Source organism: Salvia miltiorrhiza, chromosome 7 (genome assembly GCF_028751815.1).
Source record: "Salvia miltiorrhiza cultivar Shanhuang (shh) chromosome 7, IMPLAD_Smil_shh, whole genome shotgun sequence".
Taxonomy (NCBI): domain Eukaryota; kingdom Viridiplantae; phylum Streptophyta; class Magnoliopsida; order Lamiales; family Lamiaceae; genus Salvia; species Salvia miltiorrhiza.
This window is the reverse complement of record NC_080393.1, coordinates 24,607,155-24,671,783: the sequence shown is the minus strand read 5'-3', so window position 1 is coordinate 24,671,783 and position 64,629 is coordinate 24,607,155. Positions and strand designations below refer to the sequence as shown.

The window sequence follows — 64,629 nt, the reverse complement described above, 5'->3', positions numbered from 1 at the left end:
CTAGTCTACGAAAAAGAGAGCTTTGAATTTTCGTAGATGTGCTTGAAATCAGGTTTCCCCTATTCTAGTTTACGCCGACTTATATCGGTATTGCTACTTTGCTTCGATCGTTGTGTGACACGGCTCTGCTCTTCCGAGTCAGGTATGCTTAGAGCTTGGTTCAATTTCTTTCTCAACCAATGATGCCTTAGATCTACGCTATTTTCTTGTCAAATATGTCCTCTGGGCCGAATATGTTGATTTCTTCTAAGCGGCGCAGGCTTTAGTCGGCGCCGCTTCTCTGGTATTTCTGGGGTGAGAGGTTTTTGAATTTCTTTTTGTAATTGTACTGAGCGTTTGGTGCTTTCTTGTCTTCGTAGGGTTTTTTCCTCTGTCCATGACGTCTTGTCATTTAATGACTGACACCTTTGCTATTCCCCGTGCACGTCCTTTCACAGCCCCAGACTCGATCTGCACCCTCCCTTTTCAACCGCCATTTCCGTGATTAAATCTGGACCCTTAGTTTTTAACCCTAATGATTTCCCTCCTTTTCGGTCTCTTCGAATCCATCTCCTCTATAAATGCTTGTTCTTTCTCCTTTTCCTTCTTCTCTTTCTTCCTTCACTCTTCTGTGTTCTTTGTTTTTTCTGTTTCGGTTTCTCCTCTCTCCCCGCCGGTCGTTCCCCTTTCTCTTCTCGCCCTCCCTGTCGCTAGGTTTAACCAGGTATCTCTTCTCTCCTCCTTCTAGCTTTGCGATATTTTACTTTTTCCTTTTGACGGTTTCTTCATCCGCCTTCCTTCCCCCTTTCTCGTTTCGTGCTGTTTTCTTGTTTGCAACTTTGCATTATCCATGGCTGCTTCGTCTGCACTTCCCCAATCCACTCTGTCTACCCGATCCGTGAAGATGATAAGGGATGCCCTTCGTATCGATATTGGTGATTCGGATTACAAAGTCCGGATTCAGAATCCTGCTGACCCTGATTCCGACATGCCTAATACTTTCCGAGGCATTAATCCTGATGTTATTCCGATCTGGGCCGATCAAGTTGATGCTGGACTGCGCATCCCTCCTTCTCCTTTTTTAATTGAACTATGTAATTTGTATGACATTCCCTTTTTTCAATTTTCTCCTTCTTCTATTCGTCGAGCCCACGTGCTGCATATAGTCTGCGCCGCTAACAATTATCCCTACAGCGCTGCCCTATTCCATAAGACCCATGTTCTGAAACGAACAGGGTCCCATTATAATTTCACCTCCAAGGCTGGGGGTTACATGGCTTTTATGAAAAAAATGACTTCTTTAGACAAAGATTTTCAAGATAAATATTTCTTTGTCCAAACCCGAAATGGCACTTGGCCAGACATTATCGGCGCCGATGCCCAACTTCAATGGCATGAAACTAAGCACCTCACCCCTTCTAGTTCTGCGCGTGTAACTGATATTGAAGATATTCTTCTGACACGGTTGGCCGAGGCCCGGGTCAAGGAAGTTTTGGACGTGAAGGTGCTGGTGACTAGACCCTCTGTCCTGGCCGGTGCGGGCTTATTCTCCCGCTACCCCCTATCACCCGAGGGTATTAAATGTGTCTTAACATTAATATTTGTCATGTTTTGCTCTTACGTTAGTCCCTCTTTCTTGTGCATGTCGGATTTGTTCTTTGGATTGTGTTTCTGATGTGCTTTCCATTTTGTTTGCTTTGAGTTAGGTATGGATACGTGGAAAACCCCATCGGTCGGTGTCATTGATAGCTTCAATTTTTCTCAGAGTGGTGCTGTTGAACCATCTCCGGCTGCGCAGACTGTAGGCGGCGCCGCGCAAGCCATTGCCGCGGGGTCTTCCGGCTCTCGACGCCCCCAGCTTCGCGATGAAGATACCAGAAATGTGGGAGAGGATGATCCTCCAGTTCTGAATAAACGAAAAGGTGTTTCGACTAAGAGGCAATTGCAGCAGAAGAAAAAGAAAACCACGACGTCTGCGGCGCAGCCGGAAACCGTCGTATTGTACTCAGAGGATGCTACCTCCTCTGCTCAGATGCCTGTTTCTCCTCACCGTTCCCGCGATGTTGGGGTGTCCTTTGGAACGGGGATCGCCCCTCGTGTTCTTGGCGATCTAACTGGTGAAGAATTTCGATCTCAAATGATCGCCCAGATTGCTCCTGCTGATCTTCAAGCTCAGGAGTCCTTGAGCCGCCAGCAAATAGCAGATGGCCTTGTGATGACGATTGAGAAGGTGGGCTCATTTTCGTTTATTCCATTTTCGCTTTTTAGATGTGTGTTCCCTAAGTTCCTTTGTTATATCATCTGCGCAGGCCAGGGTTGAATGTTTGGCCGTTGTTCGGAGTCTTCTTCGTGCAGAGGGCGAGGTCCAGACCAAAGATAGGGAGTTCCTAGCGGCACTGGCCCGATGTACTACTGCTGAGGATGAAGCTCGCCGTTTGCAAGAGGAAAACGAGAAGTTGAAGGCTGAGAGGTTGTCCGTTGATACGGAGCTGGCTCGGGTTCAGGGAAAGTTAGCGCGCGTAAAGCATGAGAATGAAAAAGAACTTGCAGCCGCCGCCCAAGATCATGCGGAGAAGTTGGCTGCCCTCAAGCAGGGGATCGTGGCGAAAGAAAACGCGGCTTTCCAGAATGGCATTAAGCAACACCGGCTGCGCTACTTTCTTTCCCCGGAGGGTCATGCGTTCTTGCGTATCATGTTGCAAGAAACTATCATCGCATTCACCTGTACCCCCGAATTGCTGACTGCTGCTGCCCCAGCGTTGAAATGGCTTGTCAAGGAGTCTACCCAGCTTACTCTTAACTTGACTCAAGCTTCTCCCGAGCAGAGAGCCTTGTGCGAAAATGATGCGGTGCTGCATGCCATTGATTCCAATGCTCTTGGAAAGATTTTGGGTATCCGCGCTGATTCGCCACCGACTCCCGAGTGGTGGTTCCCTATTGTAGACAAGGCCATCAACTTGTTTGTGATGGGCCGTAGTGCTAACCCTCCGCCTACTCTGCCTGCTCGTCCCTTTATCAGGACTCCTTATATGGACGAGATCCGCTCTCGTATCCGCTCAGTTCGGGGTAACTACCCAGGTGGCGGAGTGTTCTATGAGCCAGCTCCTGTGATCGTGGCGGCGCCGGCTTCTATCGCGCAGGAATCTCCGCAGCCCGAACCTTCCGGTGGGGACAGCGGTGGCAACATAGATGAGGAGATACAGATAGACAAGCCCCCAACTCCACCTTCCAACCCTTAGATGCTAGAACACTTCATCTTCTGGTTTTGCAGACTTCGTGTATTTGTAATGGGACCTTCGTATGAATCTTTGTACTTTGTAATTTGTTTGGCTCTCGTATGAATCTTTCATTTTTGGTATCTTCTTCCTCTTCGTAGCCATTCACTATTTCTTGTTTGGTTTTTTTTTTTTTTGTAAATGTTGTGTGTTGCTCATAAATTCTCTGTTGCTATTGCGCAATGATATTTCTCGAATCAGATTATTCTCTGAATGACAACTAGGCCCGTAATCTTGGTTGGTGCTCTACACCCCCATGTTCGTCCGAATGTTCGGACTCGTGGTTCAACCATGGAAATTTTGGCTGATTCTCTGGACAAAATATTTGTCTGCGCAGACTCGGGACCTCGTTCTGCGCTGACTGGGGACCTGGATCATCGTGTTTTAAACCTTGCAGTTAATGCCTCAACCGCTACCATTGATATCCTCGTATTGCCTTAGACTTTGCAATTCACATCTTGTATTGTGCAGTTAATGTCTTAGACATTGCAATTTATAGCTTAGCGTATGCAATTAATGCCCTTATTTCGTGATTAATGCTCTTGTGGTCATCGTCCCATATTCTTATTTGTTGATCAATCGCCTCGAATCCTAGGGGTGATGTTTTGAGTGAAATCGACAGCAGTGGCGCAGATGAGCTCTTGCTAATAATGGCCTCCTCGTGCGATCCATTGCTTGATACTTCTATGATTATTGCCCTTGTCGTGTAATTTGTGCCGTGAATTTGTGCAATTAATGCCTCGAATTTTGCAATTTAACGCCTTGAATTTGTGCAATTAATGCCTTGATTTTGTGCAATTAATGCCCTCGTCGTGCAATTTATGCCTTGAATTTGTGCAATTAATGCCCTCGTCGTGCAGTTTATGCCTTGAATTGTGCAATTTATGCCTTGAATTTGTGCAATTAATGCCCTCGTCGTGCAATTTATGCCTTGGATTGTGCAATTTATGCCTTGATTTTGTGCAGTTAATGCCCTCGTCGTGCAATTTATGCCTTGAATTTGTGCAGTTAATTCCCTCGTCGTGCAATTTATGCCTTGAATTTGTGCTTGCGTCGTCTTCTTAACCTGTGTTGTAAATTATGTTGAAGAAAACATAAGAGGCGAATTTCCCCTAAAACCATAGATCTTTATTGATGACGACCATGGCCCCAGACCTCATTAAAACCCCTGTGGGGAAAAAGAGTATCTGGTCTACATAATGATGGGACATGAATAAGATTCACACATAGAATTTCTTGAGGTGATTGATGTTCCACGGCCTCTCGAGAACTCTCCTCTTTTGATCGGACAGATGATAGGCTCCGCCTTTTAAGACTTCAGTGATGATATATGGTCCTTCCCAGTTAGCTTCAAATTTCCCGGTAGCTTTCAGAGCATCCGCGCGCTTGAGTACCAGATCGCCCTTCTGGAATCGGCGCTGCTTGACCTTCTTATCATACCCTGCTTTAATGATGCTTGTGTACTTGGCAGCCTTGACCTGGGCTTCTTCTCGCTTTAGATCTATGAGGTCCAGCTCAAGCCTGCGCAGTTCTTCATTCTGCGCCGGATCATACGTACAAATTCGATGTGATTCTAACCTTACCTCTGCTGGAATGACTGCGTTTGAGCCATAAACCAAAGTGAACGGGGCTTCTCCTGTGGCTGTTTTGGGACTGGTACGCAGCGCCCACAGGACCGTGTCCAATTCTTCTGCCCATCGTCCTCTGCTTCTTTCTAATCTTTTCTTGATTCCCTCACAGATAGTGCGGTTAGCCAGCTCGACTTGACCATTGGCTTGGGGATGGGCTACTGAGACGAATCTCTGCTCGATGTCCATCCTTGAACAAAAATCCCCAATTCTTTGACTAGTGAACTGTGTTCCATTATCTGATATTAGAACTCTGGGCACCCCATATCTGCAACAGATGTTTTTCCAGATGAACTTTTCGACGGTGGTCTCATCCACCCTTGTTATCGCCTCTGCCTCTACCCATTTCGAGAAATAGTCTACTGCCACTATCAAGAAACATTTTCCTCCCGACGCCGTTGGCAGTTTACCCACGATATCAATTCCCCATTTGTCGAAAGGATATGCCGAATACATCACCCCCATTTCTTCCCCCGGGACGTTAATCCTTGGCGCATGTCTTTGGCAAGATTCACACTTCTTTTCATAAGCTTTGGTATCCCTGTCGATGCCAGGCCAGTAAAAGCCTGCTCTGATGATTTTTCTGGTCAGGTCTTTGTATCCTGCATGGTTTCCACAGCATCCCTGATGGATTTCCTTTAGAGCGAATTCTGCCTCCTCCGCTGATAAGCATTTAAGGAACGGGTTCGTGAAAGATCTCTTATAAAGCTGGTTGTTGATCAAACAGAAATTTTCATATCTAGCGTATTTTGCTGTGTCTCCCTCCATTCTTTCTCCCGTACGTAAGAAATGAATAATTGGGACTCGCCAATCATCCCCCACTTCGACGGCGCAGACTTGAATCCCTGGGCTCTTCTTTGGTTCAAACAAGAGTGTGATTTCGTCATTCCATGATTGTTCAACGGCGCTGGCCATCCTTGCTAGCAAGTCAGCCCTTCGATTTTCTTCCCGGGGTACTTGTATTATTTTCAATTCTTCAAACTTTTCCTTGAGCTGCTGCATCCGATCATAATAAGCTCGCATTCTGTCATCGCGAACCTCACATTCGCCTCTCAACTGCTGGGCTACCAGTTGCGAATCGGTCTTGATTATTGCTGTGTCTGCTCTGAGCTCCTTCAAGATATGGGCAGCCCTTATCACTGCCTCATATTCTGCCTCGTTATTTGACAGCTTGTCCTCGAACTTGATCGCAAACTGGTAGGTTCCATCCTCTGGCGATTCAATGTATATTCCGACTCCACACCCCTCTTTGGTGACGGAACCGTCGACCTGCGCCGTCCATGGTCCTCGCAACGGCCATCTCGTGGTCTCTTGAATGAAGTCAGCTAGGGCCTGTGCTTTAATGGTTGTACGCGGTTCGAACGCCACGTCATATTCGCCCAGCTCAATGGCCCATTTTACCATTCTTCCTGCGAGGTCTGGCCTCCCCAGGATTTGTTGAAAAGGCAACGCTGTTCTGACGATAACTTTGTGTGACAGAAAGTATGGGCGCAACTTTCTTGCCGTGATCATGATAGCATAAGCTGTTTTCTCCACTGCGGTGTATCTGATCTCCGCTCCTTGGATGATTTTGCTCACGAAATAAACTGGCTTCTGCGTACTCCCTTCCTCCCGCACTAGCACAGCGCTCAAAGATTCTACCCCCACCGAAGTGTATAGATATAGTGGCTCCCCCGGTATCGGTTTGGTCAAGATGGGTAGTCCTTTGAGATATTACTTGAGGTCCTCGAAGGCTTGCTGGCACTCGCTACTCCACTCGAATCGACTTTCCTTTCTCAAAATTTTGAAGAAGGGCAGACTTCTTTCTGCTGACCTCGATATGAACCGACTTAGTGCAGTTATTCGTCCGTTCAGTGTTTGTATCTCTTTGACGTTCCGCGGCGCCGTCATGTCAATAATAGCTCTAACTTTGTCTGCATTCACTTCTATCCCCTCAGGCGTAACCTTGTATCCCAGGAATTTTCCCGACTGCACCCCGAAGGTACATTTAGCCGGATTGAGCATGAGCTTGTGTCTTCGTATCACTGAGAAGATTTCCTCCAAGTCGTCCGCATGTGTGCGTGCTTCAGTGCTGCGTACCAACATGTCATCTACATAGACCGACACATTTTCTTTCAATTGATATTTGAAGATTCTGTCCATCATTCTCTGGTAAGTAGCCCCAGCGTTTTTTAGTCCAAATGGCATACTCACATATGCGAAGATCCCTGCGCAGACTGCGAATGTTGTTTTAATAACATCGTTCTTGTACATCTTAACCTGATGGTATCCTTGGTAAGCATCCATCATTGACAAAAGTTCGCATCCTGACGTTGCGTCTACTAACTGGTCAATCCGTGGCAATGGGTAACAATCCTTTGGACAGGCTGCATTGAGGTCCCGGTAGTCCACACACATCCTCCAAGTCTTAGCCTTCTTTTCCACCCTGACAGCGTTTGACACCCAGTCCGGGTATTGCACTTCTATGATATGTCCCGCTTCTAATAACGCCTGTATCTGCTCTCGAATAGCAGCATCCTTTTCAGTACCGAAGTGTCTCGTCTTTTGCTTGACTGGCTTGATCGTGGGATCCACGTTCAAACGATGCTCGGCTAGCTCTCTGTCGATTCCTTTCAGGTTCGCCGTAGTGAACGCGAATACGTCAGCGTTTCTGCGCAGGCAGGCTATTACTTTTCTTTGCAATTCTGGCTCCATATGTGCCCCGATTTTGGTGGTAAATCCCTCCTTATCCTTGAAAAGCTCAATAACCATGCACGTATCATTGGTAGTGACGAGGGGTGTTTTATCATTTCCCCCTTGCAGCTCTGCGATCTCTCTCCGCTCGGGCTCTGAAGCCGTGATCACTCCAATTTTTCCCTTCTTGCTTGCCTCTACTTGGTGTACTGACCTTTCTCGCTTTTGTCCGGAGTATTGAGTTAATACTTGTACATGGCATTTCTTCGACACAGCCTGGTCTTCCCACACTTCACCAATTTTGCCTCCTTCCAAGGGGAACTTCATCTTCAAGTAAAGAGTAGAGATGATTGCTTTAAAAGAGTTCAGCGCCGGTCTCCCAAAGATCATGTTGTAAGAGGGTTTCGGTGCGTCGATGACCAAGAACTTGACCATTTGGGTCTTTTTTCCCCATGGTTGCCCTATCGTCATTGGCAACTCAATTATTCCCACCGATAGGACTGATTCCCCTGAAAACCCATAAAGAGGAGCCACAGCGGGCTCTAACTTAGCCTCCAAACCCATTGCCTGCCAGCACTCTAGATATAAGATGTTGACGGCGCTGCCTGAATCAACAAAGATGCGGTGTACCAATACGTTGGCCACATTGGCAGAAAATACCAAGGCGTCGTCATGAGGATAGAATAAAGACCTAGCATCCTTTGGTCCAAAGGATATTATCGGTTCATCGAGCGTGGTGTTGATTGTCATGACAGCTTTGTCATAGTATCCAGATCTGACCGTGCGGGCCAATTATTTTTTGGCCCTGTTAGATGTTGGAATATTATTTTCTCCTGTAATCATGTGTACCTCTCTGTCATACTGGGCGTGATTTGCGGGGTTGTGTCTGTCCTGGCTGTCTCGCCTATGATTTCTTTTTTCCCTTCTCTCCTCATGTCTGTGTCTTCTTTCCCTGTCCTCATGGTCGTGGCGGGTGTCATCCCGTCGGCGCCGCTCATCCTCCCTACGTTCATCGTAACGGTTCTCTCTATATGAGCCTCGTGGTCTTTCTATGAATTGATCCAGGAACCCTTTCCTGACCAAAATTTCCAGCTGATGCTTCAAATGTCCGCATTCGTGGGTGAGATGACCGTAACGGTTGTGATATTCACATAACAAATTGTTCCTGCCTGGGGCTGGGGCTCCGGGTTGGTAATCCTTTGGAGCTCTGAAATAATTCTCTTCTTTGATCTGATGGAAAATTTCGTCTATGTGACGATTCCATTGAGTTGGATTTTGTAAATCATCTCGGTAACCCCTGCGCTCTTCCCTCTTCTCTGTCTGCGCCGTGATTAATGAGCATGTTCCAGCTTCGATGGCCCTTGTTGGGATTCTGGGAGGTAAACCTCGGTAGGGATTTCTCGGGATGTATTTTTCTCCAGCGTCTGCGCTGTCTTGCTTCTTAGGTTTGAGCTTATCGGCCTCTGCCTTCCTTGTCATTTTAGCGTCTTCCAGTTGGAGGTATCCCGGTATTATTGTCATGATGTCTTCGAAACTAGTGGGCGGCTTGATCTGGAGTGCCTCAAAGAGTGGGCCTTGTTTTAACCCTCTAGCGAAAGCATACCACTTAATCTGAGATTCGGCGTCTGGTATGTCTAACGCGATTGTGTTAAATCGTGCCACATATTCCCGAAGTGTTTCTTGTGGTTCCTGCCTGATGTCCATCAAGGAAATTGGTGTTTTCCCAACCCGCTTTGCGCTGGCAAACTGTCTCATGAACATGAGATGAAGATCATCATATGAGTATATAGAATTATTTCTCAGATTGTGGAACCATCGTTGGGCCATGCCCGATAGAGTCGTGGCGAAGATCCTGCATTTGATTCCCTCCCCATACTGATGTAGCGCCGCCAGCCCCTCGAAACGAGCTATATGCACTTTCGGATCTGTGGTGCCATCATAATCCAATGAGATGGGGCGGTAATTTGCTGGTAGGGGTTCCAACAATATTTCCTCCGAGAAAGGGCTCTTGTGAGTAGGTGTTGATATAGGGATGTCGGAGTGGTGTCCCTCCCGGTCTCTTGTGAATATGGTATCATTCGGCCTGCGCCGACTTCTTTTGAGGAGCTCCCTCCGGGGCTCTTCAGGTCTCAGTCCGTGCTGGTCGGGGAATTTGTTCACCTCTGTGTTATGATCGTGCTCCCTGAGTTCTGTCTCCAGACTTTTCAGCTGGTCTCGAAGGAAAGATACTTTTTCCTTCAGCCTGTCATTGTCCTTGTGTGCCCCTAAGCTGCGCTGCGGAGTGGTCCCGCTGGTTGAATCAGTCACATCTTCGATCTGGACACTGTTCGTAACAAACTTCCGCTTGTTCTTTCCTCCTTCTTCTCCTCTGTCTATTCCTGTTTGAGCGGCCATCGCTGTCTCTCCTCCCCCTGCCTGCGCAGGCGTGGTTGCTGCTTTCTGAGCAGCTATGATTCCCTCTGGCGAAGCTGCTGGCTGAGTAATGCCCATTAAAGAGCGAATAGTTGCATAGTTGAGCATAGCCAAAACTTGGTCATTGATAGGGACATTGGTTGGCCCTGGTGCTGTAGTGATAGTTGCCACGGCGGGCATATTTGCTCCCATATTAGATTGTACAGAAGCAGGGATCATGTTGTTGATCGTAGTGAAACCCGGCGGCGTAAGCCCAGTCAAGTCGACTCCCTTAGTCGATGTGTCGTCAGTAGGTTTGGCAGATGTGTTCCCTGCAGCGGCTTCGAAATCCTTGTTTAGATCCTGCAGTGTTGATGAGTTGCCATTGTAAAGTACCTGTTCACTGTATCGCAGTAAGATAAGAAATAATGAGTCAAGGTTGGAGAAGTATACCGGCGCAGGCGGGCTGCGCAGATGTCGCTGTGTTATATCGGAGGTAGGTGGGCCCATAAGTATTCCAATAAAAGATAAGCCCCAGAAAAACCCACGAACTTCGGCCCATGGAACGATTCTCGATTAAATGTACGGAAATCTATAGATAGAAAGGAATTTATAGAAATCCTCTTTGCAGTTCTTTCTGAGATTAACATCCCCCTCTTCTAGGAAATAAACCCAGAAAAAGGTGAAACAGAGTTCCCGTCGTTCATAATTAGGTAAAGGACATTTCCGCAACGGAAGGTCCTCTCCGGTAGAAAATGCTCTCGGAGAAGCACAAAGGTTAGCCAAAATAAACAGTGAAACATCATAAACACAGAAAGGGAGTTACCTCTCTGTATCGCATCGGGAATGCATCAAAATTAAGCAAGTAACATTAATGCACAACACGTATAGAAAAGTTCAAAAATTCAAAAATAGCACAGTTCCCAAAGAAAAATTCAAAAATGGCACAGTTCCCAAAAAATATTTGAATAAACCGTCTCCTTCCCCTGCTATTTCCCCTTCATTCATGCAAGGTGACAGAGGCCACCAAGATCCCGAAAATCCCAGTGGATTGCCGATACAAACAACAAACATACATTTCATCCATTATAAACGCAAAATAAGCCATGTTTAAACATTTATGCACAAATCACTTGATTATTCCATCCCTTTCTACGTATAAACCTCAAATGCGGTAAAGTATAGCCATAAACGCAGGCTTGGTAACGAAACCCCCTTCTTCCCTTTGATTTATGCCAGGATGAACAGATCTAAACCAAATATGGACGAGGACACTCAGACACTCTCTCAAATCTCACGCCTTAGCCCACATTTTCCCACAGACGGCGCCAGTTGGTGAAGTCTAACGTTCAAACCTATCTAAACTAGTCGGAAAAGGACGTCAGAATCACCTGTATCGCAGTGTGAGAGGGGATTTGCTTGAAAACTTGCAGATGAGATTTCTTAAGGTAAAATTGCATATGTCAAATATTGGTTTACAAAACGTATTTATAGGATTACATTAGGGCGAAGGGTAAAATGGGCTTTTCGTGTCGTTCACGTACTCCACATGCGGCGTACGTGAACATTTCTCTCTCTACTAACAAACTCTCTAACTATTTTGCAGCTTTTTGTTGAACACGTGCTCTTTTCCAGCTCTCATTACTGGTTGTTTTCACTCCCTAGGTCTTCTCCGTATGTCGCTTTTAGTGTTGCACTGTCCTCTCTAGTCTGCGCAGATATTTGACGGCGCCGCTATCTCTTATGATATGACTTTGCTTCTTTCGATCCGAGTGGGCTTGGGGTTTAAGCCAGCTTCTTTCTTAATCTGCGCCGACATTAATCATCGCCGTTGTGTTATTTCGGCGATCGTGTGGTGTATTCACGCTTCTTGGGCCGAGTGTGTCCCGGGGCTAAGTCGGCGCCGCTATCCTTGTTCGGGGTAGGATGGCTGATGGGATCCTCACTCCTCATCACCAGATTGCGACTCCATTCTCCATCTAATATTGTGTTTCCGTAGAATGCAACCCTATATATATATATATATATATATATATATATATATATATATATATAGGGTCAAGTTAAACAGAGAATGCTAAATATTTAGAGAATAGAGAAATCGTGAAACAAAAACGAACAGATCTACAAATTTAACGAACAGATCAATGTACCGCATGAACAGCAATTTGAACAGACGTATTTAGTAAAAAAAAAAGAAAATCTCGCCACCAACAGGATTCGAACCCTGGGCAAATTGTTGTTCATGCGGTACATTGATCTGTTCGTTAAATTTGTAGATCTGTTCGTTTTTGTTTCCGATTTCTCTATTCTCTAAATATTTAGCATTCTCCGTTTAACCTTTCTCTCTCTCTCTCTATATATATATATATATATATATATATATATCTTTCGTGAGAATGAGAGAACCATTATCATTCATTTACTGTAAAAGTTAATGCAATCGGAAAAAAAAAATTTGCTTCCTCCAGGAGATTCGAACCCATATAATATATTCATCTAATAAAGTGATGCATTCACCGTAAATCTTAATGATCGAATTGTTGAAAATAGTTCTCTGTTTTTATTTTATTTGGTGGTTATTGTCAAATATATATATATATATATATATATATATATATATATAGGGAAAAGATCCATAGAGAAAAAAAATACAAATATTTAGGGAATTGAGAAGAAATCTTGATTATTTATATTGATTGATCCTACGATCTATATTTATTCTTAATTTATTCATTTCTATATATATTTTGCAAATTTTTGAAACGTTGAATAGATCAATAATTTCAAAGAACAAGTCAATAATTTTAATAAACAAACGTATTTTATTTAATATGTTGAAAATCTGGTCATTCTTCAAGGATTTGAACGCAAAATCAAAATACTTGATCTATTTAACAATTTTAAATTTGGTAAAATATTTAATTTTTCCATGAAACCTAATCATGTACATATATGTACACACGCGTGTGTTCATATTTATTTGAAGTTACACGTACCATTTGATACTGAATTAAAAAATAAATGAAATGATTATAGATGCTGCAACATAAACACTAGGCGCGCCTGAGATAATTTAGGTGTAATTTGGGTTTTATCGTGTCACGAAATACTTGAAAGTAAAAACGTGGATTCCACAACACCACATTAATAGTATGATTATTTGTGGTTTGAATGAAGTGGAGTGGAGGCATGCATGAATGCCTTTTTTGCAGCGCATGTGAACACTATACCTCAACAAAATCATGCCTTCCATCATAACATGCAAGGCCTCTCTCTCTACGCACTTTCAGACCTCATTAAACGTGGCTTTTCGTGCTATCAGTTTGAACGGGATGCTTCTCACTTTTTTAGAGTCTTTTCTTCATATTAGGGCTTTTTATTTTCGAATTCTCTAATTTTATCTTTAATAAATTTATTTTAAAATTAAATTTTACAACATAAATTTCATAAAAATTAAAGTACATTAATTATATATAAAAATTACTATAACTAAACATAATTATTACATTACTAATAAAAAATTACAATATTCAATCCTCGATGACCGTAAATTTCCGCAATCAAATTGTTGTGAAATGTCAACTCTGTCGGGTTCATTGTCAATGTATCCGTTGCTCAAGAGGACAGAGTCGGTGAGGTTCTGTTGCGACTGGCTGAAAACAACCATGACTGTAAGTATGTTTTCCATGGCTGCGATTGCTCTATCTTTTTTCTCCTCTTTCTCCGACGACTCAGCCTTCTTGCTTTTCCCCTTGTCTCTTTTCATCGCTTTTTAGCCTATAGGCCTTGTTGTGATGTTCTGCTTGGATGAAGTCGTCGTGTAGACTCCATCAAATCCCTTCGAACGCTTGGAGGAGAGGATATCGTCGCTGATGGATGCAAATATTTGAGACTCACGTAGAATACACCAAGTGTGGGGATATTTAAAAGAGACATGTGCTTGGATTGATACATTTGTTGCATCGTCGCAGTGATTTGGTCATCACTCATGCCGCTCCCCTAATTTAAATGACATTTTTTATATATTTCATTCCAAATCATTATGTCATTTTCGACTCATTGAAAATGTGACTTGATTTGCTTTCACCTCGCATGGAATTATGTTGGGAGGCTGATGCTCGTTGTATTTTCTTGAAATTTTTCCTTATCAGACGAGAGCCTTTTGACCGATTTTCTTGACAGCATTTAGTGTCGCCTCGACCTACAAAATACATATAATTAAGTTTCTGTCTTAGTCAGAGTGTAACTGCCGCATTGTTTAATCGACTTCGGCACAATGGGTATCTTAGCGACGTCATCAGTCTATGGCTCGCACAAGCCGCAATGTACATGTTAATAATATATTTTTATTCATCAAATATAATATTAGTAATGATAATATCAATAAAATTAATTAACTATTTTGAGTTATTTAACATATTTTGCTGATCCAGACGCCGTATTTCCGATTTGCCATCTATGGCTAGAATCCTATTATGCCCGCCCATCATTTAATTGCTTTATTTTCGAAAAGCTTAGGAAGAAAATCTATGATTAATATATATTAAAATGATAATTTTTAATTTGAAATTAATTTCAAATCAATTTTAAAATTGAGTAATAATTTTATAGTTATAATGAAATTGAAGGTTTATTTGTAAATTATTTTTTTCTTTTTATTACATTTATCTTTATCTTCTTATTTTCTGTTTTATCTCTTTCTAAAATTGTAAAATTCAACTAACTATAAAATATTTAATATGCGTATCAAATTAAAGATCGCGATAAGAGCTTTAATTTGATACATATGTAAATATTTAAAATGTAAAAGCTATATTCATTTAAAAAATAAAATTAAAAAAAATCTCACTCCTCTCTCATCTTTTTATGAATAAATCTATTTTTTAATTTATTTTTATTTTAAATTTTATTTTATTTTTTCATTTTTAAAAAAACTTTTTCTGCCTTTTTTTAATATTCAACTCAAATATACTCGGTTAAAATTAATTTTTTATTATACTTATAAATATGATAATTGAGTTAGTATCAAATTTATATAAATATAGAAATATAAAAACGCTTCTCGTGCATTGCACTGGGTGCAAATGCCCTTAAAAATGCAACTTTCATTTTGAAATCAATTTTAAAATTAAGTGGAAAATTTATAGTTATAATAAAATTGAAGGTTTATTTGTAAACTATATATATATTTTAATTTTCTTTTTCTTTATCTTCTTATTTTATATTTTATTTCTTTCCAATATTGTGAAATTCGACTAGCAAAATCGCACCAAATACCCCCTGCGTTTTAACACCATTAAATCACCGTTAAAAAAATTATTTTTTATATTTTTTATTAAGATGGGCTCTCTCTCTCTCTCCTCAAGCATCCTTTCCCGACGAGAGAACACCACCCCTCCGCCGCGGTACCCAAGGCCCCCATTCAATTCCCCTCGGCGCACCACCGGTGAGGCTGAGACTCTCTTCCACTTCCGAATACACCGCTGACATCTCTCCCTCCCCTCCCCTCCCCTCCCCCAACGAACCTTCCCACCGCAAACTCAACAAATCTCTATCACTCGAGCTCCGCCACCACGACTTCCTTCCCTCGCCGGAGACGTGCGCCGCCTCTGACTCCCTCGGCCTTTCTCACTAATTGATTCATTCCCCTGCTCCGGACAGAACGACGGCACAGTCGCCGCCGCCGAGCTTTGGTGCCCTGCTCACAAATCGACGGTGCCGCCCTGGCGCCACTTCTCTCTTCTTAGAAACGGCGAAAACACCGCCGCCTTTCTTTGTTTCAGTCGTTGCTGCCTGTATTTCAGGTGCCGCCGTCGTCCCTACAACACCTAACCCTATTTTATTCTCTCCGGCCTCAGATCTGAGTTCGAAGGGGTCCGTGCACACTCCCTAGTGCGCCTCGGCGTCCACGTGGCACTCCTGGATCTGCACCGCCTTGTTCGCCAGCAAGGATGCGTGCGCACGAGAGAGAGAGAGAGAGAGGCCCGACTTAATTAAAAAAATAACAGTGTTAAAACGCGGGGGGTATTTGATGCAATTTTGCCACGTTGAGTTAGTAAATAGCTCTAACCCTGACTATATGGTCTTGTACGCGATAGGGACGCCATCGATAGAGGGAAATTGGTACTTAACCCTATAAAATATTACTTCCTCCGTCCCAAACGAAATGTCATGTTTTCCTTTTTGGGTTGTCCCAAACGAAATGTCTTGTTTCCTTTTTGGGAAAAAATAAGGGATAATAAAGTGTCTAATTAAGTGCTTTAGTGTATAATTAAGTGCTTTATTGTAGGACCCACTAAATTTTTAACTTTACACAATACCACTTATACTCTAATTAACTTGCTCCTTAATAATCGTGCCCAAAAGAAACAGGACATTTCATTTGGGACGGAGGGAGTATTTAATATACATATCAAATTAAAGATCACAATAAGAATTTTAATTTGATATCTTTTACATGAATATTTTATTTAAAATGTAGAAGTTATATTTATTTAATGATTAAAAATAAAAATATATATCTCCCTCTCATCTTTTTTGAATAATTCTATTTTTTTTATTCTTTTTTATTTTTATTTTTATTTTCATTTTCTTAACTTATTTTTTCGCCTTTTCATAATTGCAATTTTTATTATTGTGAATTCTTATGTATTTTCTTTATTTTTTCAATATTCAGCTCAAATTGCATTTATTTATCATATTTATGAATATGATAATTAATTTAGTATCAATTTAATATAAATATAAAAATATAAAACTGTTTCTCCGTGTACTGCACGGAGTGCAAATGCTAGTATAATTTTAAAAGACAACCTGAAATACATTACGAATCTGAAGACACGAATATATAATTAGATGATATTCCAAATTATTTTTCATCATTAACTGTGAAAAACGAAATCACAAAGAAATAAAGAATATACATACTCGTACATATCTATATACTATATAAAAAGAAAGTTTTTTCCGTCTATTTTTATCCTTTCTTTTTCATAATAATGTGTAATGTTAATTTGTATTATCAAATAATTTAAATTTATTTAATAGTAATTTTAATTATCATTACACTTTGTACAAAGTTGAAAATTTATGTTTTAAAGTTCAGACTTTTATTGAATAATTGATATTGATTATTTTATTTTATTTTTTAAATGTACTTTGCATTTGTTTATGTTTTGATTTTATTCAATAGACATATTTATTTATTTATTTTGACATATATCGTTTAATTTCAATGTTCATCGTGTATCATATGGATGGACGTACTAGTTAATATGAAATATCATAATACAATTTTATCTTCTTCTGCTATTATTTGTGGGAATAATTTGTTGAAAACTACTGGAAATAGGCTGAAGATTAAAGAGAAAGAATCAAATGAAGACTTAGTCAAACTACAGTTTAGGAGAAGTGGTTGAAAGGTTTGATCATCAAGTGTACTATCACCAAGCACTAACCATCACTCACGTTCTTCTCCTCACTTCTCAACAATATAACATTGATCTCCAACTTCAAGATCTCTATAAATAGAGGGAAAAATCATTGCATTCGGTACCAATACACAGAGCCACAATACAAGAAGAGCAGGACTGTTGATTGTGTTGTTCCAATATACAAATCAATATCTAATTTTAGGTTACCTTGAGTGGGAGACTCCTGAGTTTAGAAGTTGATAGTGTTTGTTTGTCAATAACCTTCAGTATGTCTAGCTTGTTGCTAGCATCTACGATAGGATTAAAAGATATTTCTTTTCTTATCGGATCTACTTAATTAGTAAGAGGGATTCTTGTCAAGTAGGTCGTGTGATTCATTGAAAATGAGATTTTATAGTGAATTTACAGCTGCAATTAATCAATTGCAATGTAAAGTTATTTAATTGTGTTCACTTTGTTTTTTGTTGCTTTACTGTTTTTCATAAATAATTGTTGGATTCATAGCTCAAACAATTAGTCCAACATACTCTATTTTGCGGGAGCAACAACTTTCAATTCAAAATTTGGGAACAGTAAATTTATGCAGCCACATTGTGATTTTTAAAATTTATTTTTATAAATAAAAAAGGATTTAATTATTTTACTATATTATTTGTAGTATAGTTATTTTTTTATAAGTTTTATTTTAATTCTATTTAAAACAAGAAAAAAAAGTAACTATATTGTGAACTATATAGTGAAATAACTAAATACTTATGTACAAAATAAATTAAAAATTATCCATTTAACTAGCGGGCAAGTAGGCATACTAGGCAACCACAATGTGAATCATGTGAATAGTGAATGCATTGTCGAGTTGTAACGTAGTGCGTAATCTCAATCGCCGAGGCGGCGCGTGTTCCCCACTTGTCCCTTTAATATTGCCACGCCTGCTTCTCGTTTGACAGACACCCGGCGAGCATGCCGAAGCAACGGCCGGTGCTTCCTAAATTAGTGTTTTTAACCAAACAATTACTATAATAAATTATGAAATTTTACTTGGTTACGTTAAAAATGCGAAATCATTATCATCCACCACAATCTTCTTCTATTTTCTATGCATATATACACGAGCGACTCGTGCCAGCGTCAAATAAATTTTATTCAAACTATCTACATTTATGAATTGTAATATTCGATCTATTATACCGTCGCGCACTAAATATATTGATCAACAATTCAAACACATAATAATTAATTAGTATGCCCGGATCATTACTGTTACTATAGTGAATTAGTGATTTTGCTACAAATTAAGGAATTTGTGCAATTACTTTATTAACTGCGTATGTATACATATGGATTTTAGGTTGTTGTGTGCCTTATTTTGTTTAACTAGTTCACTCATACGTGCGATGCATGATAAATATTAAAATTAAATGATATATTTAAATAAATAAATATAAATATTAAATAAAATTAAAATTAAAATACTTACAAAATATGTTTTAGAAATAAAATAAAATAATTCACGTCAATCACTCAATAAAATCCTAAATTTGAAAATATAAATTTTTAACTTTATTATAAAGTGTAATGATAATTACAGTTATTAAATAAATTTAAAAATTATTCGATAATGAAAATTTGCATTACACATTATTATTATATAGTATTACACGTCATAATAAATAAATAAATATTTTTATACACAAACATAAAAAAAAGTAGTAAAATTTTAATGAAGACAAAAAATAAAATATTATAAATTTTACATTTCTCATTTTTAAATTCATTTTTCATGATTTTTATACAACATTAAATTTAGGATAAATATTGACTCCCCTTTTATATAGAGAGCGCTTTTAAAATAGCCATTTTGAAGAAGGAAACATAATATTTGGTTACTAATTGAAAAAACACAAAATATGGTCATTTGTTACGTGTCAAGACTGTTTTGCCCTTAATTAGGACGGATCGGATTCGAGTCAGATTCGGGCTTGCGCGCGGGTTAGACACATATTGCACTATTAGTGCCATAAGTGCCAACCGAAAAAAAAACTCAGTATATGACACTAATATGACAATAAGTACCATTCGCGCAACACTACATAAGAAAGAGTATATGGCACTAATGGCACTAATATGGCCATAAGCACCATTCGTGCAGCACTCTAAATGAAGAATCTAAACCCTAAATGAGAATCTAAACCTAAATGATAATCTTAACCCTAAATGGATAATCTAAATCTTAAATGGATAACGAGGAAGTGTTCAAAATGGTCATATAATTGTACTCATCTAAATAATATCAGCACATAGGTATATGGCACTAATGACACTAATATGGCCACAAGTACCATTCGTGCAACACTAAGTATATGACACTAATAGCACTAATAGTGTCATGTGTGCCTAACCCGCGGGCAAACCCGAGTCTTGTCCGCCCTGTTGAGAAAAGAAAGATATATTTAAACCCTTATGTTTTGATGATACCAAAACCACCCAAAATGCATACTCTAACTGATGATGCTCATGTGATCCTAACTGTCTTAGTTCCTTGTATAGCTTGACGGATCAAGAAAGCTGAAATAACTGAAGACATCATCTCGACTGAAGAAGTGTTTGACAAAAAGACTCCACACGAGTCCAGAACACGCGGAAGATGCAGACTCAATTGAAAGCTCCTAACTAAAGGAAACTGCATCAGGAATGACTGAAGAAAGAAAGGCCACATGAATAAATTCCAAGACATGCCGCAGTCAATGAAGAAGTCAGAAGCATTGACTTTAAAAGAAGATGTCCTTGTACCTGAGCCAGAAAACAGACGTTATCTTCCAACGGTAGGATTTGAAGAAGAAGATCTCCACCAACGGATCTATTACTCAGAGACGCCTATAAATAGCTCAGAAGAACTCTCAAGAAGAGAGAGAGAGAGAGAGGAAAGTTAAGAGAATATTACAATTCAATCCTCAATGCCGAAGCTACATCAGAATATCAAATAGAGCTTAAAATTCCTTAAGCATTGAATCGATGAAGAGAGGATCTAAATGTTGTGAAATTAGTTTTACTGATTACCTAAACTCTCTTGTTGTAACTAGGATTTTCACTTATATAAATCATTAGCCTAGTTACCGATTACTTGAGATTCTGCAATCAGTAATCCTAATTGGTATATTACACAATACCCCTTTTCAAATGAGCGAGAAGAGTGTTTGTAATCGAGCTTGAGACTTAGACCAAGCTCAGTGGTTGTTTAGTACCAGTAAACTAAACAGTTAGGTTCCTTAGCACCCGCAAGCTAAGTGTGTAAATCCAACTCTATGAGTTGGTTGCTGTAAGGAGTTTCCTTTCAATATAGGTTGCTTTGCACCCGTAAGCATTGCAGATAGGTTTGCGTTGCACCTGTAAGTATCGTGGTTAGGTTTGTTGTGCACCCGAAAGCACTAGCGAGTGATTGTCAGGCTAATCATCTGGCCGTGGATGTAGGAACGTTGTTTTCCAAACCACGTAAAAATCCCTTGTGTTCTTACTTGCTTTATATTCAGTACTTGCGCATAACTCTGTTTCTCTAATACTGATTAACTGAAAAGAGTAACTAAGGGATTCTCTGTGAAGAAAATCTTTCAAGGCTATTTCACTAAGTTTAATATTCCGCTGCTAGAGTTATATGTTTAACTGATCAATCTTTTGATAGTTAGTTAAACAAGTAATTCTACTATGTTTTACTTACGACTGAAGCCTTACTTGGACTGAAGTTAATTGACAAGATCAATTAACTGAAGTCACCCACTGAACCTTCGTTTCAGTATCAGTCGCCACCCCTTGTCATCTGAAGCGTGCATTTTCAAATCAGTCAAACTGTCTTTCAGAACAAAGGTGTTGGTTTTAAGTAACCTTGTTTTCGAAATAGCCTATAGGTGTATTCCCCTCCCCCCATACACCTGTCCTTTCAACCCTCAAGGGACCCAACACGTCATAATTAAGGGCAAAACAGTCCTAAAACGTAAAAAATGGCCAGATTTTGTGTTCTTTCAATTAGTTGCAAATATTATGTTTCCTTCTTCAAAATGGTCATGCGAGTATATTGTTTCTTTTATATATTACTAGTATGCCGCTCATGCGATGCACGACCAATGTTGAAATTGAATGATATTTTAAATAAATAAATACATATATTAAATATAATTTAAATATAAGTAAATGCAGACATAAATCTCAATAAAAAATCGAAGCTATGTGTTGGGAACCTTGAGGAATATCCTAACCCTTGTTTTGATGATACCAAAATTTATAGGACTTAAATGTAATAGACTAGAATCGTTTTGAACTCAAGTGTTAGAGTTCGTTTCTAGTTTAGCTTGCGGTGTCGAAGACTGAAGACTGAAGAACGAAGACTGAAGACTGCAGATACCAACTGAAGTATCAGTTGAAGAATCAGTTGAAGACTGATTATTTAATGCGCGCAATGGACTGATACTAAAGTCAAGTATCAGTTGAACATTCCTCCTAGGACTGATCTTCCAACGTTCAGAGGAAGCCACGTACGCACAAGTACAGCCGCATTAAATGCAGAGATCTCAGAATATCTTATCTCTGCAGAGGTCATTCCTATCTGGTGGTAACTTTTCAGAGACGTCACATCTCCTGTCCATCAAAGAGAGCCGTTTCCACACAGACAATGAACCTCGAAGATTGAAGCCTCAGCCCAAATTCGAATTGCTCTCCAACGGAAGAAATCTTGAGGACGATTTACGCCAACGGATCTATTCGAGAGTTCTCCTACAAATAGCGCTCGAGGATCACTTCAACCTTCACCGATTCAACGACATAAGCTGAAGCTCTGCCAAAATTGCTACTCAGCCTAAAGCTTAACCTCCCCAAAGCTTGAATCGAAGAAGAGAATTCCAAAGCCAAAATCAGTCACTGCTGATTACATACATTCTCTTAGACCCTAGGCACATATCTGTTTACCCAGAAGCCAAATGTCAAACTTGCTTCAAATAACTTGTTCTTTGTAAGTATAGTTGGCACTCGTTCAAACCTCCCCCCCCATAAGAGTGTTTGAGTGGTTCGGAGTTCAGGAAGGTACTCTGAACTCTGAGTGAAAAGTCTGTGCATGAGGTGTGCTTAGCAGGGAAATCCTACGCGAGGTTGTGTGGGTGCTGAAGAAGGGTTTTCTTCAGTTCACGGTTGTGTGCACCAGGCAAGCACACGGGTACGGTTTGCAGTGCACCAGTGAAGCACTTGCGGAGTGGATTGTTGGTCTGATCAACCAACCGTGGATGTAGGAAAGGGTTTTTCCGAACCACGTAAAAGTCTCTGTGTTATTTACAGCTTTCAGTTTTACATTCTTACTTGTGCTATTTCAATTGATAAAACTGAACACTGACTAACAGCAAAGAGAAACCTTAATCCAACAACCTGCTCCACTGAGGCTATTACGAAACTAAGTTTATTTTCCGCTGCGTATGATATCGATCTGACTGAACTATCCTCTGATGGTCAGGAAGAGTGATATCATCTCTATTTTAGCAAATACGACTGAAGCCCTTACTTGCATCAGTTAAGTTCCAGCAACTTAACTGATAACTCATTACTAAAGAGCTTTCAGTATCAGTCGTCAACCCTGTTGGTCAAAACTAATTTCAGTAAAACAGGAGTCCTTGTTTGCGTGCAAAGTTTCGTTTTGATCTCTGACTGAGATCCCTCTGATTGAGGTCAGTAGATTAAGTTAAAAATAGCTTATAGGTGTATTCCCCCCCCCCCCCCCCCCCCCCTTACACCTATTCGAGACCCTCATGACCTAACACTATGAACGACATAATCTTAATAAACACATGAATTTGAAAACATTTGAATTTTCAATTTTTGAACTACCAATTAATTATTTATAATTGGTAATAATGAACAAATATAAGTTTAATCTTTTTTGTTGCATTAAACTGTTATAATAGAAAAAATATAAATAGAAAATATTAAAAATAATTTCTAACAAAAAAACAAAATAAAATAAAAATAGAAAAAAAATGAAATAGAAAAAAAAAGAACCGTGGCATTTAAAGAAAGAAGATAGGATAGAGGAGAGGATAGATGCGTGACGATGGAGAAAAAAAATTGTGACTTTAAATGATAATAACTTATTTATTTTAAATTTATTTTTTTATAATTTTTCCATCAAATTAAAGATCTTACCATCATCTTTAATTTAACATTCATATTGACTATTTTTTTTATGAATCAAAGTTGATGATTTTAAAAGAGAATCAACATAAAAAAAAAAAGTGAGGAGAAATAAATTTTGGTGGGAAAAAGTTTACGTTAAATTCATCTTTTATATATTATATAGATATAGATTATGGTGTATAGTTTTGCACCAAACACGCGGCTATTTATAAATCAAAAGTTCAAAAATATTATACAAATTTGGGCAATTATGTGTATATCACATAGGAAGGTAGTATATATAATACAAATAATAATGATTGGATTTTGAAAATAGCCTATTTCTTTAGTAAATTTAAAAATTGTCCACTAAGATAAAAACTTAAAAAATGGTCACACTTACCATTTTACACTTGCATATAAAAATTAAAACATTACCCTTTAAAAATTCGCGTATTTCACATCCAGTCGAATTCACACCCATGATTTATTTTGGTTGTCAATTAGAGTTTTAAAGTTCGAATTCACGACTAAAAACATTAGTTGTGAATTAACAACTAGAAATATTGTTAGTCGAGAATTCAAATTTCAAAGCTTGAATTCACAACTACGAATATTGTTAGTCGTGAATTCAAGCTTTAAAACTCAAATTTACGGCTACTTGAATTCACAACTAGCAATAGAGTTGGTTGTGAATTCTATATTTAAAACTCGAATTCACAACTAACATTAGTAATTCAGTCGTGAATTCATCAAACTGGTAATTCTAATTTTAAAACTCGAATTCACAACCAAATCAACTAGTTGTGAATTCGAGCTTGAAAACTCGAATTCACAACCAACACTAATGATTCAGTTGTGAATTCATTGAGTTGGTTATGGATTCATATATCTATTTGTGAATTCGAGAACATTAAGTTGTGAATTTATAAATCTGATTGTGAATTTATAGATCTGATCGTAAATTTAAAAGCATTAATTAATTATCCAAAATCTATTTCATTTTCAATCGGTCAAATCTCTCCTATAAAATTTACAAATCATCACTAAAAAAAGTTATAACAAATACTCCATATAAATATTATCACTAGGAATAGTTTAAGCGAAAATGGTGGCTCTGCGGATGACATGGTCTTTCTCCGCCGCCACACTTCGCCGAGTCAGCCGTTTGGAGTATATCTGTCATTCTCTTCAAAGACGTGATTTTTGTGGATAAGTTTGGTGGATTTTTGAATGTTTGGAACTTAATTGTTGAGTGTAGTCGGATTTTGTGGATAAATTTGGTGGATTTTTGAATGCTTGGAACTTTGTTGAGTGGAGTCGGATTTTTGTGGAAGTTAAGATTTAGAAATCATGTACTGGAATTGCTTTGGTAAAGATGCGTTGGGAGCTGCAAGCGCACCAGAAACGAGATAGAGAAAGAATTGAGAAAGGTGGAGAAAAAATTGGCAAAGTTTTAAGTTTTTAACGTTAGGGGTAAATCTGTACTTTTACACAAAAAATGGCTAATTTTTAAAAAAATTATCTTTATAGGCTATTTTTTAAATTTACAATAAGAAATAAGCTAGTTCCATATATTACCTCAATCATAATTATAACTATCATTAATACATCATACCAAACACATAATATTATATTTTACAAATATTTTAATGTATTCTACCAAACATGATATTTGATCGGTTTGTTTGACACGGATTTTGTTATGGGAAAGTAATTTGTTTCCAAACTATTAAATTTTTTAGTTTGATTAATTTTTTTATCAAATATGAAAAGTACTAAGAATTCTTAATACAAGGAAAATAGTGCAACTTTACAGGATTCTTATTTCCTAAGTTGTCTTATATATTCTTTTTACTCATTATCAGGATTCTTACTTTCATATATATTTAATATTATTTTTATTATTTTATAGAATACAAATTATAATTTTTATTTAGTAGGTATTTTGTGTGGTGTATTTTTTATAATTGTTGTTGTTGTTATTATTCTTATTAAATTAATTAATTAATTAATAACTTATTTTAAACAAATCATAATTTAATTATTAGAACAATAAATCATACTTTATGTTGTTAATTATCATTGTTATTATGATGATTATTATTATTATTACTATTATTATTATTATTATTAATATACAACTTTTCTTAAGCAAATCTTAATTTAATTCTTAGAGCTATGAATCACACTTTATTTTGTATATTATTATTACTCTCTGCGTCCACCAAGAGTATGTCACAATTGTCATTTTGGGCATCCGCAAAGAGTATGTCACTTTTGTTTTTAAGAAATAGTATCACATCTTTTCCTTATCTTTTATCCTTACAAACACTCATTATTTACAAAAAAAATCACCTCTGATTCAATTTCAACAATTCATTTTAAATAATGGTGGGACCTTTTCTCCAATACATAAAAATCACCACCATTTTATTAAATCTTGTGCCCAGTCAAAGTAACATATTCTTGGCGGACAGAGGGAGTATTATATAAGAAAATCTGAATTTAATTTAAAAAAATTATGAATCATATAATTAACCTTATAATGTACATTGTTGTTACTAAAAAAATTTGATTAGAGAAAACTTTTATGCATATTAAATTACAATTTAAATTTTTATATATATTGATTAGTTATATTTATTTAATGATACAAATTCAGAATCATACCACTTACATTTTTGACTTTTCCAAACACAAAAAAAGAAATATATTAGAATTTATTTTTCACTAAATCATTTTCTTAAAAATAACACTCAAAATAACATTACTTTTTGGTAAAGAAACATGCCCTATAGTTTTTGCAATTGAGGTTTTCCAACACAAAATTGAAATATATAAACACTAAATACCATTAAAATGTTGTACTTAATTGCACACAAAACAATACTCCCACCGTCCCACTACAAATGTCTCATTACTTTTAGACACGGAAATTAAAAAATGTATAATCAGTAGATAAAGTGGGTTGGTGGAAATTGTTTAAATAAGAGTATTAGGTATAGAAAAATAATATGTTGTCAAAAAAGGAATGAGACATTTGTAATGGGACGAAGGGAGTATCATTTACTCTTTCTCTACCAGATTTTTAGCCAACACCAGTATTCACGTCGTCTTTTCAGTTTCCAAAAAAAATTGGGAAGCCTCAATAACTAAATTAAGGAAGACCTGATATATATATATATATATATATATATATATATATATATTTATGTGTGTGTGTGTGTGTGTGTTCCAATGAAATCCCTCATATGTGATGAGATCTTAGATTGATTAAAAAATATTGATTTAATGTATCCTATGTCTGATATTTATTTGGAGGGGGAAAGATTTTACTTGGGTTCGAATCCTGATGGGAGCGAAAATTTTAATAATTTTTTGAATATCGTTATTCAATACTATATATTGCCTTATTCATTAGTCTCACGATCTCACGAAAAATAGCAATCTCATTGGAACTTACCCATGTATATAGATCCACAAATAATAAGTTATATATTCCTACTAAATTCACATTACTATTTTTGTATTTTGTTATTATTATAATTATTATTGTTGATGTTGTTGTTATTGTTTATTTTTTATTTCGCCTAATTCATATCATGTGTATTTTTTATTGTAATTTTTTTTCTATAATTCAATTAAAGTATTAGTCATAGGTGCAAACATTAAAACATATTCACTACATGCATATATCAATTGGTTATAGATCAAAAGTAATAACACCCCTATTGTTACGCTTCACGCACGCTAAAGCCCCCAACTCAATCTTTCATTTCAGTGTATAAACCCAAAAATCATCAGTTAATGGATTTGATTATTCTGCTCATAAGCTCCTCCTAAGTTGACCTCTCGCTTGAAGGAGTTATGTCCAGAAAGCATTAAGATTTAGAAAGCCCAATTCGACCTCTTGAATGGGCGAAGTCATGGATCGCGACTCCAACACCAATTGTACTTACGGCCAAAAGTGTCGCGCAAAACATGAACAAAAAATAAAGATACTATGCCTAAAACGTGCGAGTTTCTTGTTCCCTCACAATATCTTGAATTTAAAGCACAATAATTGGTCTCTAAATGGTACCATCCGTCGTGAAGCTTTCAAGTATTCATAGACGCGATTTGGGCTCGAGAAGACCTAACCCATAGAGTCGGCTGGAGTGAAGAGCTCATCCTCACGATTCATCCATATCTCCAGGCCTAATATTTCATAAGGCTATGCATTCGGTCCGGACCGGTCCAATCCGAAATAATCGAAAATCAACGGCATGAAAATTGTAGGACCGACCCAGACCGATTTAATTGTGGGAACTGAACCGAAACCGACCGAAATCAACCATCGGTTTTGGTCCTGTTTAGGTCCAAACCGAAATATAAATCTAAAAAAAAGTTCTTGATGTACATGATTAGCCTCTCGTTGAGCTGCCATTATCTCAATCCACCAAAAGCTATAATCCTCTTTTTAATAAATCATATTTGTTCATCTAGCTCACAGTGTGAAATGCTGAGTTTCAAAAAATAGCAAAGGTCTATGAAATGTATTTTGATTCAATATTCGAAAATTAAACTCATCATTTTACTTATTTGTGTTTTTAATCTAATACTCCCCCGTCCACCAAAAGTATGAAATGAGTGATGATTTTTATGTAGTGTAGAAAATGGTCCCACCGTTGTATAAAATGAGTGGTTGAGATTAAATTGAGGTTGTTTTTGTTTGTAAATAAGGAATATTGGTAAGGATAAAGGACAAGGAAAAGATGTGAGGTCATGTTATAAAAAGAAAAGTACCATACTTTTGGTGGACACCAAAAATAGCAAAAGTGTCATACTTTTTGTGGACGGATGAAGTACTTAACATAAAACATTTAGATGTAAAAAATATAAAATGATACCTCTAAAAAAAATTAGAAAATTATATAATATTTTAAGAAAAAATGTGTGCATCCATATTCCTTTATAAGAGTTGCAAGTTAGTTATTATGTAAATTGATGTTGAAATATCACTTATTTAAGCATTTATTTGTTTGGTACAAATATAAATTGTCAAGAGAAATATATTAGTTAACTTTTTTTTTTTAATTTTTTCGAGTTCGACTGGTTCAACGGATTAGTCTGAAATCCGAAAGTTTAGGGTTAGGATTGAGAGTTTATAATCCGAAAAAATTTCAACCTGAATAGCCCGCAAGGCGTATAATTTGGAAGCCGTTAAAGTTGGCTCAAAACCCGATGTGTTGGCCGCTTGACATCCCTAAACTTTTCTATTTCGCTTTATACTCTCAATAACTTTCAACATATTTAGAAAATTTAACTACATAATAAATAATCACTAACCTTCTCTATTATATTTAGTTAACTCCTCATAATTCATTTATTGGATGAGAGTTTGAGAAAGTACGTGTTTTTGTAATTGTAATTAATAATTTTAAAATGACTTAATATTCAATTAATTGACGAGATTATTGAGGTAACATTGTCTAAAATAAATTATAATATATACTCCCTCCGTTCCACGAATCTTGACACGTTTGATTTCGGCACGGAAATTAAGGAGTTGTAGATTAGTGTTTTAAGGCCGTGTTTGATAACTTGTTTAATGGCAGTTAGGAACGCTAAATAGGCTTATTTTGGTGTTTGATAAGCAATTTCCATAAAGTGTGAAGCCCGCATAAAAGCACTGGCCCGTCTCAAAAACACTGTTGCACAGCGGATGTGGGAGCGGGGGTGACCCCTGGTTAGCTTTGCTGGGAATCTACAATAGTCTTGTTTATTTTTCCATTTCTCAAAATTGCCCCTTGTCTTCTTCAAAAAGATTCAAATTTTGATTTGTCTGCGCTATTGCTCATATGTTCAAATTGGAGCCACTGAAGAACACATAACGCTACACATGAAGAAGAAGGGTTAAGGCGGTGATTTCGCATTATGCCAAATTGGTCGGCGTGCTGTTCAATTCATTTTTCTGCCAGCGTGTACGTCTAAATCCGTTTGTGTTTCCTACTTGTATTTAGACGGTGGGCAATAATAAAAACCCAATATCTGTTTTACATCCTTTGTCAAGAATTCTTGAGACGAGATGTGTTCGCGCTGCCACTTACGTGTGTACAAAGAGGTTTGTTGTTCGCCTCTGTCGGAAGTGCTGTTTGCAGGTCAAGCTGAAAGAATTGGGATGAAGGGAAATCCATTGATGTCGATGGGGAATTTATATGGTTTTTACAATTGGAGACTGGAGTAGTCCGACGGTGGGCAATAAATGCTACCTTATCATGGCATCCAAATATTGGGCATTTCCAATCTTGAAATGTTCTTTATTGATGAGGTTAATTTAGACATTATACAGATTAATCCAGATTTCAGTGCTATTTACCAAACACTTGAAACCTCCTAACACGTTTTTAAACTTCCTCCACCAAACAAGCTTTTACAAAACGTAACCAGTCAATACATTTACCCATTAACTTTAGTTTGATTAAATGGCGTTAACATTATCCATTAATCAAACAAGTCGTAAGTGTGTAGTTAATAAAATATAAAAGTGATAAAGTAGGAGATAAAATGTAATAAAAGTGATAAAGTATGGGAGAGAAGATAATAAAAGTGATAAAGTAAGAGATAGAATGTAGTAATTATTACCTTATTTAGAAATGTGTCAAGATTCGTGGGACGGCCCAAAAAGGAATACGTGTTAAGATTCGACGGACGGAGGGTATAATATTGTAGGGAAATTAATGAAATATTATTGTCCTAGTTTTGATGATATCAAAACTCCTAAATTTTCTTTTTCTAGACTAGATGTAATGCCCCGACTTTTTTATTAAGGATTATAGACTTTTAATTATTGATTTAAGGATTTCTTATGGTAATTAGGGTTCAGCATCCATTAATAAAATACGGACTTATGTGAATTTGATGATTACATACGTGATAATTTATTTTTATTTTTATTTCAACGGATGATGCACTCAAAATGTATTTTAAGTCCATTAAGAGAATGATGGAGCTCAAAGATTTATTTTGAGTTTTCAAATCGAAAAAAAAAAAATTATGTATTTATTTATTTTTACCGAGAAATTTAGGAATGATGAGTTATAAAAATTTTCCATCAATATTTTTCTCAAATTATTTTCCTATGATGTATTTATAAATTGAGAGAGTGCACTAATGTTAGTGCTATTTATTCTAATTTTGATCACAAGAGTTTTATGCTCTAGCATTTTATTAATTGATGATTAGTCTTACATATATTTTTTTTCTTACACATGGGTTATTACTACACCACATTTTTATATTTACTTAATGTAACACCCCATTATCCTCCACTAATATTTTCTTTTCCCTACCACTAATCTTTTTCCCTACCATCACTAATATTTTCTTTTCCCTACCACTAATCTTTTTCCCTACCACTACTCCTACCTCTCCACCACACTACTCCTTTTCCCCCACCACTACATTCTTTCTCCCACTCTCACAACTTTTCTCCCACCATTATCACACTCCATAGAAGCCTTTGAAGCCCCAAGAGAAGTAGCAAAGCAAGGGAGAGTGTGGGAAAACTATAGAGTGAAGGTTGTGCTTCGAGGGTGAGTTTTTCTTTGCTTTTTCTCAACTGAAAATGCTTTATGGCCATGGATTTTTACACATTTGTGTGCTATATTATGTGAGGATATGTTTTATGATTTTGGATGATTATTTTGGTAGAGTTTATTGGGTGAAAAACCGTGCATGAGGTAAGGCAGCGAATCTGCCATAAGCACACTGCTCGGCAGTGTTTTGCAAGGCGATTCCAGCCATCCAAACGGTTCCCAAAAATTCCCAAATTACTTGTGTATCATCTTTCATATGTTTTCTATACTTTGGTAAAATTTCAGAAGGTTTGGAGCTCTTATGATTTATTTATGAATTTGTAAACATCACTGCCCATCTGGAATACATTTTTGGTAAACAATCTTTGGGAGGCCATAAGTAAAGTTTCAATCGGTGAAAACCTTTGAAACTTGAATATGTCACTCTAGACTCCCGTATCTTTCTTTTGACATCGGTCTCACCATTTTTGAGTAAGGGAAACAACCGGTATAAATTCTTGAAATCTAGTTCTTATTCCTTGTACCATCCAGTAGATTTTACAAACCTACGAATTTGAGGTGGCAAAGGCTTAAATCTTTGATTCTCAAGCCTATCTTTCTACTGAATATTCACTGACATGTTGGGAACTTACTTGTTCAGTTTTAGAATTTTTGGTGAAGCCTAAAGTGGTTTTTCCGATTTATGTTCTGAATCTGCCAAACTTGAACTCTTTTTGTGCACTGAACTTTAGACAGTCATATCTTCTAAACCATGAATGTTCTTGGAGTAAATCCAACTGGAGAGTGTTATAATCTCTCCCTAGTTTCCAGATTGACCCTTGGGGTTCCCAGTGGAGTTTTGTAAAGGGAGATATGACTTTTTAAAGAAAGCCCACTGACTTGGTTGTAATCTGGAAATCTGAAATTTTCAGATTTTTGCTTGTTAAATACCCATCTTGAGAGGGCATATCTTGCTCGTTTGAATTTTTTTTCATTCGATTCAAATTGGAGAATGATCCTTGAAATGTCTAGTTTCCAGAATGTCTTTTGGAGCCTCATTTGGAGATCCGAGGCAGATTTGATGTCTGTTGCAAAACAACCTCTTAAGAGCTCAAGTTGTTGAATTATTTTCTATGTATCAAAGTTTATTTTAAAGGATGTTTCATGAAAGATTTAGTATATGTGCGTAACGAGTTTGGGACTATTTATTTTAAATGAGGTCCGTTCTTTGATTTAAATTATGATGGACTTTTAATGAATATTTTTGGGATTAAACTCTTATTTCTTGATTTATATAAATTATTTTTTTTAAGGACTTATAAATATGAATTTCGTAGGCCTACTGACCTACTGTGATCGACGGTTTATCGATGTCTAATAGCTTTGAAAATTGTATAGCAAGTCCCTACATGAGTCTTGAGTACCCTGGTAAAATTTCAAGCCATTCTAACTTCGTTTGATACTTCTTTAAAATGCAAAACCTAAACTGCACATTACTACCGAGAATTTCAGAGAACAGAGGAAAGAGTCATTCATTTCAGTAGCTTCCTGTGTGATATAGATTTCCAAATTTTTATGGTATAAACCTTATTGTGTTAGCTAGATATCCACCAAAGTTGAGCCCAGTTTGACAACGTTTACTATTTTTCAAAAATCCAAGTTTTCGATTGTTCAAAACTGCCGAACATGGTAGATCGTGGTAAAAACGTCATATCTCTCAAACCACTTGGAGTTTTCGACTCTACTTTTTTTTATATGAAACTAGACTCGAAGATCTTTCTTTCGGTATGAGTCTCGAGTCCAGGAGATGTCGGAGTCAGAACAGATTAAATTTTGAAGTTGAGTCAGTGTAAAAACAGAGCATGTTTTGATGATGTTTGATTGTGATTCTTATGTGCCTTATGTGTTTGTGTTGCCTATGTGTTTGAATGAGATTAGACGAGGTATGATTGATTTTTGACTGTCTTTAATGTAACGAATTATGGATGCTAGAACCCTAAAACATTAAAAGATACCCTAGGCACGTAGAATTAGACTTTGTCTTATGACAATTTCTTCACGAACTTATCGACTCTTCATCAATGAAGGTCCGGGCGACAGAAAGTGAAGCCGAAGAAGAAACGACTCCACGCCAGCTTTAAGAACAATTGAGGTGGGCATTACTTTTACTATACGTATATAGAGATCCCCTGCGTGTCGTAGGCCTCTTATACGAATATATGCATGAGATGATTTTAACTGTTAATTTCAGTTTATTATTATGCCCAAATGATAAATGACTCTTATGAAATGAAAATGAAATGTTCATGAAATGAAATGAAATGTTTATGAAATGATTGACTGCCAAAAATGTTTATGTTTTTATATGTATCCTATCTGTGTTGGTTCGCCAACTTTAAAGGAAATCCAATTGGGATCCTATGCTAGACAAACGTCGCTAGCTAGGGTTAACGTGTACACTCATGGAGACCGCGAGTCGCTTGCGACCGGTCTTGGCGTCCGTGGTAAGGAGGCCTCCTTCCCGGCGCGTGACAGAAAGGACATATATGGATCATATAGACTGAAAATGGGATGCGCATCCACCTTTATGAAAATGAATGAAATGTTTTAGTAAGCGCAGGTCATTCAAGAAAACCCCTGTGTGTTACTGTTGGCAGTTCAATTTATATATGTATGCATGTTGTATTTTCGGCTTATGTCACTGAGTATTTTTATACTCAGCCCTGCATGTATTTCTAAATGTGCAGGTTGAGCAGGCGATGGAATGGATCGGTGTTGAGCGGATTTCCCTTTTGATGTTTATGTAATGAAACCTTGAGTATGCATCTCCATATGCATAACTCACACGTTTTTTTCGCTGCAAACACTCTGACTTATTTATCATTTCTACTTGAACTTATTACTACTTCATTTTAATTAACTTTCAGTTGGGGTCTAGTCGTTATGGCAGACTCATTTGTGAATTACCCAAGTGGTTATATATATATACCACTAGTTTGTTATTAATGTTGGTTACTTAGTAAATCCCCTTTAATTTCCGTTTCTTATTGATCACCCCAAGTCATAACCCCGGTTAACCCGTCATTGGGATAGTGGGCTGTGACAGAGTGGTATCAGAGCAGTTCGTTTGCTCTGGCACTAGAAACCTTATTCTAAAAAAAAGCCAAGTCTAGTTTGATTCACTAGACATACGTGGGTTAATACGACACCGCTCAACACTCCATTGCATCGTGCTCAATCAAGGAAAAAGGTAACTGCAGTTACAACGTTTTAAAGATGTTATTGTTCTAAACTGTTTCATGAAGATGTTTATGTAAAGAGCATGCTATGATGAAATGTTGAATGTTTTGCCTTTCATGGCATATCATTGCAGTTATGATGATATAATAAGAAGAATGATAGAGAATTGACACATGCTTTCCCCAGAAAACATAGATTGCTATAAGTTGCATGATCACGATTCTAAAAGAACATAGACTGCTGGATTAGTAGGATATCTCTACAATCTAGATTCTTGAAGTGATGATTTAGAAGAATGATAGAGAACTTAGAGCATTTCAGCTTCCACAAGAAAACAATGGTTCTTTTGAATTACAAAGAGGAATGAAAAGACATGTACGCGTTGAAGGAAAAGCACGGAATGATGATACAAGATGAATTCAAGGCAAACATTGCATCAAGGGTTTAAGCATAAGTCTCTACGTTCGAATGTTTACACACGATGGAACATCGAATCGACTTATGTTACACGATATATTATAAAAAGGGCGTGATTTGATTGTCTGCGGGTTATATATATATATTTGTGACATACATGGGAAATGGGATCCGAGTCCACTAGAATAGAAGACCTTAAAATAAGTTTAGTTGTCTTAATGAAACTTATGTTTTGTTATGCATAGTATGTTCATAACCTTGTACATTTAAGAGTTTTACGTCTACTTACGTATAAGAAGACTCACACTTTCCCTTATCTATTAAAGAGGGTTACGTCCAGGCATATTCCGATAGTTAGGAAAGCTCCGCGTTTGACCCAGCAGAGACTACCCGGGCATATCGGGATTTTAGTATAGCTTTTGACGACGACATAAGAATTGTTATAGCTCAGTATACACGCCTTTGGACTGTTGCCCATGTCTTTGGGACTACAAGTTATATAAGAAAATATGGTTCGACTGTCTGTATGTAGACCTTGGGGAATAAGAGTCTAGTTCAATAGGACTAGAACCTTAAGTTTGAGCTTTAAGCTGCCACTACGAACTCAAGTTTCGTTATGTATAGTATGTCCACGACTTCTCAAGTTCGGGACAATGTTTCCCGTGTGACTGGGAAGTGATGATGTTGGACCTGGCCAGTCCACATGATCCAAATCTCAGTAGACGTCTTTTGGGTTGAAAACCTATATGTTTCAACTTTCGGTTGAAAAGCCAGACGGGTTCTTACTCGAGGTCATTTTGTTCGACCTTGTAGTTAATCATTTCATACCCTCTGGTCATTCTTTTGAATCTCTTGAACAATTTCTACAACACCTTGCTTTGATGTTGTGTTGATTTTGAGCCTTGCAACTATTGAGTTGTCATAGTAGATTCCCTTTATCGATAAGACTAAGAAGTATTAGTCTACTGACCTAGTATACCACCCAAACTATAGCTTTGTATAGTTGTCTCTCATTGTGTTTAAATTAGTTGAGATTAGTCTTTGTCCTATGAATATTATCGACCACTCATTATGATAGAAATTCAGAATCCAAATTGAGACCGTAATATAGTGTTTGCGTACATGAACGACTTTCTGTGTTGCATTCCAATTGACTGAATTTGCAGATTTTGGTTGAAGGCCAAAAGAAAAGCGATGACTCAAGAAGAGCTGTCAGACTTGTCTTAGAAGATTTTCAGACGGGGGTATATGACAATTATATTTCTAATAGCCGTTATAAGAGGAAAGAAAAAGAAGTGTTTAATCCAAAGCAAAACAAGATGGGATATGACCAAGTATGACCATATTTTCTGCAGCATGTCCGTTAGGCCCCACAGTAGGTGGACATAGAAGAAAAGATGATAGACAAGTTTCACTCCGGCCTAAGGTACTCGACAATTATACTGAGTTTATGAACTCTGATGTCACGACCGCACTTGCTAAGGATAGCAAATTCGGGGAAACCGCGACTAAGGGAGGGGATTTAGGAGCGGGAGTTAGAAAGGGGCATATTCGGTTTCTTGATGACTCGACTTGTATAAGGAAATCAATCGAAATATCTAGATATCAACGAAGGCCACAAGGAGACCGTACATAATATTATCCCAAAACGGGGTACTTAATGGGTTTTAGTACATTATTAAATAATACATATTGTTTGACAAATGACATAATATCTTAACATAATCAGTGTTCGCAGCGGAATAACAATTTGAGTATATGTATGAAGACATATACTCTACTCTGAGGTAATCATCCTAGATCGACAAAAGCTCCGCTTGCACACTACATCCTCGATCACAGCTCAACCTGCACATTTATAAATACATACAGGGCTAAGTACAAGAGTACTTAGTGGACACTTGCCGAAATTTACATACATGCATAATATTTTATTGTCAAGCCTTTCAACAGTAGTAAGATACGAGGGTTTTCCTTTAAAGACTCGTATTTACCAACAATAATATCATTTCTTTCATCAATAACCCGCGCAGACATTTTATATCATTAATCACCATATCAGTAACTCGTGCCGAGAGGGAGGCCTCCCTCTGCGGACACTGTGATCGGCCAACCCGCTAGATGACTCACGATCACAAGGTGTACACTAATTCCGAAGGGATTTGCGGTCCCATCCAGAATCCGAATTCGATTAACATCAGATAGGCAATTAATAATAAAACATAAAGCATTTAGGCATTGACAATATCATTTAAATTTCATAAGCATAAAGTCTTAGCAATTCTAATATATAATTTTAGTTTATACATAGAAAGCCCACCTGAATAGCAGACTCACGGTTTAGCTCTAACTCTGGTGCTTGACCTTTAATCCGAGAAAATAAAATAAGATTCTAATTCTCGAAAAATCTCAATAAATGAGGATGCGTGAAATGATTATGCATGACTCATATTCCTTTAATTAAATTATGAGATGCTAATCCTATTTAAGGAATTAAAGCTCGTCTTATGAGGTCGGATTATTAATCTTTAATAATCTACTCATCTTAAAATAATCTAATTCTGCTGAAATAAGATTTTATTAAAAAGAAAAGAAACAACAACGGAAAACAAAAACCCTTGAAAGCACAAAGCTGCAGACAAAGGGCCGAGCCTCGTTAAAACCTCAAAACAGCTGAGGAAAAAGAGTACTCGTCAAGGACCAAGGTTGACAGAGCTGAGTTAGGAGGTCTCAAGGATTCCGGCCGAACCATTACCCTTAGGCCTCCCGGCTCACAACCGATCCAGAACGAAGAGAAAAAAAAACCAAAAAGTCAAGCGAAACGAGTAAAATAGGGAATAGAAACATCCTCCTTGACAAAATCATTTAAACCAGTAATGGCATGAGGCCAAAAACCCTCCTCCCTAGCTTGAGAAGCCAAAAAATCCGCCGATCTGTTGCCCTCACGATAAATGTGAGAAATGCGCCATGTGAAAGTATGGAGTTTGGAGAGAGCAAGCTGCCACCGAGGTTTGAATCTCCAAGGAACCGTTTCAGAGAGCGACTGAAGAAGCTGAACCACGAAGGAAGAATCCGACTCAAACCAAACTCTCTCCCATTTGGCACGATGCACATATTCAATCGCAATAATAATAGCTAAAAGCTCAGCTTCGAACGCAACCCCCTGGCCGCCTGAGAAATGATAACAACCAAGAACGTCATTGAAGGCATTCCTAAAGACGCCCCCCGCATGAATCCTCCCTTCATGAACCGAACCATCAGTATTAACTTTAATCCAAGACGGCGGTGGAAGGTGCCAAGCAACGTAAATATAGGAGAAAGGCTTCCTGGGTTGTCCAGCGATGGAAATATTGTTAAGAATGAGAAGATCAGAAACCGAGTTGGCCATAGTACCAAGGACAAAATTGTTGGCAGCTTCACAAAGAAAAACCCGGACCTGCTTGAGAATCAAGTGGCGCGAAGGTGCTAATTTTTGTGAATGACGTTGTTGCGATGAGACCAGAGACTCCAGAGGAGAGAGACCACCCCAGCTTTCCACAAATTGCCAACTTGTTTGCTGTTTTTCTGGTGGATAGAGAAACAAATCATGCTACCCACGTCCAACGGCAAAGGTTGGTCAATAAAAAACCAACGAAAGACATCCGCCCAAATCGAAGCCGAGAAGGGACAGTTCAACAGAACGTGATCCATTGTCTCTTCCGCTGCCGAGCATAAAGGGCAGCGGTTAGGCCCCTGAATACCAATGAGGCGATTCATATCAAAGGTAGGGAGCTTGCCAACAATAGTGCGCCAGACAAAGAGAGATCGCCGAGCGGGGATAAAAGGGGCCCAAATCCAGGAGCCCCAGTCGACCTTAGGGAACTGAGGTCGTATGTGAGCAAAGGCCGAAGCAGCAGTAATGTTCCCGAAACCCGAGCGAATCCAGGATCTGTCGTCCGCCAATCCAGGAATGGGGGTAGATATGATGTCGAGAGAAATGCGCGGGAAAGACTGCATAAAACTAGAAGTGAGGTGCCACTTATTATCAAAGTAGTAGTCTGAAATCTTCTGAGAGAAATAGGGTGTCATGAACCCCGAAATTTGAAGTTTGTCGATCAGCCGATACCCGAGCCAATTATCTCTCCAAAAATAAATCGTATCTCCCGTGCCAATCGTGCAGAAGGTATCCGAAACAATCTCCCGAATCGTCCTTCTAACACCAGTCCAAATCGACGAACTCGCCCATTGGGAAGCCCAATCCATGGTCTGAGTGAGATATTTCTGACGAAGCAGCAGATAGCCGAAGCTGTTCATGTTCATAATATACCAACCCAGCCGAAACATGAAACTATTATTGATGTCAGAGAAAGATTTGACTCCAATTCCGCCATGTTCCTTCAGAGCACGAGCTCTGTTCCAACTCACAGAAAAAGAAGGTTTCTTCAGAGTACTCCCAGTCCAGATGAACGATCTACAAGCTCTGTCAAGAGCATGCAGAAGTTTCGCCGGCCATTTATAAATAAGCATGCTATGAACCGCAGCACTGTTGATAACGGAAGAAACTAAGCAGAGCCTGCCCGCCATAGATAGTTGACCGCCTTGCCACCTAGGGAAATGGGCAAGAATCCGATCATAGATAGGTCGAAGCTTAGCAGAAGAAGCTCGACCCGAGAAAATAGGCACTCCCAAGTATGTGAAAGGCATGGAGCCAATGTTGAAGTCCAAAACCATTTGAAGCCGAGAACGTCGCCCAGGAGACACCCCTTTCCCGAAGTAAAGAGTAGACTTATGCTTGTTGCAATATTGCCCAGAGACCGTGGCATAGAGCTGAAGAATCGAGTCAATGATAATGCAATTACGCTTGGAGGCCTGACAGAACAGGAGGACATCGTCAGCGTAAAGCAGATGAGAAGGAAAACTCAAAGATCTCGAGAAACGCATGCCGACGATTAAACCCCGATTAGCAGCATCCAGAAAAATACGGCTAAGAACATCTTCCGCCAAGGCAAAAAGAATTGGAGACAAATGATCTCCTTGTCTTACCCCCCGACCGCATTCGAAATAGCCATAGAGAGCACCATTGAACCGAATAGAGATGCGAGCCGAGCTGAGAATAGTTTTGATCCAAGAGCAGAAAATATTGGGGAAGCCAAACTCTTGAAGCACGAATAGAAGAAAATCCCATCTAAGCGTATCAAAGGCCTTATGAATGTCGACTTTAAGAGCCATGTTTTTGCCGTGTAAAGACCTCTCCATGCAGTTTGCCCCTTCCGAGGCAAGAGTGATACACTCATGAATAGAACGTCCCAAAATAAAGCCAAATTGATTGTTGGAGACGATGGTGGCAGCAGCAGCATTTAGCCGGATCGCCAGAATCTTGGCAATAACTTTGAAAAAGAAATTGCCAAGAACGATTGGCCGATAATCAGAGATAACCTTGGCATCAACTTTTTTGGGAAGAAGGGTCAGAGTATTGGAATTGAGACCCGAATGGAGATAATGATGAGTGAAGAATCTTCTGATGGCGGAAGTGAAATCATGCTCAATAATGTCCCAAGCTGAACGATAGAAAGTACCTCCAAAGCCATCCGGGCCGGGAGCGCTATCTTTGTCCATAGCAAAGACCACCGCTTTGATCTCCGTCGCAGTCGGACAAGTAACCAAAGCCGACTTCTGATTCAAATTGAGGCTACTGGTGATATAATTAGTAATCCACGAAAGATCGCCCCCAGGATTGGAATCTGCCTCAAAAAGAGATTTATAAAAGTTTTCCACATGAGACGCCAAAGTGTTATGATCTTCAACCAGGACATCGTTAATCTCAAGATGCTTGATGGTATGGCTAGCGCGCTTCATTCTCACCATGTTGTGATAAAACTGAGTATTTCGATCTCCATCCTGGAGCCATCGAATTCTACTTTTCTGGCGAAGCAGGTTCTCTTGCCGAGAGAGCATGACCGAGATAGAGGCTTCAAGCTCAACTTCTTGGTCAAAGAGCACCTCAGAATAGCCAACATTATCGATATGTGCCTGGAGAGAAGAGAGCTTATTATAGAGCTCCTCAAGCGAAGTGTTGAAGTTCCCAAAAGTGGATTTATTCCAAATTTTGAGCTCCTTCCTCAAACGTTTCAACTTGTGCATCATACGCACCATGGGGCAGTTCGAATCAACATCAGGAGTCCAAGAACGTTGAACCATTGGAATAAAATCAGAGTGAGAACTCCACATGTTCAGGAAGCGAAAAGGACGAGCACCAGAGGTATTATGAGGAGTGGAACATTTAAGCAAAATCGGAGCATGGTCAGAGCCAAGACGAGGCAAAACCAAGCTCTCAGTAGAGTGCCATTGCGCAGCAAAATCCTCGGAGAAAAGAGTGCGGTCCAGCACAGACTCAGTAGTCATAGGAAATTTTCGCCTGTCCGTCCAAGTAAAAAAAGGCCCAGAGGTGGGAGCTTGAATGAGAGTATGACGATCAATGAAAGCTTGAAAATCTCTACTGGAAACATGACTGGGAAACCGGCGTCCCCGCCGCTCATGAGCTCCAAGCACAGCGTTAAAGTCTCCAAGAATCACCATTTGAGGGATCATACAAGAAGAGATATCATCCCAAAGAATTCTGCGAGTGATATAATTACAACTCCCGTGAACAATAGCCACTCTGAAAGAATAGCTAGAAAACAAGATGTCAAAAATAACCATCTGCTCCGTGGACATAATCAACGAGCAGGAAACCCCGGTGGCGATGAGAATCCAGATGTTGGAAGCATGAGGGGTGCGATCATTTTGATGGAAAGGAGTCAAATTGATGGAGTTCCAGAAGGATGCTGGAATATGAAGAAAGTTAGTCTTAGGCTCAATAATGCCCAGAATAATAGGATGATGAACATGACAGTAACTGTGAAGCAAATTACAAGCCGTTTCCGTCATACCACGAATATTCCAAGAGAGGATATTCATTGAGAAAAGTGGATATTTTCGTCCTCCTCCTGAGGATCATAATCATCATCCACCAAATCACCCCATTTCCGTGAAGAAGCGGTGTCCATACTTTTACCGGCAGCAGAAGAAGTTTGAGAGATAAGGAATTCTGAAATTTGGACGCCTTTATCTACGGCTTCCTTAACCAAAGAGTTAAATTCCGTCGTGGTCCCCTGAAGTTGTTCTACCTGATCCCCAATAGGAGCGGCCTGATTATGTCGAAGACGATCTTTGATAGTCGGAGTAGCCGTGCGCACCAACTGTTCGACAGTTTGCTTAGGCGGCCTACCCCGCCCCCGTTTGATTGGCACGTCTTCAATCATCTCATTTGTAGTACGAGTAATGGCACCATCTGTTCGACAGTTTGTCTCTTTTTCTGGGCTTTCACTAGCACTATCTTCCTTTTGATTTAATGTTGTTTCTAAAATCTGCACTTTCATCATGTTTCCCAAGGCCACGTCCTTATCAGCAAAAGTACCCGTCTCAGTTCTCTTGTTATTAATTTCATCTTCGGGAATTATATGTGGTATGATGTTCGAATCAGGAATGGGTCTGCACGCAGCTGCAAGCAAATCAGGTCCGGACAAACCTTCTTTACGCTGGGGCAAATTCTGTGTCCCATTTGTCTGAAGAAATTCCTCAGCGGTAGTGTGATTAATATGTTCCGAAGCCCTGATAATGGAAGTCCTCTCCTTCTGAATAAGAGGCTCCTGGTTGACGTCCTCATCTCTGGAAGGCTCTTGAGATAAAGCATCGAAAGAATTACCGATAGGAATCTCTTTATTTTTCTGCCATTTTTTCTCCATAGTTTTGTTGTGAATGGTTTTGAGAGAAGGTTAATCCGAGCTTGGAGGATTCGTGATGTCAGTGTTGTTGTCCTGCTGTTTCTTGCGGCGGCATTGAGCAATGTTGTGACCTGCAAGTTTGCAAAAGCCACAAAAATGCGGCAAATTTTCATATACGAATTCAACCTCGAACGAGCGCGTCCCCTTATCCACCGTGAGAGTTTCGGGAATAGGCTTAGAGACATCCATGTCTACAAGAACACGAGCAAAGTGGCCCACTTGTCCAGAAAACGCAAAACCATCAAGTTTAATAGGAAGACCGACATATCTGGCGATGCCAATTATCACTTCCGGATGCCAGTATTCGTGAGGAAGATAATAGATTCTCAGCCAGACTTGGGAGAGAGCAGATGATTCTTTGTATGGGTCAAAATCCGGAACCCATTCCCTGATTCGAATAATACCTTTGCTCAATTTCCAAGTAGCCCTAGATTTTGCCGTAGCAAGCTCAGATTTATTCGCGAAAATTATCGAAAAGAAACCTTTCCCTAGTGGCACCACACGGATCGCATCCGAGGTTTTCCATAAAGCCATGAGTTCTTGTTTAATGTCAGAAGCAAATCTGGGGGCATCTCCCTTATTCAGCAAAAGCCTGGCGTGAACAGCGAACTCAAACTCCTTGAGTTTACTTTGATACAGGGCTTCTGGAATCCGAAGAATAGATTTGTTGCCAATGTTTACCGGGTGAAGAGCATTGAAGTCCTGGGCGAAAACATCTGCTGGTTTGGGAACTGATCGCTGGACCGTTCGCGCAAAAGAGAGTTTGTTCCTTTTCGCCTCAGCGCTAGGGCTAGATATTCCATGCAGCGTCGAGTTGACAAGAGCCTCGGAATGACTCTTGTTGTTCTCAGAAGCGGGTTTGAGAGTGGAACTCGAGGGAACATCCAAGGGCCGAGTTTGGTTCTTACCGGAAGAAGCAGGCATAGGCCTGACAAAGTTGTTGGAGATCGGAGGAAAATCGGAAACCATGGAAGCCGGCGGGTAGATCACGCGGTTATCTACACAGCGGAACCATTCGCTCCTAAACCAGCCCCAATCCGGATTATATGTTGTTTTTTCTTTGGTAAATGATTTTGGTGTTGACGATATTAGCAATTCACGGGAATTCAAAGATAACAAATTCGAATGAATAGATGATATACAATCACCGGGCAAAAATATACCTGTCTAGAGTTTTCGTACGCATTTCGAATAAAAGGTGATCTAATTTCACTCTTTCGTGAACGGAGAATCAGATTCACTAATGTAATACCCCGCCTATTTCTATTAAGTTTAGAATTTATTATAAACTTAGATTAAGATGATTCACGCCGGAAAAAAAAAATGAATGATTTATTTAATTCCAACAAAATGATTTACAAAAAACGTTTGTAAATATTTTAGCTATTTAAATTTTTGTGCATTGCATATTAATTTAAATATGAGCATGTGTATATGTGAAATATTTTACACATAATTAATATTTTTATGAGATTTAAATTAAAGTCTATGATTGGACTTTAATTATTTTATGTGTTGGGCTTTGATTTTTATATTGGACCCCTTAAGTTAAGTATTTGATTAACCAAATGAAACCCTCCCTCACGCACTCCCTCCCCTCTCTCACACTCCTCTCTTTCTCCACCTTAAATGAAGCACACATGCATGCATAGTAACCTTTCTAATGCCTACTCTATCTAGCAAACATCCTCCACACTTCAAGCTCTCACACATTTACTACAAGATTATGCATTAATAGCCAAGATCACACATGCACATGCACAATCTTCCTCCCCCCTCCCTCATGCTCGGCTCTCTCTCTTCTCTCTTCTCTCCCTCTCTCTTCTCACTCTCCTACACCATTAATAGGATGACATCCTCAACATTTATCATCCCATTGAATTCAAGATATGCATTAAGTGAAGAAATCACTCCATCACATCATCTCATCAAAGCTCATCAAAGCAAGCTCCCCTCTCTCCTTTTCTACTCCCTTCGGCAGCCCCCTCCCCTCCTCACTCCACCACACTTCTCTCCTTGTTTCACCATTTTTGGAAAGGATTAAGGAAGCCAAAAGTGCTACCCTCACACCAAGCTATCAAGTGTACTTCAATCTTCAAGATCAAGCTCCAAGAGGCCTACGCATCATTCTCTACTCCACCTCCATTGATCTTGTTGGTAGCAACCTAAATCCTCCTCTTATGTTATATATATATATTTACCATGATGTGTAAGCATGTATATTGAAGCATGATAGTCCCCTCTCTACTCTTGTAATTCTCGAAAATTTTGATAAAGAAGAGCATGATGAATTCTTTCAACTTTCCACTACCTTCATGTGCTCATACACCTCTACATGTTAGATGCATGAGAGGAAGAGATATATTTCTTGAGAACCCTTGAAAGGGCTATATGTGTTGATAAGTGAAGCATGATGAGTTCTTAGTAAGAAAATGCATGAGAATGATGGTGAAAGCATGGATCTAAAAGGATATGTGTATATGTTATAAATTCGACCATTTCAGAAAGTTTTCTTACGTTCTGGACTGTTCAGTCGACGAGGTTTCCCTCGTCCAAAAATCTCCAAACTTTTACAGTGTGTCGACATATGTGTCTTGTAAGCTCTGGTAAAATTTCAAGTCATTTGGACTTTGTTTACTACCTTTTTAAAATATAAATCGTTTACTGCGCATTTCCGCCGGAAATTTAGAAGGGCAGTCTGTAGAGTCACACTTTTCAGTGACTTTCAAAAATATTCAGCCTCCCAAATTTTTATGGGAGAAATATACATGTGTTTTACAGACTCATGACAAATTTCAAAGCATTCGGACAACGTTTACTAATTTTTAAAAATCCTAGCTTCCAGTCGTGCGAAACTGCCGAATCTGGTAGACTGTGGGAAAACACCCATATCTCTTAAACCACTTGGAGTTTTTCACTATACTTTTTTTAAACAAAACTAGACTCAAATAGGTTTTCATCGGTATAAGTCTCGAGTCCAGGAGATTTCGGAATTAAAACAGTTTATTCGTTGAATTTGAGACAGAACAGAGTGATGAACTGTTGGTGTCCGAAAATTTTACCTTAATTTTGTATTAAGGATTTTAAAGGGTTTTAGTGGAGTAATACACCATGTTATGACATGAAATTGCTTTATATTTTACAATAAAAGTATTTATGATTTAATTGGTTTATTTATAATTCCAATTATTAAAGAAAGAGGAGTAAGAATATTGTTGGTGTTCTTAACTCAAAAGAATTGTTTTCAATTATTTATTCATTAAATTTTGAAAACCCGGCTAAGTGAATCATAGAATGTTAAGCACTACACCATGACTTAAGATTAGATTCAAGGAGACCTATTAAGAATAGATTTCTTGTAGGCTTTGAACGTCAAGAGGATTAGCACTGCTATTCTGATTCTGAGATAAGGTTAAACGACAGGCTTTGCCTATACAGGTGGGCTTATTTTTTCAAATGTATACTTGAGTTATTAAGCTCTAAATGTTTCATGAATTGAAAACTGTTTATCCAATAAATATTTTTGTGCGCTCTGTTATGTTTAAGGCTCGCAATTCATGGATCGATCGAGGTTCTCTTATGACCTAACACGTTGTTTGAGAATTGTGTACACTTGTTAGTTGTTTCGGTGGGTTGATCTCCATCGGGCACTAATTCATGTAAGAGGCGTTATAAGGGTGCTTGGCTGGATGTGTTCCGGAGCATGTATCATGTAAGGCCTGCCCGGGTAGCGTCCCGAGGTCAATTCAACTTGTCTGAGTTACGTCCTTAGGGCAAGTGTCATGGGAGAAAGCGATACGTCGGTGGCTAAAAGGTCCGGTATCACAGCGAGTAACTAAACAGAGTGTGACAATGGCGCGCTAATAAAATGAAATACTTTAACATGCTTAGAAGTTATTTTTGTTTTAAAACCTTCTAAGTTATGTCATGACTGATTGGATAAACTGCTCTTACGAATTGTGAAATGTTTTAAAGTTGCAGCCCACTAAGTACATTAGTACTTAGCCCAAAAATACTTTCAAATGTTTTCAGGTTAATGGCGGGTGATGACGGGGCGGAGCTGAGGCTAGAGTTCAACTCCTTATTTTGACTTCCGCTGTAGAACTAGCCCGTATCTATCTTTTGTTGAGCCTAAACTATTGACTCTCAAGTATTTCGATTAGTGAATGTTGGTTATCTGAAGCATGACACTAAACTTGTGATCCTGAAGTTGTTATGTTTGTTGATTGATTCGTATCATTTGAATACCTGTCTTTCTTCATCCAAAGGGGCTAAGCCCGATTGTTATCCCGTTAATTCGGATTTCACAAGGATTTTCCCTTGTTCATTTAGATGATTAGTCGTACCCCAGTTACAGTTATTATTTCAAGAATTGGGGTGTGACAGAATGGTATCAGAGCATAAGTTTTCTTTCATGTCTCTGATAACCAAAAGCTTTTAATGTTGAGTCTAGATTAGTACCTCTAGACTTCTAAGAAAGTTGTTGAACCTCAGCTCGCCGTCACACTGCCGCAAGAAAGAGGTACGATTTAAAAGTTTCAAAGTTATTAAATGTTTTGAAGGTTTTCAAGAAGTGCGCGCTTTCAATGAATGATGCTATGTGAATTGCTTATCGCTTTCCATATGCTATAAGTTATGAATTGCTAATCGCTTTCATATTGTTATTTTGAGTCTTCGGCTCATATAACCAAGCTAATATCGTGTTAGGGACTACCCGAACCCTTAACGATAGTGTCATGTTTGGGACTACCCGAACCCATAACGAGTAAATGAATGTTATTTCGTGTTTGGGACTACCCGAGCCCTTAACGAATCAATGTACGAATGGTCGAGTTAGATTCCTTGAATCTTTCCAGCAAAAGCAAAGTTTTTAAAGGAATGGGACATCTATTGTCCAAGTGTTTTTAAAGGTTTCAAAAGAAACGAATGAATGAAGGAATGAATGAATGAATGAAAGTTTATGTTATCGTTTTAGGTTTACTGCCTATACGATCAGAATGAAGGGTCCTCTTACAACTGTTTGAGTACCACCCAAGAATGCCTTGGAAATATTAGTCGTGATAGCTCCGCTTGATCGATTTAAGTAAGGACTGGTAAGATAGAGACGTTAAACATAGATATGTTATAACGTAGAAGCAATGAGATGAGATTAAGGATTCACTTAAGTACTCCACCAAAATAGATCAGTTTCCACATAAAGTATGCCTTTCACAGGGTTATACTATAGAAGCGATATACCTTGTGTATATCTATGTATGTATGTATGTATACATGCGGAATGAGTCTCACTGTTGTGTTGATTTCATCAGTAAAACAGAATGGAAGATGCGCCAAGAGGACGCGGTAGGGGACGAGGACGTGGTCGCGGACGCGGCAGGGGATTCATCCCTGAACAGCCTATCCCTCAAGTAGCACCAGAGCGTACCGCTGAGGAAAAGTTTCGTAAAGAAAAACCTCCAACGTTTGACGGGCTGGGTGATCCAACAGACGCCGAAAAATGGGTTAGGGCTATAGAGCGTATCTTTAACTACATCCGTTGCGATGACGAAGACAAAGTAACTTGTGCAACCTACCAACTGGTGGACGAAGCCGATTTCTGGTGGGAATCAGTGAGGCGCACAATGACTGAGGAACAATGGGAAAATTTCACATGGGAAGATTTCAAGACTGAATTGTACGAGAAGTACATACCAGGCTGCTATAGACAGAAGAAACAGAACGAGTTCTGGAATTTGAAGCAGAGGGCGTGGACAGTGACTGAGTACGATAGAGCCTTCAATCAGCTATCAAGATATGCTCCGACGCTGGTGGACACTGATGAGAAGCGTGCAGAAAAATTCAGAAATGGATTGCGCCATGAGATAGCGATTTCTTTAGCAAGTCAAGGAGGTCTCACCTACGCGCAAACACTGAGCAGAGCCCTTACCATTGAATCACTGCTGCCAAGAGAGAAAGGAAAAGCTTCCGGACAGTCTGGATTTGTACCACCTCAAGATGGTAGTAAAGGAAAAAGGAGATGGAATGAGGGAACTGGGGGAAACTCTGGAAATGGAAGTGGGAAGAAACCATGGGTTGCTAATCAAAATCTGAATGAGCATCAGAACGAGCAGTCACAAGCGATAACTCCACCACCTTGCCCAAAGTGTCGGAAACCCCATTTAGGGGAATGCATGAAAGGAACGAGTGCTTGTTATTATTGCGGAGAAACAGGGCATTTTGCTTCAGCATGCCCAAAGAAAGGAGGAGGAGTGCCACAACAACAAAATCCCGGAAACCGACAGGGACAGAACCAAAGTCCTGGAGGATACCAGGTACAACCACGATACGCTAGGGCCTATGCCCTTAACCAGCACCAAGAGGCAGGAGATCGGGGAAACTTGGCAGGTACGATTAATATTTTTTCGATGTGTCGATTATAGTTAGTTTGATACTGGAGGATTTCAATCTTTCTTTCCACATGCTGTTAGTAAGAAACAAGAGTTGACATTACAATCGTCTGAAACAACTTCAAAAGTCATGACAACTGATGGTAGAAAACCAGATTCTAAGGACGTTATCTCGAACTTAGAGCTTGATATAGGCGCTGAAACATTTAGATAGACTTGCGTGTTATTTCTACGATAGAATTTGACGTAATCATAAAATTGATAGAGTTACACAAGTCAGCGTTACAATACCTTGTAGCGAGAGAAAGACCTCGCTCCAATCTCCAAGAAAAGAGAAGACAAACTCCACGGCATAATGATGTACCAGATTTTGAAGAAAATTTCGGGTTTGAAGAACGATGACGCGCTGTTAGAAAGTTAAGGCCCTATATGTTTCGATGTCGCATAAGAGCTTAATGGAATGAACGTCTAGTATTCCAAACTAGATGGCCCAGATATGAAATTTCGAGGGCGAAATTTTTATAAGGAGGGAGGGATGTAATACCCCGCCTATTTCTATTAAGTTTAGAATTTATTATAAGCTTAGATTAAGATGATTCACGCCGGAAAAAAAAAATGAATGATTTATTTAATTCCAACAAAATGATTTACAAAAAACGTTTGTAAATATTTTAGCTATTTAAATTTTTGTGCATTGCATATTAATTTAAATATGAGCATGTGTATATGTGAAATATTTTACACATAATTAATATTTTTATGAGATTTAAATTAAAGTCTATGATTGGACTTTAATTATTTTATGTGTTGGGCTTTGATTTTTATATTGGACCCCTTAAGTTAAGTATTTGATTAACCAAATGAAACCCTCCCTCACGCACTCCCTCCCCTCTCTCACACTCCTCTCTTTCTCCACCTTAAATGAAGCACACATGCATGCATAGTAACCTTTCTAATGCCTACTCTATCTAGCAAACATCCTCCACACTTCAAGCTCTCACACATTTACTACAAGATTATGCATTAATAGCCAAGATCACACATGCACATGCACAATCTTCCTCCCCCCTCCCTCATGCTCGGCTCTCTCTCTTCTCTCTTCTCTCCCTCTCTCTTCTCACTCTCCTACACCATTAATAGGATGACATCCTCAACATTTATCATCCCATTGAATTCAAGATATGCATTAAGTGAAGAAATCACTCCATCACATCATCTCATCAAAGCTCATCAAAGCAAGCTCCCCTCTCTCCTTTTCTACTCCCTTCGGCAGCCCCCTCCCCTCCTCACTCCACCACACTTCTCTCCTTGTTTCACCATTTTTGGAAAGGATTAAGGAAGCCAAAAGTGCTACCCTCACACCAAGCTATCAAGTGTACTTCAATCTTCAAGATCAAGCTCCAAGAGGCCTACGCATCATTCTCTACTCCACCTCCATTGATCTTGTTGGTAGCAACCTAAATCCTCCTCTTATGTTATATATATATATTTACCATGATGTGTAAGCATGTATATTGAAGCATGATAGTCCCCTCTCTACTCTTGTAATTCTCGAAAATTTTGATAAAGAAGAGCATGATGAATTCTTTCAACTTTCCACTACCTTCATGTGCTCATACACCTCTACATGTTAGATGCATGAGAGGAAGAGATATATTTCTTGAGAACCCTTGAAAGGGCTATATGTGTTGATAAGTGAAGCATGATGAGTTCTTAGTAAGAAAATGCATGAGAATGATGGTGAAAGCATGGATCTAAAAGGATATGTGTATATGTTATAAATTCGACCATTTCAGAAAGTTTTCTTACGTTCTGGACTGTTCAGTCGACGAGGTTTCCCTCGTCCAAAAATCTCCAAACTTTTACAGTGTGTCGACATATGTGTCTTGTAAGCTCTGGTAAAATTTCAAGTCATTTGGACTTTGTTTACTACCTTTTTAAAATATAAATCGTTTACTGCGCATTTCCGCCGGAAATTTAGAAGGGCAGTCTGTAGAGTCACACTTTTCAGTGACTTTCAAAAATATTCAGCCTCCCAAATTTTATGGGAGAAAGATACATGTGTTTTACAGACTCATGACAAATTTCAAAGCATTCGGACAACGTTTACTAATTTTTAAAAATCCTAGCTTCCAGTCGTGCGAAACTGCCGAATCTGGTAGACTGTGGGAAAACACCCATATCTCTTAAACCACTTGGAGTTTTTCACTATACTTTTTTTAAACAAAACTAGACTCAAATAGGTTTTCATCGGTATAAGTCTCGAGTCCAGGAGATTTCGGAATTAAAACAGTTTATTCGTTGAATTTGAGACAGAACAGAGTGATGAACTGTTGGTGTCCGAAAATTTTACCTTAATTTTGTATTAAGGATTTTAAAGGGTTTTAGTGGAGTAATACACCATGTTATGACATGAAATTGCTTTATATTTTACAATAAAAGTATTTATGATTTAATTGGTTTATTTATAATTCCAATTATTAAAGAAAGAGGAGTAAGAATATTGTTGGTGTTCTTAACTCAAAAGAATTGTTTTCAATTATTTATTCATTAAATTTTGAAAACCCGGCTAAGTGAATCATAGAATGTTAAGCACTACACCATGACTTAAGATTAGATTCAAGGAGACCTATTAAGAATAGATTTCTTGTAGGCTTTGAACGTCAAGAGGATTAGCACTGCTATTCCGATTCTGAGATAAGGTTAAACGACAGGCTTTGCCTATACAGGTGGGCTTATTTTTCAAATGTATACTTGAGTTATTAAGCTCTAAATGTTTCATGAATTGAAAACTGTTTATCCAATAAATATTTTTGTGCGCTCTGTTATGTTTAAGGCTCGCAATTCATGGATCGATCGAGGTTCTCTTATGACCTAACACGTTGTTTGAGAATTGTGTACACTTGTTAGTTGTTTCGGTGGGTTGATCTCCATCGGGCACTAATTCATGTAAGAGGCGTTATAAGGGTGCTTGGCTGGATGTGTTCCGGAGCATGTATCATGTAAGGCCTGCCCGGGTAGCGTCCCGAGGTCAATTCAACTTGTCTGAGTTACGTCCTCAGGGCAAGTGTCATGGGAGAAAGCGATACGTCGGTGGCTAAAAGGTCCGGTATCACAGCGAGTAACTAAACAGAGTGTGACAATGGCGCGCTAATAAAATGAAATACTTTAACATGCTTAGAAGTTATTTTTGTTTTAAAACCTTCTAAGTTATGTCATGACTGATTGGATAAACTGCTCTTACGAATTGTGAAATGTTTTAAAGTTGCAGCCCACTAAGTACATTAGTACTTAGCCCAAAAATACTTTCAAATGTTTTCAGGTTAATGGCGGGTGATGACGGGGCGGAGCTGAGGCTAGAGTTCAACTCCTTATTTTGACTTCCGCTGTAGAACTAGCCCGTATCTATCTTTTGTTGAGCCTAAACTATTGACTCTCAAGTATTTCGATTAGTGAATGTTGGTTATCTGAAGCATGACACTAAACTTGTGATCCTGAAGTTGTTATGTTTGTTGATTGATTCGTATCATTTGAATACCTGTCTTTCTTCATCCAAAGGGGCTAAGCCCGATTGTTATCCCGTTAATTCGGATTTCATAAGGATTTTCCCTTGTTCATTTAGATGATTAGTCGTACCCCAGTTACAGTTATTATTTCAAGAATTGGGGTGTGACAACTAACCTCTCAGCAAGAGCATGTCCGAGATAGTCGGTGCAGGCGGCAGTGCTGCGGTTCTGATGAGAAGAGGGGTTGGCCGTCGTTCTCCGTGGTAGATGGATCTCAGCGCGGACGTCGTCTCCGGGTACCGGAAAGACGCGAAGATTTCTTCACCTACACGTCGGCGGTCAGCTGAACGTGACGGTAGCGGTTCACGGATGGTTGCTAGCGCAGCAAGATCTCAGGTCGGTTCCTGACGCAAGGCTGCTGGCGATGGAGGACGGCCGAAGGTGGAGACGCCGAGCAAGCGGCGTGTTTTTTCAACGGAGAAAGCAGCGTGCTTTTTTCCTTAAAATAATCTAATTCACTTACTAATTAATAATTAGTAAGTCTTAAAATCTTCTCTAATTAAACTTAATAGAATAATTATGAAGGCCCAATTAAAATAAAATAATCAAGGCCCAAAAGGAATTTAATTCGAGCCCAAATGAACAAATTCGAAGCCCAATGCATAAATAACATTAGGCCCAACATCAATTAAATTCTAAAGCCCAACAAATGAGGCCCAAGATAATAAAATCATGAAGCCCAATAAGTGAGCCCATCATCACCCTTAAAATAATTAGTAAATTTTAATATTAATCTCTAATTAACTTAATTAGGATCAATAGTGAAGACCCAAATAAATAAAATCTCGTTGGGCTCAATTAAATACTAATTGGAGCCCAACGTAATTAGTGCAAATCTTAGTACCATGAAATGGGTTAGGCCCAATTGCGAAAGCCCAAAATCCTTCCCACAAGTCCTCACTCTCGGTTCTCTCTCTATCATCTCTCACGCCTCTCTATCTCTCTCTCTCTCTACCGACAATTCTCATCTCTCCTTCTCTCACGATCGGTTTTCTCTCTTTTTTTTTATAAAGCAGAACACACTTTTTCTTTTAATTATTAACGGTACTGCATCCTTTTCTTTCTCAGCAATTATTCACTTCATTCTTCAAAATCAATCTCTCTCTCTCTTAATTCTCAAGAAACACACGCTCACACACATTCAATTATCTCTTTCTCTCTCTCTCACTCGATTTTTTTTTCTCCCCCCTTCCATCTCTGACTCCGGCGAAGTCTAACATCGCCGCCGCCGCTTGAGTCGACGGGAGCCGCTGGAGTGAGCCGCTGGAGTCCGCCGCCGACTGCAACTGGATTCCGGCGAGTTCGCTGCCGTCTGCTGCTGTTTTCTGGTCTGGGTCGCGACCAGCGGCGCTAGGCCTTCGGCCGCGCCATCCCGCTCAGCCGCCTGGAACTGCTGCTGCTCGCCCGGAGTCGCGGCTGCTGCTTCTCCTGTTGCAGAGCTCCGCCGACTGCTGCTGTTCGTGGAGCACCAAGGCGAGCTTCTCGCCTGAAACCGCCGCCAAGCACTGAGTCGCTGCTGTAGGGAGGCCGGCGAACAGCCGGGGTCTCGATCCGCTGCGATTAGCTCGGGCGAGCCTGGCTGTTGTCGCCTCTGAAATTAGTGAGGCCATCGCCGCTCCCTGCTCTCACGCACACGTTTGTGCCGACACGACGAAGGCAAGGGTCGAGCCCTGACCTCTCAGCTCTGGCGAAATCGACGCTCAGGTTCGACGCTGCCCAGGTTTGTTCGATGTGCAGTTATGCCGTCGGCTTTGGCTCCGCGAAGCGTCCCTCTTCTTCTCCTTCGCAGTCAGCCATCGTCAAAGCTTTCTCCCCCACTCAAAAAAGAAACGGTTAAAAAAAAAAAAAAACCCTCCCTCTAAAATGCTAAGTTCGGTCATACTATGCAAATCGTCTTTCTTGAGCAAGGGAACTATCAAATATTAGCATTCTATTTTTACAACATATCATAGCTCATTATGTATCACAGAAACGAATGGTTTGCTATATTTGCTATGTCCATTTATGCATATGTAGGTTCTCTACCATTCTGTATTCCTAATTAAACCGAAGCGTGCAAATGAGATAGTGAATACCTTGAAAGTTTTGTTTGTTGGTTGTTGTTGCTGAGTTATATATGGTGATCTTGTTTCGTCTAAAATCCTTTGCAGCTGCTAAGGATTTTAGGTAAGTGAGGATGCCTTTTATAGAGAGTAAATACTGAAGCTGCTAGTGTGAAAATATGGTGAATAGTGCGGCTAAATTGAGGCGTGGTTGAAGAATTTAATTGATGAGATTTTCTGCTGACAATTGAGATTTGTCTGTTGAATATTTGAGATTTTGCTTGCTGAAATTTTTGACTATGTAGGAGTGGAAAAAAAAAAGAAGCTAAGGCATGGGTGAGCATAGGTGAATAGAGTGGCTGAGGGAGCATGGCGTGCTAGATTTAATACACGGAATAATATCTAAATTAATATCGTAGATTTAATTCTTCACAAGCCGGAATAAATTCACGACTCAAGAAATAATAATAATAAAAAAAATAATTCTATTGTGATTAATAAATAACATGACTTAACTAAGTCAGTTATGAATTTGAAATAAATAATTATTGGTCTTACTCAATAATTTTCATCGCGGTTTTATTTACGCGAAACTACTGACTTGGTAATAAAATAATAATCCTGCTTAATTGAATATAATCCAGTGTCATAAGCTGAATTTAAATCATAATTAATTACTGAGCTTGATTTACTGAAAGATGAAATAATAATTATCGTATTAGTGGATTTAAATATAATAAAAGAGCGGGTTGTTACATACTACCCCTCTTAACAAAAATTTCGTCCCGAAATTTACATACCTATGTGAAAAGTTCTGGGTATTTTTCTTTCATCTGGTCCTCAAGTTCCCACGTTGCTTCTTCCGGTCCATGGTGTCTCCACAGTATTTTGACTGACGCGATTGATTTATTCCTCAACTCTTGCACCTTTCGGTCCAAAATGGCATCAGGTTTTTCCTCGTACGTCAAGTCTGGGTTAAGAATCATTTCATCTTGGTGAATCACGTGTTTGGGGTCAAACACGTACCGTCTCAGCTGTGACACGTGGAACACATTGTGGACGTTTCCAAAGCTAGGTGGCAGTGCCAACCTATACGCTACGGGACCTATTCTTTCAAGGATCTCATAAGGTCCTACAAAACGGGGTCTCAACTTACCCTTAACACCGAATCTAACGATCCCTTTCGAGGGTGATATTTTAAGGAAAACCTTGTCTCCAATCTGAAATTGTAGTTCAGTTCGTCGGGTATCAGCATAAGACTTCTGTCTGTCCTGGGCCTCTTTAATTCTTGCTCTAATCTGGCGGATGGTCTCAATCATCTCGCTTACTGCATCTGGCCCAAGGATTTTTTCTTTCACCCACCTCATCCCAGTAAAGTGGTGATCTACACTTCTTTCCATACAGCGCCTCATAAGGTGCCATATCAATGGTTGCCTGGTAACTATTGTTGTAGGCGAATTCGATTAACGGCAGCACTGATTCCCAACTTCCTCCTCGGTCTAGCACCACTGTCCTCAACATATCTTCAAGGGTCTGAATTGTCCTTTCTGATTGTCCATCTGTTTGAGGGTGAAAGGCGGTGCTAAAGTTTAATCTCGTTCCCAACTCTTTCTGCAAACTGATCCAAAATCTAGAAGTAAATTTTGAATCTCTATCTGAAGTAATGGATATTGGTATTCCATGTAGGCGTACAATCTCACGAATGTACAGTTGGGCTAGTTTCTCCGATCCATGGGTAATTGGAATCGGTATAAAATGAGCGCTCTTCGTGAGACGGTCTACTATTACCCAAATAGCTGTGTTGCCCCTATTTGTCTTGGGTAAACCCGTCACGAAATCCATCGCTATGTGCTCCCACTTCCATTCTGGGATTTCCAATGGCTGCAATTTCCCATATGGTCGTTGATGTAAAGCTTTCACTTGCTGGCATGCAAGGCAACGCTCTACAAACGAGGCTATATCTCGTTTCATCCCGTCCCACCAAAACTTCTGTTTTAGATCTTGGTACATTTTGGTACTTCCGGGATGAGCGGTATAGGGCGTGTCATGAGCTTCACTCATGATCTCGTTTCTGAGTTCCTCGTTATGGGGAACACACAATCTTCCTTCAAAAAGAACTGCGTTATCCGTTGCCTCTTGGTAGCCTCCTGGCGTGCCTGTTCGGATCTTGAGACGAACTTTTTCCAAGCTCCCATCCGCTCTCTGGGCACTGACGATCATTTCTCTGAGGTCTGGGACGGCTACCAGAGTTGCAATAATTGCTCTTGTCGTTGCCGGTGGCTGAACCACTTCTATCTTCAATTTGTCAAAATCCCTTACAAGCGTGTCCTCTTGAGTGAGAAGAAGTCCTAACTCGGATTGAGTTTTACGACTTAAAGTATCAGCTACTACATTAGCTTTTCCCGGGTGGTAGTTGATACCGCAGTCGTAATCCTTCACGAGCTCGAGCCATCTCCTCTGTCTCATATTCAAGTCTTTCTGCTCGAAAAAGTACTTAAGGCTTTTGTGATCAGTGAAGATTTCACATCTAACTCCGTATAGATGGTGTCTCCAAATTTTCAAAGCATGCACAATTGCTGCCAGTTCCAGATCATGAGTGGGGTAGTTCAATTCATGTGGCCTTAGTTGTCGCGAGGCGTAGGCAATGACCTTTCCTTCTTGCATCAACACACACCCTAGCCCATTTTTGGACGCGTCCGTGAAGATCACGTATTCTTTATCGGCTGCTGGAACTGCTAGCACTGGTGCAGTTGTCAATTTCTTCTTCAGCTCTTGGAAGCTGGCTTCACACTCTTCGTTCCACTTATACTTGATTCCTTTGTGAAGTAATTGCGTCATTGGTCTCGCTATTTTAGAGAATCCTTCGATGAATCTCCGGTAGTATCCCGCCAAACCTAAGAAACTCCGGATTTCATTAGGTGTGGTTGGTGATTTCCACTCGCGCACTGCTTGCACCTTGGCGGGGTCCACCTTGATTCCATCTGCTGATACGATGTGCCCTAGAAACATTACTTCTTTCAACCAAAATTCGCACTTGCTGAATTTGGCGAACAACTTCTCCGTCTTTAATGTCTCCAGGATGATTCTTAAATGATTTTCATGCTCTTGGTCATTCTTAGAATAGATGAGGATATCATCTATAAACACTAAGACAAATTTGTCTAAGTATGGATGGAAAACTCGATTCATGAGGTCCATGAATACTGCCGGTGCATTGGTTAGACCAAATGGCATGACAATGAATTCATAGTGACCATATCTTGTGCGGAAAGCGGTCTTAGATATATCCTCTGGTCTGATCTGCAGTTGATGATAACCAGACCTTAAATCTATTTTTGAGAATACACTGGCTCCTTTGAGTTGATCGAACAAATCATCTATCCTTGGAAGAGGGTATTTGTTTTTAAGCGTCAGTTTGTTCAACTCTCGATAATCAATGCACATTCTCATGGTTCCATCTTTCTTCTTGACAAAGAGTACAGGCGCTCCCCAAGGCGAGACACTGGGTCTGATGAAACCCAAGTCCAAGAGTTCCTGTAGTTGCACCTTTAATTCTTGTAGTTCCTTTGGGGCCATCCTGTACGGTGCCTTTGATACTGGGGCAGATCCAGGTTCTAGATCAATGGTGAAATCTAGTTGCCTGTCTGGAGGTAGTCCTGGCAATATTTCAGGAAAAACTTCTGGAAAGTCTCGTACTATTGCCACATCTTCCACCTTCTTGTCTTCACTAGCTTCCCCGTTTAGGTAGACGAGATAAGCTGTGCTTCCTTCCTTCATCATCTCTTTTCTGGCTTGTAATGCGGATATCACTGGTACTCTTTTCTTCATACCTATGCCGTGAAATTCCGTTGGTTCCTTTCCAGGTGGTCGAAGAGAAATTTTTCGTTCACTACAAAGGATGGTGGCGTGATTCTCAGCTAGCCAGTCCATTCCTAAGATCATATCTACGTCCCACATGAGCAGAATATTAAGATTGTTCGCTACCATCTTAAGTTCTCCTATTTCAAATTCTACGTTCGAGCAAACATGTGTGGTGGTAGATCTTCCTCCTGAGGGTGTAGTGATTCTTAAGGCACACTTAGCTCGTTCTGATTCGATTTCTAAGGTATCTACGCAAGGGGCAGATATAAAAGAATGCGAGGCACCAGTATCGAACAGAATCATTATGGAAAAACCTTTAAGCTTGCCCATACCTGCCAGGTTTCCCTGGTTTTTCTCGGGCTGGTTTTGGGTGAGAGCAAAGGCTCTCGCCTGCTGCGGCAATGGTTGCTGCCGCCTCTGTTGCTGTTGGCGCTGTTGGTGCTTGTGTTGGTATTGCTGCTGGTATGGCTGTTGTTGGCGGGGCTGGTGTTGCCCTTGAACTGCTTGCAGGGGCTGGGCATAAGTGGCCCTGATTGCCGCGCCCTGCTGTTTGTTGGGGCATTGTGAGGAGTAGTGGCCCTTCTGGCCACACGTGTAGCAACTGTCAGTTCCAGCCCTACAGACACCACGATGTGGTTTGTGGCATTTTGGACAAAGGGGAACTTCATTTTATCTTTGGCTGCCTCCAGCCGGGGCAGGACCCTGTTGCTTCCCTTGTCCTTGTTGCTGATATTGTCCCAACGGCGCATTTCCTTGCCATGGCCTCTTGTTAGTCTGGTTTTCATTTCCTCCATGGTCGTTCCAGTTGCGCTTCCCTTTAAAGTTCTGAGGGCGTGCAGGTGGGTTGGCTGGCGCTGAGGTCTGTGGCGGAGCCAATCTTTCTACTGGCATCGCAGCTTCGATGTCTAGTGCCCTGTTCAAAGACTCAGTGTATGAGAGTCCACCATGACTAGCTAGAGTCATCCGAATCTCGTGCCTCAGACCAGCACAAAATTTCTCCGCCATTTTCTCATCAGTATCCACCTGTTGCGGAGCATAACGCGATAGATCGCAGAACTCTCCGTCATATTCTGTCACCGTCTTCTTCCCTTGTTTCAGGCTATAGAACTCAGCCTCCTTCTTCTTTCTGTAGCTTTTGGGAATATACTTATCATATAATCCCGTCTTAAAGTCTTCCCAAGTGTATGCTGCCCATTGTTCGGGAGTCAGAGTCTTTCGGCGGGCTTCCCACCAAAAGTCAGCCGATCCGGCTAGTTGGAAAGACATACACGAGAGTCGCTCCTCTTCTGTGCAGTGTAGGAAAGTGAAGATACGCTCCAAGGCGCGTATCCAAGCTTCGGCCTCGGCTGGGTCGCCTGTCCCAGTGAATGTGGGCGGATTCTGTCGAAGAAACAGTTCTTCAGTCCTTCTAGCAGGGGGTGGAGGGGGTGGGGTAGGTTCCCTGTCGTTTCGCCGTCCCTCAGGTATTTCATCACGATTTCCATTGTTGTTAATGTTCCTCCTAGCGGGGCGACCTCGTTTAGGCGGCATTCTGTACAATACAAACACCCATTTTAACGCATTCTATACAGGAGTCTCTAAGGCAATTAATAAAGAACTGTTTGTCAAATTTAACTTATCATAACTCCAAAACTAAAATATAACAGGAACCGTTGCATGCACAAGTCACATTATTCAAAGTTACTACATTCTTAACTGACTCGTGAAGAATGAAACCCGTAGAGAAACATAAAACATACACGAGATCGTCGTAGAAAACCCATGCTAGGGTCATTTATATCTCATGGAAAATTGCCTCATCGAGGGCTTTTACATCGTCAACCCAAAATGTAAGTAAAGTCTATCCAGTACTCCCTATGATGTACCGGCTTACTAGTTAAGCAATCACAAAAGGGTTTTTATTCACGGAACGTCCTAGAGACCAACATTTCCGTACTAATGCTAGCTAGAAACAACATAAATAAAATCATAGTCATTGGAACGAATTATCGTTTCCGGAGTACATCCACAAGCTAAAACTATCAAATCTGTGAACTCTGAGTCGCGGTACGACTGCTCCTCGGTGACGCCAGGGGGTCCTCTTCTGGATCCTCCTCGGGGTCCTCCTCCTCGTCCTCCTCGGGGTCCTCCTCCTCATCCTCCTCGGGGTCCTCCTCCTCATCCTTGCCTGGCTCCCAGCTGGGCAACGGAGTCTCTCCCTGGCCCTCGTCTGTCTCCCGCATGATCTGGGCTGAGCGGAAGATGTCGTTCACCATCTCACGGATCGGATCGTCTCTGGTGCTGATCCTGGCCGTGGCACGAGGCTCGGTTGGAGCTGGAGGTGGCACGGGCTCGGGATGAATAATCCTCATCGTACCATACTGTGCTGTATCATCATCCTCCTGCATAGGGTAATTGTCCCTATCTAGGAACTCTCTCATGTTGGCCATAACCCTGTCGACATCTGCCATGGAAGCCTCACACCTTGCGTCTACCGTAGGTATCAGTGGTGGTGGAGTAGCAGTAGCTCGGATCGCTGAGTCAGGAGGCGATGGGAAATCCCTACGAGCCCGTGGACGAGAAGGGCCTGCCTCGTCATCGTGCCTACCACGGCGCCCTAGAACTGAGGCACGTGGTGGAGAATCTCGTGGCAAGGCCATCGGAGACTCAGGGGCAGTAGCGGGTGTCTCCGCTGGCAAAGGCGTCCCCACCTGTACGTAGTCTCCCGGAAGGATGTAGGGCCCTAGAGGGGCGCGGCCCCACAAGGTGAAACAGATCTGAAGCTCCGCAATAAAGCTAGGGAAGTCTCCCACGAGGTCGTGATAATCCTCCCGGCGAAAGATGTAATGGGCAGAGATCAGCCTAGCCCATCATTGCCACTCGAAAGGTAATAGTAAAATCAACCTCAGGATACCGTCATACCCTGATACTCCATGTGCACTCGCCTCGACCCAGTGTCTGTGAAAACCTGCGAGGAACTGTCCGAGGTTATCCCCGTGACATGGAGCATAGGTGCGGTAGGACTGCTCGACCTCCTCTGGACTAGCCCATGGGGGCAGTGGTCGTCGTCGGGTGAAAACAGTCCTCGCCATCTAACAAAGGAAATTCTATCGTCAAAAGTAGCACACGACAAGTAACTTAAGGCGATAAGGTTCTAAATATCTAAAATCGGAAAACAAGTTCGGTTCAATAACCATAACGTGCAAAAACACCTCATCATCTAAATCTAGCATTTACACAAGCCATACAGGTTCTTAATACTTAATCACAGATTACCAATTCGACTATCATATAGTTCTAGTGTCGTTGTTTACCGAACTTAGGGCTTGTTATGAAATGATGTTATACTCTTAGATCTAGCAACGAGCACTAAAAGTTTCAACAAAATAAGTTCAAAAGGCCAAGTTAATTCGAGATCTCATCGTAGAAAAACGCTCGAATATTTAAGCTATGCCCATGCCATCAACGTACTATTGGCGTTCGTTACGCTGCTCAATCTTCATGCTCGTGGTTTCATCATGCGACCCTTCGTGTGATTCTTCTTTCTCTATTTCAATCGTCATTGTCGATGTCATTGTAACATGAAGAAAAAGTTAAGGCATCTCCCTAAGTTCTCTTCTATGTTCCGTCGTGAGAGTGAGCATATATAACTTAACAGTTCTAAGTTCTTGTGATTCACAGTTCTAAGCACTTGCTAAGGATAGCAAATTCGGGGAAACCGCGACTAAGGGAGGGGATTTAGGAGCGGGAGTTAGAAAGGGGCATATTCGGTTTCTTGATGACTCGACTTGTATAAGGAAATCAATCGAAATATCTAGATATCAACGAAGGCCACAAGGAGACCGTACATAATATTATCCCAAAACGGGGTACTTAATGGGTTTTAGTACATTATTAAATAATACATATTGTTTGACAAATGACATAATATCTTAACATAATCAGTGTTCGCAGCGGAATAACAATTTGAGTATATGTATGAAGACATATACTCTACTCTGAGGTAATCATCCTAAATCGACAAAAGCTCCGCTTGCACACTACATCCTCGATCACAGCTCAACCTGCACATTTATAAATACATACAGGGCTAAGTACAAGAGTACTTAGTGGACACTTGCCGAAATTTACATACATGCATAATATTTTATTGTCAAGCCTTTCAACAGTAGTAAGATACGAGGGTTTTCCTTTAAAGACTCGTATTTACCAACAATAATATCATTTCTTTCATCAATAACCCGCGCAGGCATTTTATATCATTAATCACCATATCAGTAACTCGTGCCGAGAGGGAGGCCTCCCTCTGCGGACACTGTGATCGGCCAACCCGCTAGATGACTCACGATCACAAGGTGTACACTAATTCCGAAGGGATTTGCGGTCCCATCCAGAATCCGAATTCGATTAACATCAGATAGGCAATTAATAATAAAACATAAAGCATTTAGGCATTGACAATATCATTTAAATTTCATAAGCATAAAGTCTTAGCAATTCTAATATATAATTTTAGTTTATACATAGAAAGCCCACCTGAATAGCAGACTCACGGTTTAGCTCTAACTCTGGTGCTTGACCTTTAATCCGAGAAAATAAAATAAGATTCTAATTCTCGAAAAATCTCAATAAATGAGGATGCGTGAAATGATTATGCATGACTCATATTCCTTTAATTAAATTATGAGATGTTAATCCTATTTAAGGAATTAAAGCTCGTCTTATGAGGTCGGATTATTAATCTTTAATAATCTACTCATCTTAAAATAATCTAATTCACTTACTAATTAATAATTAGTAAGTCTTAAAATCTTCTCTAATTAAACTTAATAGAATAATTATGAAGGCCCAATTAAAATAAAATAATCAAGGCCCAAAAGGAATTTAATTCGAGCCCAAATGAACAAATTCGAAGCCCAATGCATAAATAACATTAGGCCCAACATCAATTAAATTCTAAAGCCCAACAAATGAGGCCCAAGATAATAAAATCATGAAGCCCAATAAGTGAGCCCATTATCACCCTTAAAATAATTAGTAAATTTTAATATTAATCTCTAATTAACTTAATTAGGATCAATAGTGAAGACCCAAATAAATAAAATCTCGTTGGGCTCAATTAAATACTAATTGGAGCCCAACGTAATTAGTGCAAATCTTAGTACCATGAAATGGGTTAGGCCCAATTGCGAAAGCCCAAAATCCTTCCCACAAGTCCTCACTCTCGGTTCTCTCTCTATCATTTCTCACGCCTCTCTATCTCTCTCTCTCTCTACCGACAATTCTCATCTCTCCTTCTCTCACGATCGGTTTTCTCTCTTTTTTTTTATAAAGCAGAACACACTTTTTCTTTTAATTATTAACGGTACTGCATCCTTTTCTTTCTCAGCAATTATTCACTTCATTCTTCAAAATCAATCTCTCTCTCTCTTAATTCTCAAGAAACACACGCTCACACACATTCAATTATCTCTTTCTCTCTCTCTCACTCGATTTTTTTTTTCTCCCCCCTTCCATCTCTGACTCCGGCGAAGTCTAACATCGCCGCCGCCGCTTGAGTCGACGGGAGCCGCTGGAGTCCGCCGCCGACTGCAACTGGATTCCGGCGAGTTCGCTGCCGTCTGCTGCTGTTTTCTGGTCTGGGTCGCGACCAGCGGCGCTAGGCCTTCGGCCGCGCCATCCCGCTCAGCCGCCTGGAACTGCTGCTGCTCGCCCGGAGTCGCGGCTGCTGCTTCTCCTGTTGCAGAGCTCCGCCGACTGCTGCTGTTCGTGGAGCACCAAGGCGAGCTTCTCGCCTGAAACCGCCGCCAAGAACTGAGTCGCTGCTGTAGGGAGGCCGGCGAACAGCCGGGGTCTCGATCCGCTGCGATTAGCTCGGGCGAGCCTGGCTGTTGTCGCCTCTGAAATTAGTGAGGCCATCGCCGCTCCCTGCTCTCACGCACACGTTTGTGCCGACACGACGAAGGCAAGGGTCGAGCCCTGACCTCTCAGCTCTGGCGAAATCGACGCTCAGGTTCGACGCTGCCCAGGTTTGTTCGATGTGCAGTTATGTCGTCGGCTTTGGCTCCGCGAAGCGTCCCTCTTCTTCTCCTTCGCAGTCAGCCATCGTCAAAGCTTTCTCCCCCACTCAAGAAAGAAACGGTTAAAAAAAAAAAAGCCCCTCCCTCTAAAATGCTAAGTTCGGTCATACTATGCAAATCGTCTTTCTTGAGCAAGGGAACTATCAAATACTAGCATTCTATTTTTACAAC

At 39.8% G+C, this 64,629-nt stretch overlaps 1 long non-coding RNA gene across 1 annotated transcript; it reads left to right on the top strand.

Moving 5' to 3' along the window:
• The first annotated feature begins 30,656 nt into the window (after nucleotides 1–30,656).
• On the top strand, nucleotides 30,657–34,091 carry LOC130993646 (uncharacterized). Its single transcript, XR_009091730.1, has 3 exons — nucleotides 30,657–31,103; nucleotides 33,173–33,237; nucleotides 33,833–34,091. It is a non-coding gene; the product is annotated as an uncharacterized LOC130993646 (long non-coding RNA).
• The last annotated feature ends 30,538 nt before the right edge of the window (nucleotides 34,092–64,629 follow it).